This window comes from Labrus mixtus, chromosome 2, assembly GCF_963584025.1.
Source record: "Labrus mixtus chromosome 2, fLabMix1.1, whole genome shotgun sequence".
Taxonomy (NCBI): Eukaryota; Metazoa; Chordata; class Actinopteri; order Labriformes; family Labridae; genus Labrus; species Labrus mixtus.
Genome location: NC_083613.1, coordinates 19,486,655 through 19,558,743, shown reverse-complemented (window position 1 = coordinate 19,558,743; position 72,089 = coordinate 19,486,655). Strand labels below are relative to the sequence as shown.

Sequence of the window (72,089 nt, the reverse complement as noted above, 5' to 3'; positions counted from 1 at the left end):
TGAGGTTAAATAAAGATATAATATCTTTAAATTAATTAATTAAATTAATTACGCTACAATAGGCTTTCTAAAGGCTGGTACACACGCAACTGATGATATAGAACAAGCGACGACAAAAACCGACTGCTGCATCGTGTTTTGTCTAAACATGCCAATAGATTTATATGAGGAGACCTATGTGATAGTTTGGTTGTGGATGACCACAGGCCTGTGGTCCCTGACTCCATAGGGTCCAAAATACTGCAGAACGTGTACAAACTAGGAAAAAAGAGATCACATTACTCCTGTATTGGCTTCTCTGCACTTGCTCCCTATAAAATCTAGACTAGAATTTAAAATCCTTCTTCTCACTTACAAAGCTCTTATTGTCCAGGCACCATTTTATCTTAAAGAGCTAAAAGTGCCGTATTACCACTCTGGAACATTATGCTCCCAGAGTGCAGGCCTGCTCGTGGTACCTACAGTCTCTTAATGTACTGAAGGTAGAGCCTTCACTTATCAGGCCACTCTCCTTTGGAATATACCAGTCAGTAGGCCCCATGTACAGCCTCTACAGATGGGGCATGCAAACTTACCACTAGGCCAAAATCAAATAAATACTAATCCACACGGCTAGCTTGTTGACCTCTAAGCCAGGTATACCTGTTTGAGTGGCGTCTACTAAATCTAAGGAGGACACAAGGATGGTTGTTCAAAGATGAGTTCCTGAATAGTCTTTACTGATACCTATTACACGGCTATGTGAAATGTTTTATTCTGATAGGCCAATTACGCATAGCATCGGTCTGCTATCCATTGATAGATCACCTTTGTTTTACTAAGAAAAGCACACCGTTGCTAGTGTCACAGCAAACACAACCCTGGGATTTTGCCTTTGTCTAGGGCTTCCAGGCGTCTGCTGCCCGCGGCATAATTGTTTGTGGCTGCCAACTAAGGTAAGGGAGACGGACCTTACCTGCTGCAGTCTTCTCTCGTCGCGACAATGCGTCATTCTCTGGACCAGCTCACTCTGCTCGGTTCAAACCAACGCTTTCCTCCGTCGGATGACAGTTCAATATCTAACACAAAACATACGACGATAACTCAAAGACTTATTACGAAGAACACGGGAAGGCACAGACAGTCTGGCCTACACTACAGACTGGGAACGTTAAAATACCAGGGGGGAACATGATGAGAAAGAGTCCCCATGTGTTTATTGAGTAGGAAGCTGTATAGAAACCACCTTCATCATACCTCTGTCGGAGAGTCATGTTGTCATGTTCTGGTCTTATAAACACACAGATTACATTTTAGCACAGACAGTCTCTTGTCCAACTCCGACGGAGCTTCTCACATTCCCAAACATTTTGTCCCGCACACCTGCGCGCCTCAGCTTATCAAGACGGTGGCTTCCCAGCCATTGGCCGTTCGACCAGGCAGGAAGGCTCGCCCCCCTTACTAGCTTGACAGCCATGCCATACACCTATCAGGGACTGTGTTGCCGTAACATTAGTGATTGGGCTCTTATCACAGACTCTGAAAGACTGACTGTAATGATTTCAATCCATGGAAGGAAGTTCAGTTAATTTGGCTTTTGGTCTGTTTACTGTAGGAAAAGGAGAAAGGAGACAATAACAATGGAGGGAAAAGGTGCAAAAACTGTATGCTCTATGACAAAGAATTCTACAAAACTGAAGATGCCACCTGGATTAATGGCGCTATAGGATACAGCTTTGTATTCTACAGACTCCGACAGTGTGGAGGAGCAAAAAACCAATTAAGATGTTGTGCTTATTCATGTGGATCTGTTTACATTGTTTCACTTCGCAACCAGTGTAAATCTTCAGTTCAATGTGAGTAATAACAGTTTAGCTCAGTTTAAGAAGGGTACTGAGTAAACTCTTGCTATGGACAGAACTCCAACTGTATATTTTAACTTACTATTCGTTTAGCAGAGGTAATAATTCATTTTGAAATCAGTAAAACATTTCAAAATCAATATTCTATTTCAAATAATGAATGTCCTAAGTAGCTGCTGTGTAATAAGTGGGTTAATGTATTGTGAGCAGATCATCCATTCAGGATGGTCATGGATTAGCTCTCCCTGTAGGGTTTCCATTGCACAAACGGTACTTTTATATAGCATGTATATTTATTATATGTATGTGCACCTTGCCTACTGTTAGGTCTAACAGGATCGACCTTGCATCCTCATCGGTTTTCCCAGAATTAACTTTATACTGCAGTTCCTTCATAGACATAATAATAACGCTCCTACTGATTTTAATGATGTGCTTGGATTTGATCAAATAAAAAGGTATTTTAAACAGACCATGAAAAAGTCGGCTATGTTGTTGCCTGCATTTTACTCTGGAATTATACGTACATATGTGCATTGTTATTCTCCAGGTACTGAACACTTTATTAACACTCTCCGAAACTTGGTTCACAAGATGTTTAATTGATTTATAGTGCACAATTCCAGTATCCTGACTCTCACTGGCATGGCACTTCACCTGCTCCAGTCTGCTGCTTGCTTTGTCAAGACAAGCGTCTTGATTGACCTTCCACTGTTACTCCAGAATGTAAATTCCTCCCGCAGGCATGTTAGGACTTAAAGGCAAAGTAAGGAAAATCAAATTATCATTTCTTTTTGTACTTTTAACAATAACGAGGAAAATCCATGAAGCTTATCATGCTGCCTATCATTTGGTGTGGTGTTTTTTCCTATTGTATCGTATGTTACTGTATTCATTGAATCATACCGTGTCATATTCTATAATATTCTATTGTTTTGTCATATTGTATCATGTTGTATTCACAAATACATATTCAAAGGTATCTTTATTCTTCTGGAAATTAGAGAGAGTAAAAAAGTAAACTTTTTTTTTTTTGCCCACATTGAAACCCCCTTTTTTGTCTAATTGCTTAATAAACCTTGATGCACATACCCCCACACTAACACTGGATATTAGGAGAGATTATTATGTTGATACGATGAAGTGGCAGCAGTGAAAAAGATTCAGCTACAGGCAGCTATAACAGTGAAGAAACATAAAAAATGAAAACTGTGTCATGTCTATTGATGCAGAGAGGCTAACTGAGAGATTGCCAAGTTTTAGAAGAATTAAAGGTCATATGTGAACCATAATATCGCATTAACTTTCGGACTTCCAGAAAGGGTGTGGCTGAATGTCACTTTGTTATGACTTTGTTCTGAGATGGATTACACTGTTGTGGAAATCTGCCTTGTTTTCTCCCTTATCGGGACACATTAACTACAAACTGGCTGTTTTGATAATCTACACCATCAGCACTCATTCCTTAATATTCAGTCCTCGTTGGTCCTCGGGGGGGGAGTATTAGTAGCAACAGATGTCCTGTGATTGTAATATCCAAGAATCTTTCAGAGACATCAGTGATCTTTGCCTTGCTGCCATGGCAAAGGAATCCAGAGTGCCCAAAGTTTACAAAATATATCCTCTGATAATTGAAGCTTCCTCCAAATTACCATAAGTATTACACTGTGGTCTTAAACATGTATGAGCAACAAAATCTCTCCATTGGGAAATGTTTTATTCTGGAACATAGAAAATATTGCACAATTGAAAAAGAATGATGCCGCTGGCTGTTTTGATTCAACTTTGGTTCAATGCACACGTTTCTATTTATACCATTAGCACAATTAAACAATTGAAATAAGAGGTTGTCACTCATTATACAGTAATACCTACTCATTTAACTACAAAAAACAACAATATGGCAGCTGGTGGAGAGATATAACCAGGTAGGTGCAACTATCTCGTAGAGTTAGTTTTTATGTCAGTGTTGATGACAAGCTACTTGCTGTTGCTATTATTGTCATTTGACATTTTTTGTTAAGTCATTTTCAATAACAATAAAGAAATATATTACAATCTAAAACATATTTTTATATAAAAGGCAAAAAACGTGTAGGAAAATGATTTCAAAATGGTTCAGTCCTGTAGTTGGTATCAATGTTTTGTCCAGATAAAGGATTTACAATCTTAAAACTCCTTACTGGCTGTCAGTCCAATCAGAGCAGTCCAGATTATATATGTTATATAGGGATATTTCTTTAATATTTTTTCACTCCACTCAGATTAAGTACCTGGTGTGACAGATAGTTTTGGTTTGCAGTATATAAACTGATACATTTCCGAGATGCCTGTCTGCAGCACAATGGAGATACATGTTTTCATTCAGTTTGTTGCACTCCAAGAACAAATTACTTCAATAGACAGAAAACAAATCTTTGCCCAGACAATTTTGTGGTTTAGTCTCAGAATGCTCCTGTGAGCACTTTTTATTGGGACTGCAGTCTACCATAGATTGATTTTGTATTTTTCTGTGTTTTGAAAAGCACAAACACCATTCATTTGGTTTGTGGAAAAGTTAAAAGAAAAAAAAATCTGTATTTTTTTAGGCAACATAGAAAGAAGTATCAAGAGTTTTTAGCTAAAAAAAATATGGAGATAAAACTATTTTTCCATTTGCAGCTTTATTTATATACATTTTTTTATGTTATGTTTTGATCCCAGTTTTATTCATTATGAAACATTCTCTGGATGGTTTTGATCATATGAAAAATATTTTATTTAAGGTTTTTCAATCTGTTTGTCTCTTGAAACCATATGAAAGTATCAAACTATGCAAATCCATACAACTCTACATGGTGTTTTTCAATAGTCATCTATAACTAATGAGGACCCACCTTTCAGTTTGGAAATACATGAGCTCTGTCTCTAACAGGGGTTGTATCCTTGAAGGGCGCGTTTGAAGATGGTGTCACAAGCTTTGTTTCAAAGTTCTTCTAAATGTGGCCAACAAATGTATGCTACTTTTCCTGGGCCACGAAGGATGCATCCAGTACAGTACATCCTTCGTGGCCCAACATATTCCAAGATTCATTGCACACCAACTGAAAGGAAATGGCTGGCTTTCAAGCTGCCTACTCTTAAATGTAACTAATTCATTTTAACTCAGTGGGAAAGCCAACTAGATACATTTTTTTAAAAGTGCCTTGAAAATGTAAAGATAACAGGTTAAGTTCTGTGATGTTGGTTATGTTAGTTTCAGTGCGCCTGTTGAGGTAGCTTGGCGACAGGAGGTATTACTATGGGATAAGAGACAGCTAGTGACGGAAACAGGAAATCTTCTGTGGACCAGAGCGTCTCATTTCAGTTCAGCCTGAGCACAGGCTACATGGCTGGGTCCTTCAGGTTGGGACGCTACCCCTGAATTGGGACACAGCTATAGTGTGCCATGTGATCCTGCTTCTTCCTGTGTGTTTCAGTGTTGTACGTGTATGCAGCTTCGACTAAGTCACTTGTTCATACATTTTTTTGTTTTATTTCATTCTTTTTTTATAGTTTTTATGCTGACGGTTATTCTCCAAGCACAGAATTACCTTGACATTTAGCACATAGCCTCGCTAAGATTGTTAAAGCTCCTGTGAGGAGTGTTAGCTGGTTATTAAATAAACACAGATGTCTCTTTATGAGCTACACAAGCAAATAAGACAATAAGGAAAGAGATTGATCATTCTTATAAAGTTACTGTTAATGCTTGAATCTGATGTTGGGTGTCAGAGAAAGTAAGTACATCTGCCAAAACAACATTTATTTACATTTTCCACCACAATGATTAATAGTCAGTTAGCTTCTGTGACAAATTGAAATTGAAATGTAATGCTTCAAAATGCAATGGCTCTATGTTTGGTTTGACCAAAGCAACTGTGACATCAATGGGAACATCTGAAAATCTGTGGTGGTTCAGAAGTTTGTTTTTTGGTGCTCTGTTTGTTTTTTTCCACTGTGCTGTTTGTGTGGTATCTCTCCCTGTGTTTCAGAGGCTGTGTGTGGCTTCCTGATGCTGGATGCTTCTGACACACACACCTGCTCCTCATTTCACCCTCATAAGTGACTGTATAAGAACCCCGGATGATCTCTCCCATGCTGCCAGGTTTTTTTTGTTTTTGTGTGCCTTCCACCTCCAGGGCCTCACCCACATCACTAAGCCTCTCTCCACCTGAGCTGTAAGCCACACTTTTCAGCCTTTACTTCCAATGCTGTGTAGCCACATGGCTTTCCCCAATTGCCACCAGCCAAAGCCACCCCTCCGCGTCTTGCCCAGTCTCCGCCAGTCTGTCACTGTCTTTAGTTAAATCCTTAATGCAATTCATCATTATTGTTATAATAAATCTCCTTTTGGCTTTTAACCCCGTCTGCTAGTCTTGCAATTGGGTCCTGTTGAAAACAACTGATTCAGAAACTGTAACAACATGAACATATAACACAGAATCTGTAGATTTTCTTCAACTTTCACATTTCAAAACTCCATAGTGCACCTTTAAAGATCTTCAAACAAGTCCAGTTGAATTTGGTATAATCACTTATATCTGAACCAGGTGACTCCCCTGCTTTATCGCTGCAGCACCTGATGTTTACCATTTGCCTGGCAAACCAAGGGGTGTCCCAAACGGCCATGCTGTGGTGCCTTAAATACCTTCGCTGGTCAAAATTATACTGAACATTCTGGACCAGATTTGAATCTTAGAAGGAGGACATACTGACTGCTTCATTGTTGTCAGAGAAGCCAGTACTTAAACATAGCATGTTTCCTCAACGTCTGATGATTTAATTCAGTAGATATCTTATATATTGGTCCTTCAACTCCTATATCCTGATTATCAGAACAACATGAAAACAGGGGTATTTAGGGGGGGTAATGGTTACATATTCACATGAAATACTCAAATATGTGACCAACCGGGGCCATAAATAGAGGCCAAACTGAAGTGTCAAAAACTGTTGGTCCTTGAGTGGCTAGTAAACGATTCCCGATCTGATACTAAAAACACTGTACGTCTCTAATCTATCGTTAAATTTGGTCACATGGTGCAAACTTTGCTTGACAGATGGTTGCTGGTAGGCGTCTCCTTAAAGAATTCAATCATTGAATTAAGCAATGGACTACATCATTGTGGTTAGGTTTTTATAAACTGTATTTTGGTGATTACACACAGTAATTGTTATCTAATGTGATTCTTAAATGTCATTCAGGGATTACTTTTTTAAATATGTTGTACATATGTGTCCGTGTTCACCTGTATAATTCTAATCACACCATCTCTATCAACTCTAAAATGATAATTATGCATTTAAAGGATATGCTTCATCTTACGGAGGAACTTGGCATGTGTTTCTCTAAATAAAGCTGGTATACATTTGCCACCCCAACTTCTACATTTATAAATGTGGTTGTATCAAAATAAAGACAAGTATCAAAAGCACTATGAATAATAATGGCTAACGTATACCATATGAGACTTAAGAGAAAAAGTTTGGACTCTTTTAAACTGCTGTGAATGTGCATTAAGTAAAAATGTACATCCCATTTGCAATGACCTATAATGGTTTGACACTAGCAGCAGCTCAAATAGGCTTCATGAAATGCAGGAGTACATGTCATTACCTGCAGTCGTCTTCAGTCATATGATAATTTCATTTTCTACTGGTGCATTGAGCAGCTGCACAGTTAGTTACTGCAGCTCGGCCTGAAAGGCCTCCAACAATTCCACTCCCATTCCGTATCTTCTAAAGCAACTGCGACTGCCTTTGACACGTTTGACACTTAAAAGCAACACATTTGCATATCTGCTTGTGCGGTAGCTCTCACATCTCTCTCTGTGCATGACAATTCACACAATTTTCAAGGTTTTATTAGATTCATATCCCTGCTATTCAGCCTCACATGTGGAACTGCACACTCTCCAGTTCACAAACAGCTACAATGGCTGCTAAGAGGGTCGGCCGCGGCTTTCTCTGGCTGATCTGTGTGCAAAAGAAAAGCCAAAATAGCATCTGAAGAAAGAGTTTCAGCATTCAGCTGAAACGAAGAAAAACACACTGCCTCATTTACATTACTTACTTGTTTTCTATGCATTTGTAATTAAATATACTGATGCTGAAAGCTACTCTCAAATTAGATACTTGATGAAGTTTCTCCCATGCCTACCTGCTCATTGTTATTAAAGCCTGTCTGGTAGATTTATGAAAGGGTTGGAGTCTATTGTCAGTTTTTTATAGACAACATTGAGTCTAGATCCATCCAAGAAGCAGAGTCTGCAGGACATTATCCTGCTCATACCATGGTTACTGGCTAAAGAATCAAATAAGACCATAACCTTGAGTTTTTATGGGTTTTGCAACCAAAATAAAACGTTTTAATAAATCTCTTACTCCATGAGAATTCAAGGATCATTTCCCAGGAAGTACTTTAGGGTCATACACAATACCTGTAGAAGTATTTCCCATCCCACAAGGTTCTAATGCAATGTGATGTTGTTCACTCCTGAAAATATGACAAATATAAGTATGTCTTAGCAACAGATATTGTTTTGTTTGTGGCACAGCTGATGGGTTGATGTGTATCAGTTTGGGGCCAAGAAGCTAACAGTATGTATAACAACTGTGATGGTTAGCCATAACCAGCCATTTCATTGTCCCCAAATCAACATCAAGATTTTCAGGGAAAAATGACAAGTACAGTTTAATGTTTCCAGCAGCAAGCAGGGGGGTTTGATTTGTGAATGGAATGTGAGATGATTGCTTGCAGGATCCAAAGTATCAGTAAGTTCAGAGAGGCAGTTCATTCATTATAGCTTCTTTGTTTTAGGTGTCATCCTTAAGTGTTTAGAGGATAAGTTGTTAATAAAAAAAGCATCTAACTTTTCTTTTTATGTTTTTCGTTGCATTCCAGTCAATAAAATGACCATGACTGTAAAAGTTAAAAATAAATGTTGAAGTTCCTTCTTGCTGTAGTTTGATGTAAGCTTATTAAGGAGCTTCAGAGGAAACTGATTAAAGTCTTTTCACTTTGAGATTATACAACACTGTAACAAAGCTCTGCTGTCACTATGCTTTTGTACTTTTACTACGAGCTACATGTCCGTTTTATATTGATGTCCATGAGTGATTTTACACAGCGTTATGGCATTACTGAAGCAATAGAGGTGTGATGTATAAATAAACAGCCTCACACACACACACACAGGGACATTCTGACCGGCCAGCTCTCGCATTTACAGTCAAGTTGTTTCCCCTCTTTTTCTACCTATGATACTGACTCAGTATGTGGATGAGGTCTAACAAATGAGTATCAGTCCTGCTTTGAACGGCAATGTAGAGGGGCTTCAGAAACGTGGCTGAAACTTAGCGAGCGAGGCAGGCAGGCAGCAAAGACTGAGATAAAATAGATGAATAAATCATACATTAATGCCTAATATAATCATGTGGAAATGATAAATATATTCATTTAATTCTTCTGACCTGCTGCTGACCTGAGATCACATTCTGTTTCTCTAAATTATCAAAATTGGATTCTGTGCATGGAAAGTATGTGCATACATTGGAGACACAAACAGGCAAGAGCATGTTTGTGCACAAAGGACACCACGTAGCAGGAGCTGATGCTATAAATGTCAATGGGAGGATATATGGACTAGTTTTCTGAGCATAACGGGAGGAGGGGCTGAAGGAGGAAGAGTTACCCAGGATGTAGCATCTCATCTGGGATGAAAAACAGCCCGCTGAGGGACTTGTGAGCTCGAAGCGTAGCTCACCTTCCACTCCTCTGAACAAGGATTGCACTGTGTGTGGGGAATACAAAAATCTGTTCCCTTACTGTGTGTTTCCTCACAGGCTTCAGTTCAGCCTGTTCTATGCAGACATGAGTGGTGTAATAATTAAGAGAGGCCTGGGCCTGCAGCCCTGGTCAGTATGTCTATTATTGGTTCAAGCTGTGAGTTATGACTGAGCCCAGTGGACTAGAATAAGCACAGATTTAATCAGCTACAGATACAATCAGCTACAGATACAATTATCATATCAGTCACTTTGTCACTCATGTTTGCAAAATGTGGATTCAGGTCCTCAGGAATCGAAGCAACGCCATCAGTAGTTTCCAATCTCCATGTTTTAGTGAACAGCTTTGTAATAAACCATTTTCTTTTTAAGTTCAGTTTATGCAGGAATGTAATGGCAATCAAATGCCTCTTCATCTCTTTCCATTTATAATCTTTTTTGAAGATGTAATGCTTCTATTTTAAACTGCTTTTTGTTTTGTTTTTGTCAGCACTGCATTGTATCCAAATTACTGCATCAGTATGATCTTTTCAATAGTTTTCAATTATGTGGTTATGTTTGGGTTTATGGAAGTGATACCTTTAAAGGGTTTGTTAAATGTTGAGTCAATGACCATTTTTTTTATTATATAGATGACTGTACTATACTTTTGCATATTTTTGTTTCAATAAAAGCCAATAATAATAATCACAGCATCCAGCTTGTTCAAAACTTTGCTGCCAGACTTCCAACAAACCATTTTATTGAAAACATTTCAGTTTAGCCAGTTTAAAGTTTGACACGTGAATGTTTTTAAAAAGCTTTTAATGTCATCTAATTTCTTCAGCAGACAGTGAATAAGACAGTTTACTTGGATAAACCTCAGAAGATACGGAATGCTCAAATAAAGCCAATTATTCTTTTTTTTTTCAGACCATTTAATGGCTTGTTCCAGACAGAATATAATCAAAGTTTCACTATCCAGAATAATCAACATTGTCATAAGGTTGTTAACGGTTGCTGTAAATTAGGGCACCATTTGAAATATGGTTCATCAAAGTAACTATGGAAGAAGTCACACTAAGTTTGTGACCTATCTTGTCTTTTTGAGTTAGTAAGGAAACAGAATGAAATTATTACTGATTCTTCAATAGGACCTACAAAAGCAAACAAGACATTTTTTACGCTTGTCCCTGGTAAGTGTAGGTGTCAGATGAGGCAATAAAAAGTACACAGCTGAAAACAAACTCTTTCAAGATTTTCCACTGCAAAGATACAGTGTTTATGTCAGAGTTTGTTTTGCAGACACTTAGTGTTACGCCGCCACACAACCCCACAGCTAAATGCTATCCTTGCGCCTGACACTAATAGTCCATGGGCCAGAGTCCAAAATTTCACTTGTCGGTACCACTTAAGGTGGCAAAACTTGGGTGATGATTTTTGAAAATGTCCATGTCTGTAGATTATATTTTGGTATGATAGACTTTCCTGAGTGGTAGCTGAGTCACAGTAATCAGCTCATGAAGAGACCCCCCCAAACTGAAATGCATTTTAGACGCTGGTGCATATCCTGGTTTAAGCTATTGTTCAGGACATTTGTCAATGTTTAATACTATTGTGTTAGGTATCATTTTAAAGGGGACATTCCTGGCTTCCATTCAAGACCAATTGTGAATCTTTCTGTCATACATTGAGGTAACTGTAGCTCTTGAAATTGTAAAAAAAACACACATTTCCCCCAATTTCCGCCTAAAATATACATTCTCATTTAGCCCTGTGACATCTAGGAACATCAGGGACACAAAACACAGAAACTGGAATACTCACAAGCCTCTAAGGATTCAGGCAATGTATAATATGCCCATACTTTATCATTGTGAAACAATATTATGAGCCATAAATCAGAACAATGACTGGCAGAAATCTCTCACGTTTACCAACAAGGTAAACAAATAATACATATTGACTATGCTAACTTTACCCTCAACATACTGTATTGTTATTGTACATGATAAAAGGATTATCATAAAACTTCAACCAATTGCCCAAGCTTTGATTTGCTGCACCACTAGCCAGTGCACATCAGTACAGCCTTAACAACAATAACTTGCTGAATGCCTGACATACTGATTTGGATTGTGGCCAGTGAGCCCGTAACTTAATGCCTCTCCTTACGTGTTGCATAAACGTGGATATGTATCCTGCCTTACCTGAATGTGTGTGCAATTGTCCTGTCTGTTTGAGGGGTGCGTGTAGGTGACTCACCCCAAAGATCCTCGTACGTGCCGCGACCAGCTCACTCGGACAGCCCGAGCCACGGAGTCACTTGGGTGCGATCTCCTCCGCCAGCCCTGTCTTTCATATCAGTTTAGTTCATGTGCAAAAAGAACCCGTGAAGTGTTGAAACAAAAACAAACGTTACTTCAGATTCAGTCTCTCAGGTGTCTGCGTCCTCGAGCCACCACACCCCCACTCGGGTGTGTCATCAGTACTGACCCTGCTTCTCCTCCTACCAACCACGCCTACCACTAAAGACATTGAAGTGAATCCTCCTAATGCATTATTATAACACTTAGCATTACACCAGTAATGTAAATACAGGTTTCTACTTGTAGGAAGGTTGTAGTTCCTCGTACCTAGGCTCCCTGATTACAGCTGATAAGGTCCCATTAAGAAGCTGATAACACCTGAATCACTGACTGAACAGCCTCTAATGCCAGGATGTGAGCTGGTTTGGAAAAAGCTGATTCAACACTCCACACTAAAAACAGGGGAGCTAAAGGTGTCATTTTCTCACCCACACAGGTGAAATCAAGCAGGAGGGAGGGAGGGAGTTTTCCAGGATTTTCTGAACTTTTAATGTACATTCTGCATGACCATTGACATGATACACTCATTTAGTATTTGCATTCAAAAATAGCGCTGCATTGCATTTGTTTGCAAGAAGTAGTATATCTCATCACAACATTTTCTTTTTTTATGAGCACTTTTAGACATTCCAGTAAATGTGCAGTGAATACGGAGCACTTTACAGTCATGGAGAGCTTTTTCGAAAGTACCATATTCTGCACATCCACACAGTCCTTCAGCTGAAGCAGGCATGGAGTGCAGGGTTGTAAATAACACATCCTTTTATGAAACACTTTACTGTCTTCAACCTATGTCACTATCCGTGCTGCTTGTGCTCTCAATAAAAGAGCAATGAACAAAAGATATTTCCTGAATGAGAGGTCAGCACATACACTGTATAATTTTTTTTTTTTTTTTTTTTTTTTTTTTTTTTTTTAAATTGTCATAGTCTCCAGATATGTCCCAATTGAGGGGCTGCATCCTTTGAAGGGCATATTTGAATACGGATTACATCGCAGCAGTGTGTTAAAGGCTGCCCCATTTTGAAGGCTCCCTAAAATGCGCCCTTCTTTCCAGTATATACTGAACCACCAATTCCTACTATCTAGCAAACACTGAACTGGCCAAGTAATGCGCTCTTTAATTTAAGCAATTGGTTTCCACACAACAGAAAAACTAACAATACTAATGTTAAAAAAAGCAGGCCTTGAAATTTCAAATAATCTTTAAAACTATAGGTTTCAGTACATGACATCAGGTATGTTCGTTTTTCCGGTGCAGCTGTGAGGTTCCTCTGGATGGGGGCTGTGCTTAGAAACGAAAGGTTAAGGGTGGGAACGGCTGACAGTGTCGTTTTAGATCGGCTGGGTCCTTTGGCTAGGTTCTTCAAAGGATGCTACCCCAAACTGACACAGCTTCAGTTACATCACCTATTGGTTTTCTGAAGAGGCGTAAAGAAGCCCAGTGATGGCAGTAGCATTAGGAGAAATGCAATCTCAACCTAACTTTAGATCAAAATAGAAACAGGCAAAGAGGTGGACCTGAGGCAGGCCTTATGTCTCCTGGAATAATGTGCAACTTTCACTGAACTCAGCCATGCCCCCTTATAATGTAAATCTATGAATAACTCTTAGCCTCAATAGAATAATAAAAGGATGGTATAGTTTGTACCAGTCAAGACCAGTGTAACACTCAGGATACAAAATTTACTTTAACTAAAATATGTATTTATAAATAATAAATTATCAAAAAAACAAGATGTAACAAATTAAGGTGTACTGGGCTAATGTAGGTTAGACTCTCGGAGCTGGTGGAGAATTAATTAAACACACGACACAGAATGTTGATAACCGGTTTTGTATTTCAAAGTTAAATTTTTAACAAATAACAAAAAACACTCTAACTTAATCAAGGAAAATCCCACAATTTAAATAAAAGAAAATAGGCCTTCAATTAACAGAGTCTTAAGGGCACCTTTTACCCTCCATACAACATATGCTAAATATTCCCAATTCTATTCGTATAAATCAATGCACCAAAACACATTACACGTACTGCTGTTATTTGTTGTGTGTGTGCAGATGTCCAACAAATTCAAATGTTTATTTAGGTAGGGGAAATCCTACCACACCCTTTAACCACAGCTTGAGGCCTGCCGTTTGAGGGAATCTTCAGTCTTTTGAAGTTGCTCCTTTAGCTCGCCATCTTCTTTGCTCCGGCAATATGGCCTGACCTGTTTAGGCAAACAGGTAACAAAATCACACGTCTGCTCAACTTGGGAGCAGCAATTTAATCAAATGTTCCATTGTGGATGTCTCACCAGTGTTCAGTCCTGAAACATTCCTCCTCAGCAACAGCAGCTCCTCGAGGGCTTGAAGTCTCAGTTCAGTTAAGTCCAGCTTTGTGTCCAGGGTTGAAAAGCACAGTGTTTTTCTGTCAGAAGTTCTCCTTGACTGTTTAAGGAATGACTGTCTCCTGCTGCCTTCTGACTGACTCCTTGATTAGTTTCAATCAGGTGATTAGTGCACCTGGGGAAAGGGGTAGATGCCTGTTGGCTGCAGGCTGCATCCAATTGGCTCAGGATTTGAATGACAGATGCTGTTGTCCAATGTCAGCAGTGTTACACTAGAGCTCTCGATACCATTTTTTTATAACCATGTTGTAAACTTTTTTTTCTGCTTTAAAAAAATTACATTTTAACATGGGCTCTAAAGGGGTTTCTTGTGCTGTAGGAACCAGCCGCAAAGTGAACACCAGAGGAACTGCACTTCCACATTAGTCTAATTCTTCAACTCCATAGGCTGGTTGCTGGGTTCCATCCCCACAAACACACTATCAGGACTATGGAGAGCCTTTGATTTCACAGATCTACTTCAAATCAGAGTGAACTGCTTAAAGGATGACAAGAAGTGAAAATATATCACACTGGAAGAATATAAATGAAATTGTCATTCTGATCCATTGGTAGAGACTTAATGAGACATGAGTTAAATCATCTGTGCAGGATTACTGTGAGTGTAAAGAAACTTGTATATACCGGGGTTTTTATGTTATCGTTCCCATGGCCTTTTTATATATCTGTATTTATTGCGTTCTTATTTTTTTTTTGTCATTCTACACTTTTGACTTTTAATTTTAATCTGTATATTTTGCTGTTTACTTTTTTCTCTTTACATTGTGGTTTCACCTTTTTTTCTTAATGAATCTGCTTGAATAGTTGTTTTTCGAGCGGTGCATTAAGATGTTATTATCTTCCAGTTTTCAGCTAATTAAGATTCACATACTATATTCACTAAAATGGGATCCAGTTTGATTAATTGGCTCCTGGACACACATCTATATCAGGAAACTTACAAATATATTATTTAGCTACTTATTGCAAAAAATAAAGCACAGCATGTGCAAAAGTAAGATATGAAACAGTGTGAGTCACAGTGTTTTATCAGTAGAAATGTATATTTATTCAGCACTTACCTGGATCTTACTGCCAAATATTGAAACTGTTCCTCAAAGTGAACAGAGGAGCTTCAGTCTTAAATTAAATGCAAATGAATCAAACAGTGACTCATCTTCTGTGTGAAGACGATGTTTGTGTATTACTTTTGAAAATACAAACGGTAGCCTTTGCTCGCACTTTACTCATCCACTGAGCATCATCGTGATTGGCCCTGATTTAGTGAGAAATCTCTCGAGATGGGAGAAAAAGCTTACTTAAGCTGGCATTTCATTTAAATAGATTTCATTGCAATCCATCTGAATGTTAAGCTGTGAAGAGATGCTTTATATAAAGCGTTGTTTGGGCTAAAATGGGTTAAAACCTTGTTCTAAGCAGCGAGGGACAAAATGTAATAAATTCCATCAAAGAGAAGAAAATGAAAACACCTTTGAAGCAAATATGGAGCTCAAATTAAACTCTGAATGGAATGTATTGAATTACCAAAATTGGAAATAAATCTGAAAGGAAGCAGACGAATGAGCCTATAGCTGCAGTTATAGATGCTTCAATACAAGCCCATACACGAAGAGACACACGCATACACACACAATTGTCAGCATGAGTTAATTTTCTCACCGTTGCACGAGGTATGAGATGACAAATTTGGCCTAACATTTCTGACAGGGCTTACAATGAGCAAATGTTGAATTTCCGATCTCAGATGTAAATGAGATTAAGACTTCTTCATCCCCAATGTGTGTGTGTGTGTGTGTGTGTGTGTGTGTGTGTGTGTGTGTGTGTGTGTGTGTGTGTGTGTGTGAATATGTGTGTGTAACCATGTGACATGCTAGTAAAACACATTCTCATTTCCTTCTCGTCATGGGGCCACATGTCAAGGCCACAATGTGTTTGATGTCACTTTACAGCGCACAATCAATCAACCCCTGGTTTGACTATGTGGTGTATACTCTTCACATTCATGATCAAACATTTACACACCATTGATATTAATAAACACACTCAGAATATGGATTTACAACACAATAAATCCAGCCACAAAGACAATTTTAATTATTATGTTCTGTTATTGCAAAGCATGTAAATAGACGTAAATGTTAGATAAAGGGTGTTATGTGTGTATTATGGTCTAATTTGAAAATGGGAACAGCCCCAAACTCTCATATGATCCTGTTAGTATTCGGTTTTTTTCCTCACTTTTTTTCTCTCTTCATTCCTCCATCGTTTCTTCTTTTTTCCCTTCAAGGCTAAACTTGAGCTAGCTCTGAATCCTCCGGCAACACAAGGCTGAATGGGATTAAGTGTGTGTGTGTGTGTGTGTGTGTGTGTACCATGAATTCTCTGCTTGTACTTTTTTCACATTCTCAGAACTCCAGCCTCGGGTAAAAAAAATGTGCCTTGTTTCCTCTGGTTCCTGCCCTCCCTTCTGTGTCAACTGGGTCTGTGATTACCTGATGTGTTTCACCTGTTTTTCTCCTAGCCCTTGGAGAATTTAGTCTCTGGCTGTATCCGAATTGCCAAGTACCTACTCAATCTGTCAGTAGGCAGTAGACAGTACCTACTATCCGTGCTGTATACTGTTTAGTACCTACTATTCAGTAGGCGCGCACAGTAGACAGATATTTGTTCCTACTTCATCTGATTCATTCAGTATGGAAGTGGCGTCATTTACGTTACCCGGACAGGCCGCATTCACAAAAAGCAATATCACAATGTAAATCAAGTAAAAGACAGATTAAATAACTAAATAACATACAGTAGGCTACATAAAGGTAAAAATGAAATACAGTAATATACAGAATATAAAGTAAAATAAACAAATAAAGACGCATTTAAATAGTGAAATCATTATTTAAATAGAGGGGGAAAGGTTTTATAATAATGAAGATATTTGTTATATTTTCTCTTGTTAATTAAAAGTAGTGATTTCAGTCGGGACTTTAACTCTAGATTTAAAATTGATTCAATTAATCCACGCTCGTTTGTTTTGATTTAGAGGCGGATGTGAAGTGACGATTTACGTTTAATTCCGCACAGTATTGTGGGTGGTAAAATACAATTCATTTCCTGAAAGTACGCATCCGATCCATACTGCATGAAACACGGAAGTTAGTATCCATACTGAAATGTTCAGTATACTGAGGTGGACCCAAAAAATGCATACTGAATGACCACGCAAGTTCAGTATACTGAAACTCCCGACTGAATAGTACGCACTGCCTACTGAACTGTGGCTATTCGGAAACAGCCTCTGTGTTCTCCTCCTTCTGAGTTAGTCTTGTTTCTTGTGCCAGCATTCCATCTTTTTTCCCCTATTGTTTTTCTCCCTGCCTTTAGATCGTACCAGTTTTTTGTTTGTTGACTAGCACTTGCGGAAGCTGAGCAATCGTTTGTTGTCCATGGCTTTTTCATGTTGATAGCATTGTTTCTCAAAATGTCATGCACTTCAGTAAACTGATTTAGGATTTCCTTGATAGCAGTTGAAATTAAGTTGCTGATGTGTGGTCTGTGGACGTTTTTAATTTGTATCCTGTACTGCACTGTGTGGTAATGTTGAAGCTCCTGGTATCTGGCGTGAAGGTCTTGGCTTTTACATCCATAAACTCTGCCGATAAACATTCTCCAACTTTCAATCACAGCTGTGCAGGTGTAATTATAAATAAGGATGTAATCTGCAGATACTGTTACTGGTAAATGTCCAGCTGGATAGTAGGACTCTGTGGTCAGCGACATCAGAGTTCCACATTCAGAGCTGATCACTTAAAGTAATCATTTAGTATTATTGACAGAAGGAACAAAACTGTGAGCAGAAATCTAGGGTGGATTGTTAAACAGAATCCATTTCGATTTGGCAAGACCAGTAGGTGACTCTGTTACCGTCAGGAATAAATATGGTGAGGTATGGCGGCGCAAGAGGTATAGTCAGTGGAACACCAAAGACATAAGGATTCATTCGCTTGAAGGTAATCTATTATGTAGGTATTAAGATATTTCAGTCTATATCCACCAGTTTATCAACAGTTTCAATCCAAAAGCTAACTGTGTTATTGCCTGACTGATGAAGTGGCTGACATCAAAGTGACTGGCTCCTTAACTAACAAACTTTCTGACTGATGAACTGGCTTACATCAGAATTAATGTATTGTGTGGGCAGGTATTTGCCTGTCCTTGTGTGTGCATTCATATACCGCCCTCTGCAACAGCTGGTTCTTGATAAATAATGGATGGTGTTTTCCTGTTCATTGTCACCCTTGTGCCTTGCCACACAACCGCTTGAAGATAATTGAGGTACATCGCATAAACAAGCCTGTACACACAATACACTCAATCCTGAGCGTCAGTACACACAGGCGCTATTAAACAACCACTCAAACACCTTCTGACTTCATTAAAGGTATATTCCCTCTATTTGTCCCACACAAGCACAAACCCACCCACTTTGAGTCGCAGATTGCTATCCTCCTCCACAATGTGACAGTATAATGGACTAAGAGATGAAATTTTAATGGAAACAATATTCTGACATGAATTCAATGAAAACAATCTTTTCAGTTAAATGCATATGACAGTTTCTAATTAGCTTACCCAAATAAATTCAAAATTTAAATGAAAGATGTAAATGATTCAATCTAATAACCGAAGGACACTTTAGACATGAACCGTAAATGCTTTTACTCAGCTATGACTCACTGAGTTTTCTTGGCATTTTGCGTCACATATAGCAATCCAGCTGCTCAATCATGCATGAGGTATTACTGTGCATGAATCAAATCTCATATATAGCCATGGAAGGGACAGATCAAAGTTAAATTTGCAATAAAAAGGGAAGACGGTCACAGCCGATGTAAATAGTCAGTTACTGTGAGTTTCCACTGGCCAGTTTGAGAGCCCAGATGGTCAGATTTGTCCAAGCTTACATTGTGTATTTGGAGCCAGACTTTTTTTTTTTAAAGGAGGATGTTTACTGGCTTAAAGTTAAGAACACACCTGCAGCCAGTTACATTTAATTAAGTTCATTTTTATTTGTGACATTATAATAGATAAAACAACCATGTTGAAATGTATGTCTGGGTATTCCATTGAAAATGATAAAGAAAGATTGATAGACAGAGAGAGAAGAAAAATGACTAGAAATGGGATGTAACTTTGAGCAATAAGTGAGTAAAATATATCTTCAACCTGGCCCCAGCAGAGACAAAATCATCTGGTTGGAATCCTTCATCACTCTCTTATAGCCATGGTTTAAATACACATAATGAAAGGAACAGCACAGTCAGTTGTATACAGGCAGAATTAAGCACTCTTTGCTGAGTCAACCGGTTCTGTTTGGTGCTATTTCCATACCTGCTAGTTAAAGTGCTAGTAACAGGGCTAACCTTTGAGGAAACACAGAGAGTTATCATAGCCAATCACGTGTATTAAACCCAGCCATAACCCCACAAATAGTTTGTAGCAATAAAGAAGAAGCGGTACAACTGCGTCTCTTGATTAAATTGTAATTGTATTGTCCCAATTTTGTCAAAGGTAGGCATCTGTTTGTTTTGTTGTGTGTTTTTTATCATGTTACCTGGACTTGATTTAGTTTTCACTGTCAGATTTAGTGATTCAAATATAGTGAGCTCTCATTTCTAATATGTAGTATAGTATTTTAATTAATGCCCCTTTGAAGAACACTTGGTGTTTGTGTATTTTTCAACTCAAAAATAGCCCTTATTGGGGCACTGGTGGCGCAATGGCCCCATCTGTGGCTTCCATCCCGCATGTCATTCCCCACTCTCTCTCCCTGATTTCCGACTCTATCCACTGTCCTATCTCTCCATAAAAGGCACAAAAAGCCCAAAAATAAATAGCCCTTATTTACAAGCTTTTGTGTGAGTGATATATTATAGCTATATTCTCACAATGAAAAAAAGTGGAAAATGTTGGTATTACGGCAGTTTTAACAAACATTGACATGGTGATGAAAATACGGTTTAATGAACTTGAGAAGACTTGTGTGAAAAGTAGAATTTTTTGCCCCTTGCCTTCTCGCCGCAAATGATTCAGGATGTCTCGAACTTTGTGTTTGGAAGACAGATTGAGCATTACATTAGGGCTATCCAGTCAGAATAAGTGAGAAGTCTGGATCCAGCTTGGCACCAGAGTTAGACAAAGGGTGCATCACTGACATCATTTTCACAAACACATTATTTAAACCACGCACCCTTGTTGAAAATTTCTTAACTGATTTATTAAAAAAACAACACTGCTACCTCAGAATATTTTTTAGCAGGCTAATGATTGCAATCAAACACCAACGCAGCTTTTTTTGAAGTTGATCAAATGTGTGTGCATCATATTTTACCCTGCTTTACTCCTGTTTACCAACCTTGACAACATAATACGCATGACTTTTCTTCTGTTACTTTGAGCTGTGTCAAGGCATGAAATGTTAAAGTGCTGCATTTTATTGAAACTTTTGAAACCCTGCAAGGTACAAACAACATATCATGTTAAAGTCACATCTTACCCAACTAGACCACCACAAACATCCCAAATGTGCTCTAGTGTTGTTGTTCATCATGCATCAGAGTGTGTACGAGAAAGGGTGTGTGTGAGTGTGTAAGATACAGAGGGACTGAAAGGAGGAAGTAAGCAGGGGTGCATGCTTTTCTTATTCAGCTGAATGATGAAAGAGAGTGTAACAATATGGAGCTGTTTCAAAGGTGTAGATGCTCTTTGTACCCTGTCTATCTATCTATCTCCATCCATCCATCCATCCTGCAGATAGAGATTGTTTTCTACAACTTTATTAATCCCTGTGGGAAATTCAGTATTACACTCTTATTGAGAGACATTATTTCTCACATACATAGGCCCGAAATACACACATGCACAAACAGGACCTTTGGACATGCATTTATGGAGAGATGTCAGAGTGGGGCTGCTACACAGAGAGCGCACCAGAGCTGTTGGGGTTTGTTGCCTTGCTCAAGGGCATCTTGGAAGTACTCCGGAAGTGCCCTGGCACCACTCCAGCTACCAGAACAACTTACATATTGAGGTCTGCACTGGGACTTCAACCGGGGACCCTCCGGTTCCCAACCCAGGTCCCTACAGAATAAGCTACTGCCGCCCCTACAGTACAGTATTGGGCATTAAAATTGTTGTAACAGGCAGTTTTTTTTTTCAGGAGAATGTATCGTAGCTGCATCCGGTCTTTAAGAGTCAGAGTCCTGGGACATTTGAAGACAATGTCATAAATTAAACATGGCAGTGAGTTCAGTCACAGGCTGAGATTATCATCATCCAATGCTTAGCTAAATACAAAATGTTTCCCAGAAACTTATTTGGCCTCTAAAAGTAGTATTGAGACACTTAATTGTGTCATTACATTGTAGTCTCATTGTTCTGTTTGGTAGTGTTGTGATTTTGAGTTTTGTTGGCCTACATGTACAACCAGTTATAAAGTTTAACACATCAGGCCCTGACACACCAAGGAGATCGTCAGCTGTAGGTCCTAGTTGTCATGTAGGCCTATATCTGTTGTGAAAGGGTAAACACCTATTTAACATAATGGGGAATATATGCTTCCTTAGAAACAATACTGGATGATTTGAGTAATGTAACATTAAAGGATGAGCTGTTCTGATCTCTACCTTATTCATGTGGAGTAAATATTAGATTGTGCATCTATTGACATCTGTTAGGTGTAAGTGGAAGAGTCAATTTCAAAATAAAAAACAATATACAGACTCAATCGTATTTTCCATCATTTTATCAACATAAAACGAAAAACAAGGCAACCTCAGAAAGGTAAAAAAGGGTAGATAATAACCACAACACTTACATTTCTCTGGCTTTTTAGACTCTCTGTATCTCCACAACATTAGATAATTTGGTGTACTACTGCATACTATTCATAATTTTACTGCATACATGATTGCATAATGCATTGAAATTTACAAGGGAATTTCAACAGTATGATCCTGTTATGTTTAAATACAGGACATTACTGTATTATAACGGTTTATAACAATATTTTACTGTATTATTGCTTGAAGGAAACAAAACAGTAATTTACCGTAGTTTTTGCAATACATTTCGGGAAAAAGAAGTTGAGACCACATGGTTGAAAGGACAGCGGAGTTGGCTTTGTCAGATTGTCATCCACCTCCATCCTGACAATTAAGAGGTGAGTGCCTTACTGCTTTGCTAGTTAGAAAAGGCAAAAATCATCACTTACTAAATTTGAAGTCATTTGTAAGATTAACATTAGCTAGATTTGGAAATTACACAGAAACACTGCAGGCAGACACACACACAGTGAGTGAATTCTTTGTCAGCTAACATTAGCTTGAAATACAGATCTTAACAGTTGCTAAATGGGACAAAAAACAAAACATTTTCTTGTAATGTGGTTAACTAAGTGGGCTATAATGAACTTGACTTGCTTGCCTGGTGGTACTAGAATGGTAAGGTTAGCTAACATAAACTTTCTCTTTGTTTCAGCTTCAACTGACACTGACTATTGATTTAATATTGAATTAGAAATGATGATTAGTTGGGCCTACTAGGCAATATGGCCATAGTATAAATAGTATAATATACAGTATTTGAAAATGTATAAAAGGAAACGTTAGTGAGACTGTCAGAATGGTCCTGAAGCATGTTTTCTAACACATAAAGCTGCTGCTATACATCCTGAATTCATGTACTTAAAGTAATTCCAGGACTTATTTTTATTCATGCTAGTTTTACTTCATACTTTTACTTTACTTCTTTGTATATGGAGAATATTCAGAAAGGATTGTCCATATGATAATGTTCACTGTTCAGCTGGAGCTGCTTTTGTTCTAATGTTGTTTTTTCCCTTTACAGAATCCTTGTGGCAGTTTCAGTCTGGAAGGAGAAATCAGAGGGAGGTGCAGGTCCAGGGACCCAGTTTCCCTCAGAGGACAGGTTGTTTATTCAGTTATGAAACTATAACATTCACTTCTCTGTTTAAAATGTATCCACCAAAACTCTTTTATGCACTTTTTATACATTGGAAATGGCCTTTGCTAAATGTCTTAATGTAAATATTTGTGCTAGATTTTTTGCCTATTTAACCTTCATGTTCTTAAAGTGTATTTTCTTTGTTTTTGTCACAGTTTCAATAAAAACAGATGTGGTTTGAGAAGACGCTTTGAAGTTTTATTATTTGTCTTAACATTTTAAGTTGCAATTTTAAAGGCACTGTTTATTTATTATTTTAAAACATAACCTGTCATGCAAGGAATCATTTATCAAATCACTAGGTTTAGAAAATAAATATATTGTGTCCATTTTGGTAGAAGGAAATTAATCTATAGCTAGATGTAGTATTTACAATTCACAGTATAAATCTGCAAATATACCTCTTGTGAAGAATTGTAAATAAACAGTATTAAACAGTTAATTCTTTCAACAGTATTTTCCTGTTAAGGTTTAAAATCACAGCTTTTTGCTGTATTTACAAAAACGGTAGAAAACTGTAAATTTCAGCAACAGCAATATACCGTTAATTTTACAGTAACTTCCTGGCAACCCTACTGCCAGTTGTTTACTGTTTTTTAACAGGGGGAGTGGTAGGTCAACTTTTGCTGTTGCCTTATGGTGATCCTTAATTATCTCTTCCAAGCATCATTCTGTCATCCATCCATTGCTTCTCCTTTTCTTTGTCAAAAGGACAAAATTACAGCAATTTATCTGTCTGTTCGTTTTCATTGTTTTAGATCACCCTTGTTTTTGGTGTTATAAAAACAAAGTTTTATCTTCCTGCTCACTTACATAACTTTTCTTCAGACATCCAACAAAGATCTAAGGGCCAGTGCAAACACATTTTGGGTTGTGGCAAATTTGGTTCAATATAGCCTGTGTACCTCAGTTAGCAAAGATAAGATGTTTAGTTTTAAATAACACATTTTGTTCACAGACTGGCTACCTATATGGTTTGTGGTTTTGACAAAACTAGAATCTAGTTAAGCTCCAGCCAAAATAAGCTGTAATTATCTGCGTTTTTTTAACCGAGATTTAGCGCATCAGTGTGTTCTTGTTAAAGGCATTTAAGTTCAACGTTATGCTTCAAATTCAGGTTGATTGGTGCCAATTTTTTAAAGAATATAACCATTCATATATTGAAAATCAATGAAATGTTGAATAATGAAGGTAACCGTATTCCCAGAAGTGTATTGAGATTGTCCTAAGTATTATAATCACTGTCTGGATCTCTTGGTCTCAGTTTTGAAGTCTGTGTTATCCCTGTGTGCCTGTGAGCTGTTGAATTAGACTTATTTGGATTCTGATACAGTTCATACGTGTTTGGTTTGAGAACTCGGTTGCATCTACAGCAAACAACGGGGAGAACCAAAAAGTCCAGAGTAAATATGATGAGGAATTTTCAGAATTTGTTGCACTTTTCTCATCATTTTTAAAATGTAGGATTCCCAAATAAACGACCAATAAACAAAATACATTTCCGAGCACTTGTAACTGGTGGGTACAAATTAAGGTCTCACCTCAGAGTGAGACTTCCTCCATATCGTCTCCACAGCTGAGATTCACAGCAGCTCGTCCTTTCATAAACCCCTCATCCTCCCACAAGTTCTGTTCAAACAAAGAAGCAGACCAGAGAGAGGCAGCCAGCAAAGCTCCTCTCACTAAATTGCCATCAATTTCATCGTCTTTGTTCTAACTTATCTGTTACACTTCCACAACTGTGAGAAACTTTTGTCCCTTTCACAGCCCTGTGTCTGTTCCTTGTCCCTCCTACCCATGCAATTACAGAGCGATAAACCACCATTTTTTTATTTCTCAATTTAGCCTGAAAGCAAATCAGTTTCTATTCACATAAGGACCGGTAAAACAAATCTGTGTGTGTGTGCGTGTGTGTGTGATGAAATGGAATAGGACGTGTCAACAGCAGGTTTTTGCTTGTGTACTGCCACCTCATCTCACGCATGATTAGGAGAGCAATAACACAACTGTCTGAGCGGGTTACAAAAAAATGCTTCTCTTTCTCTGTGTGTATGGATGTGTGTTTGTGAGTGTGTGTGTGTGTGTGTGTGTGTGTGTGTGTGTGTGTGTGTAGGGGGGGTGCACTTTCATACATTTAACAGTCTAGAGAAATGTTTATTGAGCCACTTACACACTTCTTTTTCCCACCTGTGCTATTTCAGTCTAAAGTTTCCCTTTTTCCTGTTTTTCTAATATCTGCTGCTTTGATAGTCTTGACCTGTTGACTTTCAACCAACCTTTCTGATTCTTTCACCAGCTTTTTTCCTACTATTATCGCTGGTGGCCTCTCCTCTTCTCCTTCGTTATGCACTCTCAAGATGTTGATTACCACAAGAGCTGAGAATGAAGAACAAATGCCTTATTATGTCAACGCACCTTCTAAGCCATTGTAAACTCTACTTTTTATTTTTTTTTTACTTGTAGTTGTATGAAATAAATATATGTTGTTTTGCGATGAAACAGTCTATAGAAATGTCCTTCGGGGGGCTTCTAATATACTACGAGTGTATTTCAGAGCTTTTTCACTAGAGTAAAGAAGTTGCATCAGTACTTCTACCTTGAAAAAAAGTCTTATTAAACTCAAATGTCTGTACATCTACATCTAAAGAAAGCATACTTTTGCCACCTCTGCTGGTTGGTTCGGAAGAAAAATAACACAAACACACACACGCTATTAGTCTCCTCTCTGTCTCATTTAACTGCAGCTCGTCCACCTTTACTGCCTCTTTACTGCCTCTTCACCACCTCTCATCCCACTCATCTCATCTCAGTCTGACAATATTGCATTCTCATTCACTTCCTGGCTCAGCCCAGTCCCTGACTCCCCCATTGTGCTCCTTTTTCACTGTAAAAGCTGTGATGTATTGGGATGAAAAAGGGGGGAAAAAATGAAGGAGAGGAGAGCTTTTATGATGAGCTCAAGTATCCACATGCAGGTAACTGTGTGAGTGTGTGTGTGTGTGTGTGTGTGTGTGTGTGTGTGTGTGTGTGTGTGTGTGTGTGTGTGTGTGTGTGTGTGTGAGTGTGTGTGTGTGTGTGTGTGTGCGTGTGTGTGAGTGTGTGTGCGTGGAGTGGAGGTATAGACTGAAATTGATCTCAAATTGTGGAGTATAGTGCTCCCTTGTGGTGGCTGTCTTGTGTTTAAATGATGGTTTATTATTTCCAGAGAACCCTTTATCATAAGTTTTGGATAAGTTTAACTTCTCTGCCTACAAGTCAAAAAGCCGTATTGGCCAACTCAATCAGTACATTTTTGCATTTATTGTTTTTTCCTCTTAGTGAAGACAGTCTTTCTCTGGTGTAACATTTTCATTATCATGCTGTCAAAATCTGACCTGCCCTCTTTTAAATGGGCCCTCTTCACCCTTAGCTTGAGTTAAAGTCACATCCTCGGGTTTTGAAAAATGAAGCCAATGCGGAAGAGTAAAACAATTTTTTTGTATACTCATTCCTTTAAACGTATGAGTCACTGTAAATCAATAGAAAGTTGTTCTGAGTGTCCTTATCCTCTAATGCATTATTCTCCTTGATGTCTCTCCAGGCTGACAAAGTCCCAATCCACAGAGCATAGGGGGTCAATAAAGGGTTTGATGATGTGTATACAAATGATGTGAATCAGACTGCTTCCTTTACAGTCCCCAGATTGTTACCTCTGGAAGACTTTTAACCAATGTTTTTGATTGTGTTCTGCGACACCATCTTTAAAACACCACGGGGTAGTACCGTATATTATGGATATAATGGTTTTCAGCCCTCTAAAGTCTTAGAGACATGCAAAATCCATAACAAGACAAATTAAACAAACTCTCCTGTGGTTTGCAAGCCTTTGGAAGAAAAAGTTTGGTTTTTGTCACCCAAAGGCCATATTTAAAATAGAGTCAACCCATCAATTATGTATCCTCATTATTGACAAAGAAAACATAGGCTACTTGTCTGTCATCATCCACAAGTTACTAAAGGGATTTTTTAATATTTAGTTGTTAATTATTGTTCTAATTTGATACAATCCTGTGTTTAAGCCCTGTCAGACAGGACCTCACCTAAAAACTGAACTGGATTTATTTTTTTTGGGACTGCTGGATTCTTTGAGCAATGATTTCGCAAAAGACAGAAAGAAAAAAACATTTTATAACTGAACTATATTTATTTTAGTATCATACTCTAGATGTTGTTAAAATCTGTCACTAGTGTTCCTTACATACAAGAAAGAATGCAAGTAGTTACCATTACTTTCACATATCAAAAAAAGTGATGCTGATAGCAGTGACAATAAAAGGTCCATCACCCTGAAAACGATACCTTTGCGACCTTAGTGAAGGTATGCTCTTCGACCCCCTCGAAAACGAGGTGGTTCAAGTCAAGCGGCTATCCATCAATAAACAGAATTTCTCAGCAAATCAGTCCTGCAAAGACAAGATGAAGGCGTTCATGTTCCCAACCCGCTGCTTCAGTCTGGCTGCATCAATCACCTAAAGGACAACCACAGAATTTCGTTTCATTTTAAATCAATGGGTGAAGTCCAAGCTAAGCAAAGTGTTCAATTTCATCAGGGAATAGTTTCTCAACAACTTGATCCTGCTTTGTTTTTTGAGGGGTTAAAATTAAAACTGTAAATACTAAAGATTGAAAAATCACAATAAGAAAAAACAAAAAAATGTAATCAACAAACAACATGACATTAGATTTCAGCATGTTAACATAACACATTATGAATGTTCTATTTATGTAGAGATCCTTTTGATTAAAAAAAATGAAAAGAAGTTAATAGAGACACTAGTTATAGTATTGATTCATGTTCATGACAAAAGTAAAAGGCAATATGGTTTCATAAATATGCTGTATGTTAGTGCTGTAAATCGTGTGAGTGTGATGGACACAGCCACACAGTAAAAGGTTGTAGGCCGCACAACTCACCACAAAACTCCTTATTTGCAGCCATTTAAAAGAATAACACAGGTTATGTGTTTGGTTTAGCATTTGTTTATTAGAACTTTTGATTTAAGTACACAAAGGGGATTTATTTTGTCATTGTTTGTTTACTAACCACCTACTTTCCTGGGAGCTCTTGAGCTCTCCTAGGCTCCTCAAGATCGTCGGTTGACAGCTTGCCAGAACAACCCCCACCCCACACACACACACACCCTCCCCACCGGATCGTGGGTTGGCGGCCTGCCAGAACAACCCCCCCCACACACACACACACACACACCCCCTCCCCTCCCCACCGGATTGCTGATGGACGGTCTACCTCCCCCAGACCTGTTCTGGTCTTTCTTATGACTGCTTTGCTGGTTCTTTTTCTTTGATAATTTACTATCTATCAATAATTCACCTTGAAGAAATACTTGAATATTCATATATGTGGTAGTATTTTAACTAGAGATGAATGTTGTTTAGCAGAAATGGTGATATTAACTAAAACACTATCGTCAAATTGAAACTGTTGAATTGATTCCTGGTAGTGTGTTGAAACCTTGCATTTTACCACCGTCGGTTGCTGATGTTGGTGTGTATGTTTCTTTTCTTAAAACAGTAAAGAGCAATGTTGAACGAGATCATAACTTTAGTGTTATCTGAGTACAGGAAGAAATATTCTGCCTTCTTCCTGTTATATATAGTCTAGTCTGAACAGACATGTCACTTGCTTCTGGTTAGAGCAGGAAAGGGCTAGCATGAGCACAGTGTCAGACTGAATATTAAAGAGAAATATAATGTAAATTCAGTTTGATCATCACACGTCACACATGGTACATATTAAAATGTGTGGAAACTTATTTGACATTAGGCTGCAAACCTGGGACCAGTTCATACAGCAGCATTGTCTGCACTGGTTGGATATGGGGCTGCAGGCGGGATATAATGATGCTGTCATGTGAAGTTTGTGTGTGTGCACTGAACCTGACTGACACTTGTTACAAGTGAAGGACTGCATATACAATGCACACAGCTCAATTTTGCCCCAAGGCCACAGTGGGTTAATCCAGCTGTGAGTTAAAAGTTGGCAACAGTGAATCACACCAAATTTACCCAAACAACTACTACCACTACTTTTACAACCCTGACCTTTATTCTGGAAATGCCAAAGTATGTGCTGTCTCAGCCTCAAAATTTGGATGAAGCCATATGACAGCACATTAGTTCACATCCAGCCAGGGACCTTTGTGTTGTGATGCATGCCATTCATCATCTCCTAATCCTCTGTCAATTTTAATTAAAGAATATGTTCACATTTTGTGGAAGTCTGTCTTAAAACATTACTGATATGCCCATATGTACAATTAAATCAGATTTGGTTGCTGCAATCTTCCAGGAGTCTGGCTAGCTGAATTTCAGTTTAACAGAATTTACAGTACATACAAATAAACTTAAAAATGTATTTTTGATTGGAAATTCAAATGATCAACAAGTCGTAAAGTCAGATAAAAGTTTGGTACACTTGCTGAGATGACAAACTTTTTTTCATATTTCACAGAAACATGGCAAATAAAAGTAAACTTTGGGTTGATCATTCAAAACAACCTGTGAATTAATGTATTTCATACATTTTTGGTCATGGTAATTTATAGTATGTTAAATTTAGTAACCCATCATTCAAGTGCATGTAAAGTGATCTAAATACATTTCAAGCATCCAGGGAGTTTCAAATGTATGACTTAGAGCTCACCAAAGTCTGAAGAACAACTTTACAGCTCTGGAAAACAATTGGACCACATTGGATGAACACATGTATGCAGCATAAGTAGCCTTACTACACAGTGTTTGTTCTGTAAAAGAAAATGATACTCATCATGTCTACTGAAACAAATTTAAGTTATTTATTTCAGAGCTGCACCCATGGGAATTAGCACAACATTCTGAACCCTGTACTGTACATTGGTATTCTCCATGGGTTTTTGGCACATACTGGGCACATTTCCATTGGCCTCTCTCAGCTAAGGACAGAAAGAAAGGAAAGAAAAGAAAATAGAGTATAAGAAATGGCTAAAATACCATTTGAAGTGCTTATTTGTAGGGCCTATAGATAGATAGAAGATGGATGGATGGATAGATAGATAGATAGATAGATAGATAGATAGATAGATAGATAGATAGATAGATAGATAGATAGATAGATAGATAGATAGATATGCCTAGATAGATAGATGGATGGATAGATGGATAGATGGATGGATGGATAGATATAGATAGATAGATAGATAGATAGATAGATAGATAGATAGATAGATAGATAGATAGATAGATAGATGGATGGATGGATAGATATAGATAGATAGATAGATAGATAGATAGATAGATAGATAGATGGATGGATGGATAGATATGCCTAGATAGATAGATAGATAGATAGATAGATAGATAGATAGATAGATAGATAGATAGATATATAGATAGATAGATAGATAGATGGATGGATGGATGGATAGATAGATAGATAGATAGATAGATAGATAGATAGATAGATAGATAGATAGATAGATAGATAGATAGATAGATAGATAGATAGATAGATAGATAGATAAATGATAGATGGATGGATGGATGGATGGATAGATATGCCTAGATAGATAGATGGATGGATAGATGGATAGATAGATAGATAGATAGATAGATAGATAGATAGATAGATGGATGGATGGATAGATAGATAGATAGATAGATAGATAGATAGATAGATAGATAGATAGATAGATAGATAGATAGATAGATAGATAGATAGATAGATAGATGGATGGATGGATATGCCTAGATAGATAGATATGCCTAGATAGATAGATGGATGGATAGATGGATAGATGGATGGATGGATAGATATAGATAGATAGATAGATAGATAGATAGATAGATAGATAGATAGATAGATGGATGGATGGATAGATATAGATAGATAGATAGATAGATAGATAGATAGATAGATAGATAGATAGATAGATGGATGGATGGATAGATATGCCTAGATAGATAGATAGATAGATAGATAGATATATAGATAGATAGATAGATAGATAGATAGATAGATAGATAGATAGATAGATAGATGGATGGATGGATAGATAGATAGATAGATAGATAGATAGATAGATAGATAGATAGATAGATAGATAGATAAATGATAGATGGATGGATGGATGGATGGATAGATATGCCTAGATAGATAGATGGATGGATAGATGGATAGATAGATAGATAGATAGATAGATAGATAGATAGATAGATAGATGGATGGATGGATAGATAGATAGATAGATAGATAGATAGATAGATAGATAGATAGATAGATAGATAGATAGATAGATAGATAGATGGATGGATGGATATGCCTAGATAGATAGATAGATAGATAGATAGATAGATAGATAGATAGATAGATAGATAGATAGATAGATATTTTAGTAGTGGAGCAAGAGGCCAGTGTACAGCCACATTATCTTAAAGCTAATTTCGAACCAAATATTATGGACTTGGAAACACAAATGAAAAATTAGATATTTCAAAACAACATTTAACTGTGTCATTGTGAAGCAAAACGCCTCGTTAGAAAAATAATGATCATACAACAGATTTAATTTTCAATTCTTAAATGGTTTCTCTCTCAATAACATCATCTCAAAAAATGTATTTATTGGCTTTTTACTGACACACAGCAACATTTTCTGTGAGGCGCGTGCGGCCGCGGCCCCGGAAGTGTTTGTTCACGGTTAAAAGCCAGTTGACGTCGCGGGCTAACGTTAGCTGTCAGCCGGGTGCAGTCGGACTCATTGTGCAGGGATGGAGGTGACACGCAAGAGTAAGTTACCAGCCGGGTTTTGCTCACTGAATTCACAGCTCGCTGAAGACATAATGATAATTCACAACAGCGCGCTCAGTTGTGTGTGAATGTAAAATGGGCTTCTTCATTTCTCGTGTGTTTGTGCAGCTTTGCTAGCTTAGCTATCTGTGTAGCTAGTTGCACAGCTGCGGGTTTCTGCTAACACGCTTTCATCGGGCTAACATGCTGATGTTCATACACTTTGCCTTTTTTTCCCCCCAGATTACAAAGACAGTTTAAAGACGGTGTACAGCGCGATAGAGGAGGCTGACTTTCTTGCCATCGATGGAGAGTTTTCAGGTAAGCAGCTGTGTGGGAGTTTTAATAAGAGAGAATGAGATTTAACATCTGAAGACTCTGCATGTAAATTATGACATTTGTTGTGTTTTTTTTTTTTTTAAGGGATAAGCGATGGTCCTAATGTCAGTGCACTAACAAACGGACTGGACACACCGGAGGAGAGATACACGAAGCTTAAAAAGGTTTGCAATGATGGAAAAATAACTGCACAGCGTAAATGCATCCTGTAGATACAATTTACACATCTCAAGTTTTTTTTTTTTATAATATCTCATTTAAAATCTTGTTTGTCCACTAGCACTCCATGGACTTCCTGCTGTTTCAGTTTGGATTATGTACATTCAAGTACGACCAGGCAAAGTCGAAGTGAGTGAACAATATTATAAATCTGAATTGATATTTTGGGACAAACACATGTACATGTCACTCCTATGACTGTCTCCTGCTGTTATTAAAATGCCTGCTTTTTTTTGTTGGAACAATTAAGAGTAATGTTTCAGATGAAATAGGAGAAAAGCTTACAGTACTTGTTTCCAGTCCTCTTGGAATTAATTATTGTACTTGGCACCCAGACAAAATAAGCGTACAAATCACAGGTACTCGTGTACAAATTTCTGATTTGAGCATGGTTGGATTCTCAAGCGGCCCCTCATTACCAGAACTTCAAGCTGTGGTTTAGGAAGGGTAATTTTGTCTAAATGTATTATGAGTTAAAACGAATTATATCTGAATAAACACAATAAGGACCTGGTAGTATTATATCACATAATTTCCAGTTGAAAAATGTCCAAAATAGCAGCAATTTACTTCTTCACTTTCCCACCTTTTACGAGGACATTAGCCAACCAGATGCTACTAGTCAAAGACATCCAGCTTTTGTTTAACTTGTAATAAACTCCTAGCTACTATAATGGCCTCACTAATTGATCGTCATTGCTTTGTTTCCTCTTGCCTTGTCTCTGCAGGTATATCACAAAGTCTTTTAACTTTTATGTATTCCCGAAACCCTTCAACAGGACGTCCCCTGACATAAAGTTCATCTGCCAAGTAAGTCTGTGTTGCTCCTTTGGGCTATTGATAGTGAGATAAATTACTTTTAATATGTTGTTCCTTATGCCTGGTCAGCAGCAGAGACGTGGGGTGCATCCGAATTGCCAAGTACCTACTCAATCTGTCAGTAGGCAGTATACAGTACCTATTATCCGTGCTGTATACTGTTTAGTACCTATTATTCAGTAGGCACGCACAGTAGACAGATATTTGTTTCTTCTTCTGATTCATTCAGTATGGAAGTGGTGTCATTTGCATTTCCCGAACCGGCCGCATCCACCCGTTTTTTTTTGTTTGTTTGTATATGCGCATTACTCCTCTTGTATAAAGCTAAACAAAAAAAACAGTCGGGTAAAAAAAAAACAAGATCACAATGTAAATCAAGTAAAAAACAGATTAAATAAACATACAGTACATAAAGGAAAGTACAAATGAAAGACAGTAAAATAAAGAACCATTTAAATAGTGAAATCATTATTTAAATAGAGGGGGAAAGGTTTTATAATAATGAAGATATTTGTTATATTTTCTCTTGTTAATTAAAAGTAGTGATTTCAGTCGGGACTTTAACTCTAGATCAAAAATTGATTCAATAAAACCATGCTCATTTGTTTTGATTTGGAGGCGCACATGAAGTGATGTTTTATGTTTAACTTCGCACACCATTGTGGGTGATAAAATAAAATTCATTTCCTGAAAGGACGCATCTGATCCATACTGCATGAAACACGGAAGTTAGTATCCATACTGAAATGTTCAGTATACTGAGGTGGACCCAAAAAAATGCATACTGAATGACCACAAAAGTTCAGTATACTGAAACTCCCGACTGAATAGTACGCACTGCCTACTGAACTGTGGCTATTCGGAAAGGGCCATGATGTGTTGTTTGGCATTTAGTTTGAAAGTTGTGAAATGTCAGATCATCTTTTGTCATTTCAGAGTTCCAGTATTGACTTTCTGGCCAGTCAGGGGTTTGACTTCAACAAGGTGTTCTGTAATGGTGAGTACACTGACATGACCTTTAGTTTAATAATGTGAAGTGATTGGTATCAACCCTCAATATTAGTGAAGCAGCTAAATTGTGTTTATGGTGTTTATGTCCAACATTTCATTAAAGGAAGTTGGTAGTTTGTGCTCGGTCAATTTCTTTGATAAGAAACCGCCTGATGTAAATCAAAGTCTTGTTAATTTCATACTGTAACCAGTACATCGTGATATAGTTGCGTATAAAGTTCTTAAATATGTTTTTTGCTGAAACGACAACAAAAAAGTCACACAATTTCAATCTACTTATTTTTGTGTGTAATAAATTAAATGGCAATCAACAATCTGCTTATTCAGCTTTTCTTTGCAGAAAGTAATTGATTTTTGACATAGGCAGTCTAGTTTTTTTGAATTTAGATGTTTGTTGCCTCTAAAGGTCGAGGGTTATGTTGTCAGTTACTACACATAGAGTCAAATGACGCCCTTGAAGGCCTCACTAATCATGAGCTGGAATTGCTCTGTTTTACTTGTTTGTTGGATTCTTTTCAGATGATATTGAATGTTTAAGAATAGAAAGAGAACCTTTTTTCCATCATTCAGAGAAGTCATCAGTCTGACGTGTTGTTTCAGTAATCCTTAAATTCCAGGTCACCATTAAATTGTCAGATTTAATCTTATTTTTTTAAAGGAATCCCATACCTTAATCAAGAAGAGGAAGCCCAGCTGAGGGAGCAGACAGAGGAGAGGAGAAATCAACATGCTAATGGTATAGGGACGCCATCCTTCATCTCTCCATCCTCCAAAGGTCCTGCACACGTTCCAGAGGAACATAAAGACTTCATCAACAAAGTCATGTAAGGGTTATTGTTGTTCTCTCTGTTTGACAATACATGCACCAAAGGCAGACATGAAGCTCATGTTTCAGGCCATGATGGCACAAAGAGCTGTGGTTAATCAGAGGGTTGTGTACGGCTTAATTCTTTTACACTGATATAAGCCAGCCACTTAGTTTTATTTTGTAACATTATGAGCATGGCTAAAAAATATCCCATCTTTGCCCCAAAAGTAAGATTCACACATCTCCTTTTGCTGTATCTCAACTTCAGCTTTTTCATAAGTATGTTAATGTCTCTGTTTTGATCATTTCTGCTGTTTTCCCCACAGACAGAAGGTGGAGGCCCTCTTCACCAACTCTGAAAAGACTGTGGATTTGGAACCATGCACAGGGTAAGCTAGCCCCTTCTCTAGAAATCACCAGCCCTTCACTGGTTTTGTATTTATAATGTGCGGTTTTGTACCATATTTTAATGTATCTATATTTTCTTGACAGGTTTCAGAGAAAGCTGATCTACCAGACCCTGAACTGGAAGTGAGTTTCACTAAATTCTTTGTTGTACTACTATAGTTGTTGTTGTTGTATTTGATTTGCAAAGAATAAGAAAAAATATTTTCCAGGTTTCCCAAGGGGCTTCATGTGGAAACAGTGGAGACAGAAAAGGTAAAAACATGGTTTTCCCTTTACAGATTTTGCCCTTTGGTTTTGATTCTGTGTTGTGAGTTTGTACAATATTGATGTGATTTCTGCATGAATGCAGAAGGAGCGCATTATTCAGGTCAGCAAAGTCAACGACGAGGAGAGGAAGAGGAGGGAGCAGCAGAGACTGGAGAGGGAGCAGGTGAGATTAATTTCAAGATGGCAGTTAAATTGTAATGTATTGGTCAAAATCAAAGACTTAGGTTCCTTAATTTAAAAGAACCTGAGGCAGCACTAGTTTTTATCGTATGTATTTTCCATTGCATTTTTTGTATACCCCATAGGAGGAGCTAAATGATGCCGTTGGCTTCTCCAGAGTCATCCACGCCATCTCCAAATCTGTGAGTAAGCACTGACTTGTTTCAGTTCACTTTAAATCAACCTATAGTTAAAACATTGTTCATCTTTAATAAGCAGTTAGAATACATTACGCATGTGCAGAGTTTATGCTAGACCTTTTTTCAACTACTGGACTTTAGATCTGAATAGCCTTATTTGCCTCAACATGAATTTAACTGCAATAAAATGCACACAAAATACACAAACGCTTAAAAGAAAAAAGTTGTTTCCCACAGAATTGATGCTGTACCTGTGCTGTGGTGAGGGGGTCAGTTTAAATAATATTTTGAGAAACACTTTTCATGTGAGGTTATACCTAAAGTAGGTTAGGTTGGTTAACTGCTTTGTTCAAAAATTACTTTAATCTGATCACCTTTCCCGTTCACTTCTTCATACACACCCCTCCGTCTTTTCTCTTAATACAACTTTTTTTGATCAGCTTTATATTATATATTTTGTTGCTTGTTTGACAACAGCCTATTCATCAACAGCACGTTTTATAAAGATGTCCAATTGACCCTGCTCCATCCATTATTCCATTATCAAAACGGGTGATCAGCGTGGAGGTATTTTTATTGCTCAGCGTAATGCAATGACCCAAAACTAAATGTGCAGAGAAACATGGACGTTACTATAGAAACGAAAGCATAAGAAGGTTCATCTTTAAGACCTTGCAGCTCAATCTAAGGACTTACATACGTACATCTCTCCCTCTGATCTGCAGAGCAGGTGTCAAACATGACACACTTAAGCGAGAGGGGTGGAGCGCAAAGGGAGACTGTTCATTAGTGTGTCGATTGTGATTGGTGATAGCCGCTATTGTAAACCCAGCCCATGTGCCATTGCACCATTTGAAGAATAGAGTTTCAGCCTTTGAAAAAATCTGACTTAAACCCCAACCTCTACTCTCAATAAACAGGGTAAACTTGTGGTTGGCCATAACATGCTGTTGGATGTGATGCACACCATCCACCAGTTCTACTGCCCTCTGCCTGAGGTAAAACTTAAAAGTGGATCTTTATAAATACAGAGCCTTTTTGGCTGCATAAAATAGTGTTTTAGGCTAAGTAATGTTTTAATGAATAATTGATGCCTCTCTTCTTCAGGATCTTCAAGACTTTAAAGAGGTCACGATGTGTGTGTTTCCAAGGTAAAAATCGAATCCCTTTTTTGATACATTTGTATACTTGTTATAGAAGAAGATTCTTTTTCAGCCTTTGGATGAGTTGTATTGTTCAGCTTGTGAATTCTGACTGTCTGCTTGCAGACTTCTGGACACAAAGTTGATGGCCTCTACTCAGCCTTTTAAGGTAAGATCTCATCAGTGCAAAAGAATACCCGAGGTACCAAGGTGCTGATGGAGATCAGGGCTGCTTGAATAAAGCAAAAATCATTATCACGATTATTTTGATTGATCTTGAGATCAAGACTTTTAAAAACTCATGGGTTTTTACAACATCTGGATCACATTAATTTATTAAACTATAACATTCTGAACACTTTGGAAAAATATATAAACATAATAAATGAAAAAAAAGAAGTGAACTCTGTTTTTTAGGACAAAAGAGCACAACAGGGCATGCAACACTGTAAATCATCGTGTTTTCATGGTCGTGGGCAGCCAAAATTGATATTGAATCTCGATTAATTGGCCATCTCTTATAGAGATGTATCTCCTAAGTTTGACAAATCCAGCTACTAAAAATCATTGGACTTTAAAACATATAATTATTCTGCTGTTTTAAGGTGAAAACGTTTTACACATTTACAAAATCTTCGTTTAATATGCGAAGTCAAGACTCTACCACACCAAAGAACTACATGTTGAAGTAATTTTCTTGAGCTCCCGTCATATTTGATTGAACAGGTGGGTGATGTTGATAAGTTGTATTTGACTTTTGTGTTTCAGGAGCTAATTAACAACACATCCCTGGCAGAGTTGGAGAAGCAGCTCAAGGAGAGCCCCTTCAAGTCTCCACATGTTGGTGAGTAAATACAATGTGAACTCGTAGAGGTTCATGCAAAAGTTGTGCAAACTCCCGCCAACTTGATTTCTTTTTGTTTCATTCCTGTCAGAAACGGCAGAGGATTTCAAGAGTTATGACACAGCCCAGGAACAGCTCCACGAAGCCGGCTACGATGCCTACATCACTGGCCTCTGTTTCATATCTATGGCAAACTACCTGGGTAACACAAGAACATCCCACTGATCCTGCCAGCAAATAAAAAAACAAGTGTCATTACCGTAAATGTTGTTTAACTGTTGGCTCAATGTTGTGTTTTCAGGCTCTTTCTTGACTCCACCAAAAGCTTACATCTCAGCACGCTCCAAACTAATTGAGCCTTTCTTTAACAAGTACGAGCCGCACTCAAAATGATAAAATGTTTTTCATTTACTGCTTAAAACGTATAACACCTGTCTTTTTTTCTTTAGGCTTTTCCTGATGAGGATTATAGATATTCCCTACCTCAACATCACAGGACCAGATTGTGAGTAAAATGATGTTGCAAAGCTTCAAAGGGAGCACTCACACTAGGCTCAGTTGCCCCATACCATTCCGAACCATGATTGTCACCGCTCCCCAGTCCCTCGCTCGCCTGCACTCACATTGCTGAATGCCCAACCTGGCCTGAGCACGCTTACCTCCTCTACATCTGTCATCACATCGTAATACTGGATATTTGCACATTTTCCTAAAGACCTCTGAGTTCTTGTGGGTTTTATCCAGCTGACTCTGAATGTCGTCCTGTCTGCATCTGAGCAACAAGAATCCTTTGATGCTAATGTTTAAAATTATAGTTGAGGTTTACAGTTACATCAATTAGGCTATACGTTATGTCCACGTTGTGTACCTGTGTAGTGCTCGTGTGTGAGCAACCGTACTGTACAGAAGCCCACCTCTCACAAGCGCATGGGCCAAGGAAGTGTACGACCCACACAAGTCAAACAAACAGGACTTTAGGGGTCAAATGTGCGGCTTGCCTAGTGTGAGTTGTGCACTGAGACTCAGTGTTCATACTGAAAACGACTTTCAGCAATCTCTAATCTTTTTACTTTTCTGTTCTTGCAGTGCAACCTAAAAGAGACCATGTCCTTTATGTCACCTTCCCAAAAGAATGGAAGACAAGTGACCTCTACCAGCTCTTCAGTGCCTTTGGTAAGACATGATTCTGCCTGATAATTCTGCTTCCACACAGATATCACCTGCTGTTTTTCAATCACTTTGTACTTTTGCTATCCACACAGGAAACATCCAGGTGTCATGGATCGATGACACGTCAGCATTTGTGTCTCTAAGTCAGACAGACCAGGTACAGATAGGTGAGTGACACACTCCTTGTGATTACAATCACCATATTGGACTTGTTGATGCGGTTTGTTATATATTCCTTTCTTCACACAGCTATGAACACCAGCCGCTATGCAGAGAGTTACAGGATCCAGACGTATGCAGAGTACATCCAGGGCAGACAGCAGAACAAGGAGAAGCTCGATCAGACACCCAAAACATGGGGAGATGACAGCTGGGCCAAATCTCACTACACCCCATCCTCTACCTCTGGTTTTGGATATACAAGGTACACTGCAGATTTAAGCTGCAATTTTAACTTGATGCATTTCAGTATAGAACTCAGCTTGAGAGTTTCCATTCATTTGTTTTAAGTATGGCTCATGTTTTCTGCTCTAGAGGTTTGAGGAAACGCAGCATCAGTCCTGTTCAGGGAGAGCAGGGGACTGGAGATGGGCTAATTACAGACGGCTGGAGTCACTACTCATACCCGGATAACACGAGCAGCAAGAAGATGAAAACTGATGGTGTGTGAACGCATACGTGCTTAAGTACTTTCCTACTGCTGTGTGGTAACAAGTTTCAGGTTTACTGAAGGTTCTCAGCAGAGGTTGCCCTGAGGGAGAGGGCAGATGACATTTTGAATACTTGTCACAACACATGAGATCAAATAAGTGAAGGGTGGCTGAGTAATTAGTTAACTTAAGATTTTATATATTATTTATAGCTATCGGCTGCAATATGAACAAATCAAATGGATTCCTGATGGAAATATTTGTCCTCATACACAAAAAGTAATTGTGTATATATATTTCATTTTTTTTTTCATTTTGATTTTTCAAATGTCTTCATTAATTATAAGTTCTTAGTCCAACCTTTTCTTGTTTTTCTGAGAGATGTCTTTATTTTAACCCTGTTTATGTGACAGTTTCCCTCCTAATGTAGTAAAAATGTAAATTAGTAAAAAAAAAAAAAAAAAAAAAGGGGGTATAATACACTTGTCACTATGTTTTACAGCCAAAAGCGAACAGGCAAATGCTGAAGCTGTTGAGAGTAAAACCTCAGAGGGATGGCTCAAGACGGCGTGAGTAAATTGGATGTGATCCTTTATGTTGTCACCTTTATCCAGTTTGCTGTTAAGTCTTCTAACGGTTGCTGTGCCCTGCAGAGATTCATCACATCCGGCAGGGTTAAGTCCGGTTCTTGATGAGGAGGAGGATCCTGAGAGCACAGGTGATGCTGATGGGATGGTCACCTGGCAACAAACTTCATTAACTGCCCAAGGGAGGAAAGGTCAAAAGAACAAGAAAAAGCAGACTGAAGGTGTGTTTTTTTTTTTGTTTTTTTTTTTACTTTTGAATCTGCTTGACACGGTTCAAATTGTTAAGACTGTATTTATATCATAAAGTGTGATATTCTTAAATACAAATTTATTTATATCGTTGTAACATGGACAATCCACTTTATCCATTCAAATGCAGTACATGTGTTTGTGCTGTGTTGGATTGCTGTGGACATACAGGCAGAAGACAACATTCAAAGTCATAGTTATTTTTTTTTTGAAGTGCTGTCCTTTCCTGCCATCACTTCTTATAAATGATCATGACATCTATGGTTTGACAAGCTTAGATATGTAGTTACTGTATCCAAACCTGCAAAACAAATATAGATGAGACAAGCAAAGGGTTCAAAAGATTAAATGTACCAACTGAAAATATTACAGTATGATAACTTTCATTTTTGTCTCCTCTTCAGCAGCGGAATCTACATCGTCACTATTTGAAGTCCCAGAAGTCTGGTAGTGAGAGGTGGGGAGGTCGATGTTCAACAGTGAGCGGCTGTCATGAGTCTCTTCTTAAGCACTTTGTGCGCTCTCCTGTAAAGTTGTACTTCAGAGGGAGTGGTGCATATCCTGAATTAATTTGTTCACTCAGCAGCTGTGGACACCTAAGCTTCCAGCCAAGCTGTTTGGACTGTTGAGAGAGAACACAAGCCATAATGACAGCTGCCATACTTTCATTTTGTTACAGAGGAGCAGGAAACTCTTCTGGGTAACACAAAGACACACACACACACTTGCATACACTTACACTCACAACTTCAATCTTAAAATCTGAAACTCAGCAAATGTTCATTTCTTCACTTTTTTCAGACTGGAATCTGACGCCACAGCAGTGCTATCACTTTGAAGTTAATTTTGACAACACTGTCACCTCGATCAGTCTTAAATATGTTGCGTGTGAGTTTGTGCATGTACGGGAGATGTTATTTTTCCTCGAGGCTTTATTTCCCTGTAAATTATTTTCTTGAAAGGTGACACAAAACCACCAACCAATAGGTCCTGTTGATTACAATATCTGGGTAATTTAGTCTTTTAATGCAGTCGGATATTTTTAAAAAGTACATTCGGTCACCTTCCCCAGTTTTAGCCAACGTGTATAAGCTTCTCAATGACAATTTGATGTTTATTATTGGTGGCATTTTGATCCTTCAGGAGAGGTGCTTGTTTATTGTACAGAATTGGTTTCTTTACCTTTTTTGTGTTGAATGTTTTGTAACCGTGTCAACAAGTATGTCCTAATGCAAAATATGTAAAAACGTTAAAATGACGAATGCATTTTTGTATAAGAAAACACTTAAAATTCTTAGATATTTCCTTGGAAAGGGAGAAAAAAATAAAAGAATGTTTCTTAGTACTTCTGGCTGTTTGTCTTTAATACAGAGCACTTTTATTATGTCAACTGCAAATTAATCTAGCGACGTGTTTTTTAAACGCAGAGTAATCATGACTTTACAGCTTATGCAAAAATAAAATGTGGAGACCCTTTTCACCTTTAAAAAAAACAACAAATATCAATTATAACACAGAGACCCACAGCAGAGATGGAGAGCTGTGCTTATTTTACAGATAAGCCTAGGTGACTGAGCGGGTCATTATGTACAGAAGGGAAGACATGATACTGTATAAAAATTTCTCTATAGTTCTGTGGAAGGAAAATAAATGGATAGCACTGCAGACTCGAGTGTCTCTTTTTCCGTGGGGAAAAAAAAACACAAATCAAATCCTGCTTTAACACAGCATTCTCTATGAGGACATATTTTAACCGACTGACCGCACTTATATTTATCCAAGGAAATACACGTATGTGACAAACCTTGAAGCCCTCAATCAGCGAATAATAAACATGTAAGGCCAGGTAACATCGAAATACACTAGGTGAATCATTTGGTAACAAAGGCAAACGTTTACTTCTAGCCTTAACTAATTCCACTTTGAGAGTAATTGTGAATTGTCAAGTAATAGCAGAGGTTGAAAAGTAAATCATGCAGACATAAAACACAGCTATTTAGTAAAAAAAACACATCTTTATTATGAAAGTAATTTATTCATTTCATTTTTGTTTATTTTGAACATCTTAAAGGGGCTATATATAACTTTCAAAAATACTGCGTTTGTAGCGATACAGCAGGCCGTTAGGGGGACTGCACCAGTAACCTGTTGCTCGCTCGTACGTACACAAACGAGCATCACCATCGGCCGCGAAACACTGGATTTTATTAAAAAACGATTTATACATGTAAAAAGTTACGGCGCACTGTCCGTAACAACTTGTTTTATAAATAATTTCAGTTGGGAAAGGGTGCAGGATGAAGTAGAGAACCAATTTAGCATCCCCCCCTTTTTTCAGAAAAGAAAAAAAGGAATCAAGTCCGAGTCATTCATAATATCACAAACTGCATTGTGACGGTTGATTTAGAAAATCTTTGATATATATAAAATTGAAAACGATTCAATATATTTCATGTAATATTGTTTATATGTGATTTCCAACACAAGTTTGTCTGTTACTACTCAATAAATGTTATTTCTGCATAATTTATCATGATGGTTGAGTCACTGGATCGGCTGCGGAAGATAATACATTTAGTTTTTGGATAAGTTCAATGCTAATTTACTCAAATCTAATCAAACCAACTCTTCACTTTCTTAAATAATTTTCCACTGTGTCCAAAGGTTTTTCATAAAGAGCAGTTGGTATTTACAGAAAAGCATCATATGCTTCGTCTACATCTTCCACTGAGACCTTGCTGGCTCATGAGCTCGATTTTATGTGAATGAATTGCCTTTTTAATTTTAAGTATAATTATCCTGTAAATTGGCAGCTGTTTTCCAGTCTCTGTTCAGCTCTGAATGATCGCAAACACTGGCAGATGGTCGGTCGTGTCATTAATGAGTAACCCACTGCATCCTTTTCCGATCAATTGTGTTTATCAATTAGTGTGACAATGTATGTTGTTGTTTGAGATGCTCATCTGTGGCTGGCTATTCTTTTTCTTCTATTATTTGATTTATTTTTTATCTCCAAATATTTAACTTGATTCAAGTTACACACACGCTCAGACAGCACTGAACTGAAAGACACATTTTAAGTGTAGGAATAAAATCTTCTCCATCGAGGGTTGTTCTTCTCAAGACGCTCGCTTTACCTCCATAAGACACAAACCAGGAAGGCTGCCATGCAGACTGGGAAAGAGAAGAGAAGTGTTTAGAAATGTTTCACTTTTTATCAGCTTTTCTTATATGCTGTCAGAAGTCTCACCTAATGTGTCCAGGAAGCACAACAACCGACAAGGTGCCGTCTGAGAGAGACCTGAAGAGCTTCTTTAGATGGCGGTCCAACCTGGCCATCATTAGATCCATTTCCTGGTCCTGCACATAATAAATACAGGAGTTATAATACAAGAGTTGTAATCTAATGTGCTCAAATAATCATACTGATAACTCTACCTTGTGTGCACAGTTTTTTTTTTACCAATGTACCAACAATCCTCATCACTTTGCTTTGTTTGATGTGCAACATTAAGGCCAAACTGTTTTGATTTAGTGTATTCGGTGTATGCATCCCACTAAAATCTGCTCAATTCATTCTTGTCCAAGAGAAGAACTTTGAAGATGTTTCCTAGAGATAATCCTGATATGCTGTTCACAAAAACAAACAAATGACCAGAAAACAATAATTATAACAGAGGCTGTCATGGTGTGTAAGCCTTAAAACAATCTTAAAAGGTATACTATGTGACACTTTAATCATTAACATAGCAAATATCAATGAAGTCAAACTCCCTCTGGGTTTGTTGTTTTTGGCTCTGAGTTCATACACAGGCGCTTCCTTCAGCTTGTTCATGTTTCGCTCAGAGGCTCAAACATGTTTCATTCATGTGACTCCCTCCCTGTCCGAAGGGGAAGAGAGACGGGCCCTGCCCATTCAGGGACGCTCTTAGAAGAGGCATAATGGTGGAGATTTGACACAACTCAAGGAGAACCAACAGACTTTCCAAACTGAATATAAGACTTTTTTGGTATAAAATAAGGACAGAGTCAACTTTGGGCTAAATATCTAAATAGAGATCAGTTGTAGAAACGTCTGAACTCTGTAGGCACACTTAAGAAGGAGTGGGGAGGAGTGGGGCGCTGCGCTGAAGGGACAGATGTGATTTGGATTGAGAGACTGGTGCTGAAGTGTGACATCTACTCTGAAAGACTTTGACTTCGTGCCTTTGAAGTCAGCACTTCTTTACCTGAGGACTGTTGCGCATGTGGGTCATGTCCTTGACTTTGTCTGCCTCGTTGTCTGTACCCGCACAGGTCGTTGCCATGGCAACCCACGAGGATAGATGGGGCGGGGTTAGCGATGGACAAACTAGGTAGCCTCTCTTCAGTAGCTCGTCAGAGGCGCTGAGAGCTGCATGTCTGCCTTCTGAAGTCTCAAACTCTGTCAACAAGAGACACAGAAACTCTGTATGAACTTTTACAGAAAGACAGAACAAGAAAATGTTTTCATGTTTTTTACTCACCTATGTTTGCATGTCTCAGAAATGTTCCTGGTTTGGCAGGCAGAAGAACTCTCTCCACGGTGCCAAAGGGATTAAATGTCTCGCTGATTATCTCCTCACACAGCTTAGATTTTGTGTTTGCAGGCTGCGAACTTTGACCGTTGACTTCAGCTGAAGGCAAAGTGTCCACCGTCGTAACACCTGAACATTCGGCTTCTAGCGTGTGTCCATTGACTTTTTCAGAAACTGTTATGCACTCAGCCATTCTAGGCTTTAATTTCACAGCATATATGTGACTGCTGTCCTCCATCAGAACATCAAGAGTCAGATCCAAATCCAGCGTTGACTCATTAACAGGCCTCTGGACCTAAGAAAGAAGAAGAGCTAGAGCTGTGATGTAAGGGGAACACAGAAGGAAATGGAAAATGGGATAAGAGTTACCTTGATGGGTTGTCCTTGAGTATGAAGTCCATTCAGAGTTTTTAAAGCCAACACAGCTCCCTCCAGCAGCTCAAACTCCACCTCTGCATGAACCTGGAAACCAGATATCATCATAAAAATAAACACAGCTCAGAAAACAGATCTCTCTTAAAAAAAAAAAAAAAAAAAATCAAATAAAAGACTCATGGAAATTAGCTCTACCCTGAACGCTGTGTTCAACATTCTTATTTTCCGAACAGGTCCGCAGCAACGCAACAGCTGCCTCACTTCCCTCTCAGAGATGCCTGCAGGGAACGGGCCAGCATAGACTACGCACATCTCTTGAAGACTTGCAAACAGCTGCAAGACAAACACACACATTATTGATGATTTCAGAAAACACTCAAAGACACTTCAAATTCATAATGTTCTGAAAGATTGTCTCGCCTTCTGGTGCTGGCGCTCCTGTGTCGGGAAGCATCCTTTCAGGTGGTCTAAGATTGAAGGAAACTGAAGCACTGAGAGGAATGCACACTTTGTTTTTCTCCTGAAAGAGGCCAGAACCTGAAAAAGACAGGATGGAGAAACAGGTGTTAAGATGGAAGAGGAAACAGCACAGGACATGTAGTGAGTGGGAAGGGGGGGAGGGGGGAGTGAAAAGGGCACTAATGCAGCAGTCTGTCACCTCTGATTTGAATTAAAACACTATGAACATTGACCTATGATATCATCCGTGACAAAGTCATGATTCATTAAACAAAAAGGGCAATTATAGTCATCTTTATTTTCTCTGTCATGTTTGTTTATTGTTGAATTGTTGAACACAAAAGCACCAAAACGATTGTTAATTCAAGAACAAGCTTATATTAAAGGTCCCATCAGTGAAAAATCAGGAAGTAGTAGACTTATATTGTCTCACCTCTTTGTCAGAGTTGTGCCACTGCTGATTGGACAGAGCCAGGGTGATGTCAGAGCGCTTTCCTAAATAGGTTACGGAGCGGCCAAGGGTCTGCAGTATATCAGCAAACCTGAATAAGAAATAAAGACAGATAATCTGTCAAATACACCAGCAGCAGAATATGAGATAATGTTGGATTCAACTAATGAATGAAGATCTAAATTTAAAACGTGCAAGAAATAAAGTATATATTATATATTTTTCCCTGAAAAAAACAACAACTATGTCTTTGTTGTAACTTGCATCTCCCTGCAATGCACTTGTCTACAGCATCTTAAAACACAAACATCTGCATCAGTGTGACTGGGTGAGATGTTGTCTGCTCGACACTAGTGTTGTAGCCCCGGGTCAGGTGTCAGTGTGGCTGAACACATAAACCAGAGGGGCACGATAAAATGTGTAATTGGGCTGGATTCTTTTACGATAACTACAAACAATGAAGTTGGATGATTGAACATAAAACTGAAGAGTGCACAGTAGCTATAACCCACTGTTGATGTGTATCTGCTGTTCTTCATGTTTTACACAATACCTGTTTGCAACTTGTCCATCCTCAATCCAAAAAGCTTTTTTTCCCACCACTGAATTTGCACCAATTAATGTGAGGGTAGCTGATAAGATAGCTTAAGCTTCATCTAAGTGCATCAAAATAGAGTAAGAGCATGTTATACCCAAGCCTCTATTCAGAAGGTAAAGTTTCTGCATGCTTAGTGAGAAGGCATTGCTTTTTTTTACAATAACTTTTCATCAGACTTTTACATGTGTTTTTTGCAAATGCTTATATTGCGATAATGATGAAAAAACAATTGTTGGTTCATCCCTACTCTGAATCGATACATTCCTTTATCAGCCCTGAGCTTGCTAAACCCCCGATGCTTTCCATTCCCTCATTGAGCCGGAAAAAAACAGCAACTGACAAACCCTACTTATTATACCTTTAAGGCTTTTGTAATACGCACACAGCTGTTACATAAAGAGATCCTAACCAGCTGATAGTTTCCCTCTAACTTAGCTGAAAGCTTAGGTTATACTCAAACACAGGTGATGTAGTCAGTGAGCCAGATTTGAGCTGAAAAGGACCAATTTACGCCGAGTCATCTTCTACAAAGTTCCAAAACAGTTTCATTTTTAATTGAATCTTTGGTCTATCTGGGCTCAGTGTGTATTACCTGAGACTTGGTGTAGGGGCAGGAGCGCAGTCAGGTGAGTCCTCATCAATCGTGTATCCCCACAGCTCCTCCAAATGAAGTTCTACAACCTGACAGTGAGAGAACAAATACTTTGTCATATTAACTCTGCGTGTTTGAGTGTGTGTGAGTGTGTGTGAGTGTGTGTGAGTGTGTGATACAGAGCGATGTGTTACCTGAAGAGGTCCTGTTCTAATAAAGTACTGGGCCAGCTCCAGGGCTGCCACAGCATCCTCAATGGGATTATGACCCTTCTTCTCTTCAGTCTGTATATGCCTCCTGATACACAGGCAGAACAAAATCAGTTTAAGCCATGTTGGCTGAGAGAGACACAGAGACACAACAGAGACACAGAGACACAACAGAGACACAATACAGAGACACAACAGAGACACAACAGAGACACTACAGAGACACAACAGAGACACAGAGACACAACAGAGACACAACAGAGACACAACAGAGACACTACAGAGACACAACAGAGACACAACAGAGACACTACAGAGACACAACAGAGACAGACACACAACTCACTTCAGAACTGTCTCAGCCAGCACCTTGAGCTTGAACTTCTGTCCAAACTCTCTCCTGTACATCAGCGAGGTGTCGATAACATGCTGGTGGATCAGCTACAGGGAAGACCCAAACACTTTGTGTGTGAAAACTGTTCATGAAAGACTTTCAACAAATTCATCACATTTTTTCTGAATACACACAAAAACTAATAAAAGCATCCGCTGCCCTCAGGTTCACAGTAAAGTATATTTCAGTAACTCACTTTCAGAGCCATTAGGTCATTGTTTAGTGAGTGGCCCACCAGGACTGCGTCACTCGGCAACAACGTCCTGAGTTTGGCTTGAACATCCCTCAGAGTGGTTTTGATTGGTCGCAACATTGCTGCGGTTATACCAGAGAACCTTTGAGAAGGCACCGAGCCATACAGGAAACAAAAGGTGTATTTTAACACTTGTCACAGTTGTTGGTTATGCTACTGTGTGTGTGTGTGTGTGTGTGTGTTTGTTTGTGGGAGAGTGTGTGTGTGTGTGTGTGTTTACTTGGTGAGGTAGTTGAGGATTTGTCTCTGAGGTTTCACCAGCTCATCAAGCACACAGTTCCCTGCGGAATCCACCAGAGAAACTCGAGCCAGCTCATTTCCCTGTTCTGTCAGACACTGAAGCACAACAACACATCGATTAACTGATGGAACCAGGACGGGAACACTGGAATTAATTACGCAATTCTAACATCTGGAACACAAAAGTGATAATAGATATATAGGTGCTATAACGTGATGGAGCTCATTCTGCCAGGTAACAGGGAAGAAAATGTTATATTACAAATGTAGATGTTTTTTATGACACAATTCTCATGTTTTCATTTTGTTTATATTAACGTTTAAATTGCTAGGAATCTTTCCATTGAGGAAAAGAAATCACAGATTACTTCTGGCCAAGACAGCAACACTGAAATGTTCACACAAGAGAACAAAACAAATAACTGTGACTAGCAGAAATTACAACAAGCAAGTGCCCTCTCTGGTCAAATCATCCTTAATTCTGTTTTTGTAATCGTCCGTGCTAATATAATTATCTGGTTACTTTGCTTACATTGCTAAAAAATGTATTATTAACTCATTTTAAATAGATTACAAATGAAAATCTCACAAAGACAGTCCCTGTCTGTTGATATTTTATGACATATGGATTTGTTAAAAGACCAAATATCTATTATTTAAAACTGAAGTTATTATTATTATTATTTTTTTTTACAATGAAATGAGATAATCAGACATAAAGTTGAGATTGTCTCACCATTTCACAGTCAAGTCCATAAAGAGGGCTGTTCTTAGTCACACAGTCAACACTTTCTGTGCACACAAATTCCTCATAGCCCGGCATCCCTGTGTTAAACGAACAAAAACAAAAGAGTTAAAAGAAGAGATGGAGAGTGAACCAACTGTAACACTACACAGACCAACTCAAAGACAAAACCTCTGACCCTAAATGTATTACAGTGTTTGATGGTATACAAAGCTTCCATCTGCATTAAGCAGCAATTCATCTTTCAAAGAAATCCTGAAAATTGAATTGAATTGTGTATACACAGGTTTAAAAAAAAACAAAAAACAAACTCATTAATATATTTCTGAATATTTCAGGATAAGCTGCATGTGTAAAACGAGTGTGATGGATTATTTTCACTTTGACATTGCCAGATTTCAGGGGCGGCCAGTTTAGAGATTTTCAGTCGTGTTGCCAGTGTGTGAAAACAAAATCAGAGAGACTCACCTTTGACAGGGAAATGACGTCTGATCATCTCCTCCTGAGGGAGAACATACGCTGTTAATCCTTTCCTCTGTGTCCCAAACTTAGTGATTACTGGGTGATTCCTCAGTGCTGCAGAAGAGCAAAATAATACACACACATTTGAGGAAAAAAAAAAGCAAAACACAGGGAGAAAACACAAAACTAAAGATAAGATTAGAGAAGACATTTAGCTTAGAAACACAATTAAAACCCATTGCAAGGTTTTAGAGATAAGAATTAAATGAGTAGGAAGATAAAAACAATTAAAACTGTTGCGCTTGTTATGACGAGTCAAATGATGTTAGTCATGTGTTTATTTTTTTATCTTCTACATACGTTCAGACAATACTCATACTACCTTTACAAATTAGAGAAGGGTGAAGACATTAGTCTGATGTGTTACAGACAATCTATTCATATAGATTCATAAGTTCTACACACATGGTAGGAACATATTAGCATGGCGCTCTCACCTCTGTGCAATCCACTGTTTAAACTGCTTCCATTGTGTCTTTGGTTAAGGGTTAGAACATCTGATTCAGGAAGTTTATTGCTGAAGATTGCCGATGCCAGGTTGGCAGACGATGGAGTGAAGGTGACCCTCTAACCAGATATAAAACAGAGACTAGTGTTAACCAAAAACAATGACACTGTGAATATCACTTCTTCCATTTCCACTCTTAACTTACAGTGGAGTAGTTTTTCCGGAGGTGTTTCAGAGGAAGGTAGTGCTGGTAAAAGTGGCTCTGGGTCAGACCCTCCACTATGACCACATTTATAGCTTTAATCCTCCTCTGATGAAGGAGGCGGCACCAACTATGTGAGACACAGAGGGAGAAGACATAAGACTTCAAATAGATCACTTAGATTATTGTTAGAGCATGGGGGACAGACATAACTTATATTACATAGACTTATTTGATGAGAGCTGATGAGATCTTACTTCCATAGTCATTACCTGGGTTGTTTAATGCCACCTGTTCTCCCCAGAGCGGCGTAATGCAGCAGCTCCGTCAGCTCGTTCGCTGTAATTGGTTGTTGAAGGTGGTCGGGCAGCACAGAGATCCTCGGTGGGCGGGAGGAACTTTCACACTCCAGCAGCTCCTCACCGTCCTGCACACTTTTTAATCTCTTGGCCTTCTCATGTGCTGTGAGGTCAACGTTCTTTCTTTTCTGACTGTTGCATGTTTCTGATGATGAGGAAGGCTCCATATTCAGGCTGATTGTTCTACTACGAGGAGATAAAAATAAATAATAATAATAATAATAATAAGATATGAATAATGACAAATGTCTGTCAAACAATGTCAAACGTCCAAAGGAAAGCCTGGCGTTCAGCAAATAAGTGATGACTATTGAAACTAAATCGTTTTCTAAAACTGACAATCAAAAAATGAAAAGCTTAATAATGTAAGTGTTGTATTCTTTCTCTTTGATCAGATATTTCTTGAAATAAAAGCAATGACTGAGACATTTTTCTATTGAGTTTGCAGCTTTGTGCTAAGCCACAACAAACAGAGAGAAAATGATGAAGGAATTTGGAGGTAAGGGTTTCATACTTCCATTAAGGACAATATATCCCTAATGACGAATTAATGATGGTTTCATTTTAGTCTGAATAATACTACAACTACGTCACATGTTGTCATTCCTAAAAGCATTTCACATGAAGTTTAGTTAATACTCATAACGTGGGTATAAACACACACAGGTTTATTATATTTACAGTCCATGTTTTATACATACGTAAGGTTTAAGTTAGTGATGAGAATATATGTCGGCTTTGAAGTAATATTTTGATGATGTTTGCTTTAATTCTGCAGAGTCAGAAAGTGATTTTAAGAAACTGAGCTGGTTAAGAGGTAAAATCTCCATTCAGACTTTATGTTAGTTTGATATTACACCTTTTGAAATTATTTGACAATCAAAATTTAGAAGAACGAATACATTAAGTGTACGTGTGAGAACAGTAAGAACTACAAAATGGATAAATACCAGATGTTATTGGTCCTGCTTGTTCCAGAGTCATGCTTATCTCTCCCTTGAAGAGGCTACAAACACATGGCTAACTCACGGTACGGCACTGCTTCGTCTTCTTCGCGTGTTTTTTTGGGGGGGTATCGCAAACAGCTTAGAGGTACATACCGCCACCTACTGTACAAGAGTGTGTAGTGATCTAATATTTACAGTACGATACGTACATCCGGTTTGTACCTTTTCAAGTTAAGTGTTGAAGAGATCTTAGTATTGACTCACATTCAATGTATGTCGCTTGAATTGCATACATACTAAAGTAATTAATTGTAAAATTAAACTAATGTTAATCTTGTGTGTTTGTATATATGTTATTCATCCTGGGTTGAATATGGTCTGATTGTTAAAGCCACTATTTAGGTCTTTTGTTTCGAAAATAAACGAGGAAATACCGGAAGTGCAGATTGTTAAGTTAACTTTACCGATTTAGCTGGGATCGATGTTTCTGCGGTCAATTTATTTGACTTGCAGCACGAAACAATCAATCCCAGACGGACGGATGGATGAAGATTTTTTTTAAAAACAGCGCGGTGTTTCTTCCTATTTTTTATTGGCAAAAGCATTTAATTGTTCCAATCCTTTTGTAAAGTTGGATTCCTGGGTTCATATAACGAGATGTCTACAAAGAAACTAGCCAAGTAAGTAGACGATTTACTGACACAGCTAAACAAAAACAAATAACAAAGACAAACAACGAATCATTGACGTAGTTTTGAATTCTGCAATAACAAGAAAGTTAATAGATCTGTTTTTGACTTGAATGTTGATTAAAAAGAAAACCTGAACATTTGTGTGAATACAAATATTATGTGTCCCAGTTTGATGCTCCTTTGTGAATCTGTACATCAGGTTTGTTGTTGTATCGCTTATATTTAACCTCATTTTAAATTCCCCTTCTCCACAGAGAACTGGGATTATTGAGGCAGCGGAGCCAGTCCTCTTGTGGATCCAGGAAATCGACTGTAACAAGTAAGTCTGATGATTTAAATTGATAATATACAATAGACTAGAATTACTTTATTGATCCCAAACTGGGAAATTGTGGCGTTACAGCAGCAGGTTATCCAAACACACAATATGAGTAAAAAACACAATGTTAGCAATCTAAACACAATATAATATTAAATACAAAGTAAATAAGTACTAAAAGATATCAAAAATAAGAAGGTGAATATATACAACCAGGATTTCACTAAGCATTACTAGTCTTAAATAGGAAGATTAAATGTGGAAGATTGAATGTAAATGTGCAAAAACAGAGTTGTAAATGGACAGTATTGACATAAGTTAAAGTGCATGAGTGTAGACATATTATGAGCAGAAACTATACAATATAACGGCGAGTAGACAGACAAATGAAGTGAACATGAGTGCAGGGATAATACAGCATAAATATGCATAAATATAAATATGCATACAGATAGTTCTTGTTTGTTTGATTTTAAAACTGTATTACGCTGTTGCCCTTGTGATCAGAAATAGTATTCTTTTATTTTTCCAGATCAAACATTTTCCTACCTGATTGTTATTGATTTTGAGTCAACTTGCTGGAGAGAGAAAAACAACTATGGGCAGGAAATAAGTAAGTAACCCTGCATATGTTATGTCTGTATTGTTTGTAATTGTTCACTTTTATAACTCACGTCTTTCTCTCATTCCTTACTTTCTACTGAACAGTTGAGTTTCCTGCTGTTCTGTTGAACACGTCCACCGGGGAGGTCGAGTCTGAGTTTCATACGTATGTTCAACCGCAAGAACACCCCTTTCTGTCCGAGTTCTGCACTGAGCTTACTGGGATCACTCAGGTATCTGTGTAGAGCCATTTTATACACGAATACAAGCATACAAGGGGACTCGCTGGTGCTGTGTCCTCCATTCATAATATCTGACAACTACATTTCTTTGTCTCACAGATGCAAGTCGAAGCGGGGATCCCCCTTCAGATCTGCCTCTCTCGATTTAGCCGCTGGTTGCAAAATCTTAAACTTGAGAAGGGTGTGGTCTTTCCCGACCGACAACAGAAATCCTCTGCACCTTCACCCTCTCAAAAACTGTGTGCCTTTGTCACATGGTCAGGTAAAAGGCAGCTGTCCTTGTGTTGTTACCTTCAGTTATCACAATCTCATGATGGTACAGTAGGTCTCTACCTCTGACACACATTAGTAGAAATAAACTAACTAACTACTGTCATTTGTGTTGTAAAATGTTTTGCTATCGGGGCAGAGAAGCTTTGCCTTGTTGGATTTGGAAATATTAAGGAGAGAATATAAAATAAACACATTGTTGTTTTTTATCTTGCCTCCATTGGTGTTTTGTATCAGACTGGGATCTGGGAGTTTGTCTGCAGTACGAGTGTAAACGTAAGCAGCTCTACAAACCTGACATGCTCAACAGCTGGATCGACCTGAGAAGCACCTACAGAGTAAGCAGAGGCTCAGTCACCTGTTTACATCTTATGTTCTGTTTTTTTACTTCATGCTTATCGCTGTAACAAATATTTTTTAAATGGTTTAGTTATACAGAAACTTCCTTCCTTGTTTGTTTGTAGTCTACTCAATCCCCAGAGCTCTTAGTGAAGTTCATAAAGTCCATTTTAAATTAAAAGATATTAGTTTTAATTGCAAGAAACAAGGACAAATGTTTAAAGCTCCAGTAAGGAACTTTTCAGTTTACCACTCAGTTCACTCCTTGTGAACAAAGTGGTATCTCTTGTCTCTTTGCTGATTTTGTCCTGTACATCTTTCAGTTGTGTCTTTCAAGAAAAGTTTCATCTAGCTTTTTTAAATTGTCAGATGTATGGCTCACCAAGAATCTTTTCCATAGAAATTGTAAATAAAGGTGTATTTCTGCGGCTTGCCATTAAACTACCTATTGGCAGTGTCTCTTTACATTTCAAACAACTATAATAAAAGTCAATTATTGTGGTAATGGTCAGGTTTGCTTTTGTAGCTCATGAGGATGTATCTGTATTTATTTCAGTCTATTTTATAGCCAGCTTAAAAGTCATCATAGGGGCTTTAGCTTGAAGAAATTATTGTTAATGACATTTGATGACTTAATATTCCCTGCACCTCCAGCACTTTCAATGTTGTTTATTAACGCTCTTTTTTTGTATGTCTCAGCTGTTTTATGATAGGAAACCTAAAGGCCTTAATGGGGCACTACAGGATCTCGGAATACAGTTTTCAGGAAGAGAACACTCTGGTAGGAAAAAACAAGTCCTTTTGACAAAGAATACTTTTAATAAAGAAACAAGACTACACCCATGTGTTTTAATTGACTGATTTTCTCAGGTTTGGATGACTCCAGAAATACAGCTCAGTTGGCAGCGAGGATGATGAGGGATGGGTGTGTGATGAAGATTACCAGAAGTCTGGTGAAGGTGAGTGCCCGTCCAACACGGAATCTCAACTCCTAAATCCCTGGCCTCCCTTCTGAGTACCACAGGATAATGACTACATGAAAGTCTTCATCAAGCTTTATTTGTTCAAAAGTGTGAATAAATATTTTATAAATAAAGATATATATCTCTGGACTGAAGCAGATCACAAATTAAAAAATGGATGCTATTTTATGAGTCACTGATTGAATCTCTCATCTTCTTCTTCTTCTAGACCCAATTAAAGGTCAAACCTTTGTTTGGGAACACAACTGCAGACAACAAGAAAGAAGAGAACAGCAGCAGAGAGGAAAACACGCACAACACAAACAAACCCTCGTCATGTAAGATTCCCCAGAAATTACGTGACGTAAAACAAGGTTTAGAAAAAGTTACAAAAGACAAAGACGGGAAGGAGAACACAAGTCCAGTCCGTCAAAGCCTGATCTCACCCAAAACACTGCTGAATGAGACGACTACGACAGTGTGGGGACGCAGCAGGAGGTCTATCGCAGCACAGGCTGTCCCTGATATTTCTTCTTTGGTTATGATAAATCCACCACACAACAAAAACAACATCAGCCTTGTTCTGTGCTCGACTACTATGGGCTGCCTTACAAATCTGCCTCGGACAAACCAGCAGTCAAGCACAGCAGCAGCAGTTGGTGCTTGGGAAGAAGAGGAAGGCGCAGAACTTTTTGTGGAAACGGAGGACAGATGTGGTTCATATGATGATGTGGTTTTGGAGGGTGATGTTGAATTTATTAATGAAACAGATGAGGCTTTTGATACTGAGTATGTGTCAGGTTTTGACTGCGAAAATCATGTCTTTGAAGAAGAGCCTGATAACACACATTCAGCGGCAGATATCAGATCCAACATTACTGTTTCCAATCGCTTAAACGGAATCAGGCAGAATTCAACAATCTCAGAATCCAATTTTGAGTTTGTTGTGCCAAAACCTCCGGACTCCAAATCAAACAAGCACAAAACAGGACTTCAAACCTCTTTGCATTTACAAGAAAAGTCAAACGCAACCAATACAAACTCAAAAACAAACACACCCTTTCCTTTCAGGCATAAACCCTGTATCCCAGAAAAGACCTCCACCCCTTATACTTCCTTTGCCAAACCCAAACCAGTCATCACCAAACCTGCGAAACACAAAGTAACCCCCAAGTCTTCTTTTAATATCTACACTGACCTAGAAAAACGTTCCTCTTCCTCCATGTATGGCTCCTTCTCCACTTCCAAGAATGTCCTCTCTTCTTTGTCTACGAACACACTTTCCTCACGTGCCAATCAGTCCTCAATTACTGGTCCATTAAAAGAAAGACAAAAAATCACTTCCCCTCTTTGTGCGTGCGGGCGTCGTGCAAAACGTCAAGTTGTATCAAATGGAGGTCCAAACCAGGGTCGAGGGTTTTATTGCTGTCCGGTCCGCCGGTCAGGCAGCGGAGGCAGCATCCAGAAGGGATGTGAGTTCTTTAAGTGGGAATCAGCTCTGATGAAGAGCAGCTCAGTGTCCCCTGCTGCTTCCAGGTCCTCTGTCTCACTCTGTCAAATGAACTCGACACTGAGCTGTGGTCGACCTCAAAGGTCAATGATAAGAAAGAGCTATTGAACTGAATGTCTATGTTCTACCTTGGTTGAATAAACCGTACAAAGTGATCAATGCACTATTTAACCATTTTTTAAACTTGTTTCACCTCTAAATGTTTTGTAGAGAGCATGATCTTTGACTATGAACTGAAAACAGAAGTACATGAACAGAAACTGTTATTTTATCGACATAAAGAATGCTTAATTGAATCTATTGATTCCATCTTCAAATGTTTATTGGCTTTTAATGAAGTTAAACTACCTCTGATTAATTGATTTTATCTATTTTACATCAGATATTGAACACATTTGAATGTGAGGATGTTCAATACAGTTAGTCATACCTCAATGAAAGGTGCAACAAGCATGAATGGATATAAAAAATAGAAAACATCATTATGATAATGTTCATAACTATAGTCTGACTATAATTAATCATTTATGGAAGCTTTTCATTTATTTCCTTTTATTGTTTTGATTTGGTTAACTGACAACTGTTTTGTGAAATCAGGTGACTTTGTTTCTTTTTTCGCAGCTATTCTTGTTTTGATATACTGTATAAATGAAATGTTCAAAGGGTGGGCATAATAAGCTTCGGCATCATCCTACACCTGTTCGGCCATTGTTTTTTTTATTATTATTATTATTGTTGGTGTATGTTCTATGCTTTGTGGTCATGGACCGAAATAAATATTTACTACTATATAGACAGTGGAATTACATAGCCTAACATGGTGAAAACAGTACAGTAAGATTGTTATTTTGGATGTGTGCCTTGAATGTCAAATGAAATGTTTAATAAATTAACTAAAACTATTTTTAATTTTGTAATTGTTCTTTTTTTTTTTTTTTTTTTAGCAAAAACGTCATATTCTTCTTCTCTGTTTAAGCGTTAAAAAAGTACTCTTTAAAAGAGAAAGCCCTGCATTCTCAATTTCACGATTTAGATAAACAGTCATTTAAAGTGCGCAAGGTTCGCGAGAATGCGGAAGACTAGTTTTTGTACCTCTTCGCACACCGTACAGCTAAACCAAAAAACGTGCTATGTTGTGACTGAATGAGAGCTCGTCCATTGAAAACAGCTCCAGTTTAGATCTAAACCTCACGTTGAGACCACTGACTGCTGTTACATTTAGTAAACTTTACATGATTACTGCTCCAGTCGTTGCAGCTTCAAAGCTTTCACGCGTTGGTTAGTCTCAGTAGTTAAGATATCGACTAATATAACCGGAGAGAATACTGTGATTAACAAGGCAGCCCGCAGCTGTATAGCTTAAATATAAGGTTTTAATTCTACAGAAACCTTGTCTGCTAGCATGTCGGCCGTGGCAAACGAGTCGAGAAAGCGGAGCAAGAAGCGGTACGGGGGCGGTCAGCCCAACAAGAGGTGGAAAGGCTCCTTCCTGGAGGTCGGCATGGAGGGGATTCTCATCACATGTAACATGAACGAGAGGAAGTGCACCGCGGAGGCCTTTAATCTGCTCAATGAGTACGCAGACAAACTCTATGGGCCTGAGAAGGTGAGTACAGAAGTACTTTAATATATCCTGTTTCATATAGAAGACCACAATCTTTGATATTTAAATGGCAGGTGTTCATTTGGTCCTGTTTCTGTGGAAGTAAACACTTGGGAACTGCTCACTGTTCAAGCAGTGGGAAAAGGGGAAGGTTCATATTTTGTTATTTTCAAATTGCTCTTTGGTTTTGTGTGCAGCATGAAGGCAGTCAAGTAAAAATAATCAACTATGCATTCCTTGAAAATAGACCTAAACATGGTTTCTCATGCAAACTCTCATGCAAACGTCACTATTGCTTCTTTGATGGATGTAACCATGGTTTAAGGAACAACTAGATTGTGACCATCTTAGTTAGTTGTCAGATTTGTGTTTACCTTAGCCCTGTTTATAGTTTAAATGATCTTTCAGCTTCAGCTTAAAAATGATTTTTTTAAAATCTTTGGGGTTCCACAGTTTGTGTGTAAACTGAAATGTAAACACATTCAGGAATTGCTTGTTTATCTTGATCGTGAGTTCATTGTCTTCGATGTTCTCGTTGTGATGAGAACATGCCCAGTAATTACACTGAGAATAAAACTATTCGGAAGCAACAAGATAAAACAACTGAATGTGTAGATGCCATATGAGCGTTTATATTTTTAACCTTTCAGAGAGCGCTGCAAACACAGGCCTTACATTTACATAATTTTGCTTAATTTCCAGCTCGGCATCCTTAGATTGATGATTACTGTGTAAAATTTGCTTATCAGCAAAAAACAGATAAACTGTAAGTAAGAGGGAAAAATAAAAGCTTCGATGTTTGTTGGTTTATTATCAAACTTATTGTTACAACAATACTGAAGAATTGCAATAACACATAGCTGATTTGAACATATTCAGTCCTAGTTTTTACTGTTTTACCGACATGATGTTTTGTCATGTTAACATATCAATAATGTGTCAATCTTGTGGTCATAGTTTGAAGACGACAACGAGAGTAGCAGTCAAGAAGAGGATGCCGAGGAGGAAGATGTTACCGAGGCGCTGAAGAAGGAAGTTGCACAGCTGAAATCATCCGGCGCCAAAAAGAAGAGGCGCTTCCAGGCCTTTGAAAGTGGAGCAAACAATGTGATCTTCATCAGAACTCTAAATCTGGGTGAGACCTTTTACTGACAAAATAATTCATGGGATTCATTTGTGAACTTCACTTTTGACAGAATGTTGTTTTTTTTTTCTTCTTCTCATTTCATTTAAGAATCTGACAAACTGGTTCATCACATCTTGTCGGATCTCCACTCCACCAAGAAGAAAAAGTCACGCGTGATCCTGCGTATGCTACCGGTGAGAAGCTAAATCACAACATTCAGAATAATCTTTTTACAGGACTGAAATTTAATAAGTGCTTGTGCTTATTACACACGAGGAAGTGGTTTTAAAAATGATACGTGAGGCCAAGTTTTCACATCAATTGTTCTCTTGCGTTTATTGCATTGAGCAGTTTTTGATAACTTCAGGTTTTTATTTCAGTATATATCATGACTAAAGTCGTTTTAGTCGGATGCTGTCATCTGCAACCTCTAGCCCTCGTTTTCTTTTTCTCATCCAGGTAACGGGGACCTGTAAGGCCTTCCAGGAGGACATAGTCAAGTACCTGGGCACTTACCTGGAGCCTTGGTTCAAAACCCCAAACTGTGCTACCTACCAGATCGCCTTCAAGGCCCGAAACAGCAGTCACAACAAGCGAGATGAGATCATCAAATCTGTTGCAGGTAATCATTTTGTCCTTTATTTTTTTTTTGTTGATCTATTTGATATTATAAGATTTTTTTCAGATGAGTGTGGGAGGACGACTGGGAGGGAGAGAGGAGTGAACTAACAAAACCGATTCTTCCTTTTTATGTTTTCCAGGTCTAGTCGGGAAGCTGAACCCAAAGAATAAAGTTGATCTGACCAACCCAGAACTGACAATCATTGTGGAGGTCATCAGGGCGGTGTGTTGCATCAGTGTGGTAAAAGACTATACGCTGTATAGAAAGTACAATGTTCAAGAAGTCGTAAAGGAGGACACGCCGAAGCCTGATGTGACCACAGCAAAAACAGAAACCGATACAGCTGAAGAAAAAGAGAAACGTGATACAGAGGAGAAGGACAAAGAGGAGAAGAAAGGCAAGGAGGAAAACACAAATGACAAAAATGTCGCACAGGACAACAAGGAAGGTGATGAGGGTGAAGTTGATGGGGAGTAACGGCTCCCATTCCCAGAAACTGTCAGTTTGTACTTTTTAAAACATCATCTCAAGCTGCTTTTAATTGTTGTGCTTTTGTTTTCAACGGAAGGTTAAAAAAATATCTGAGCTCACAGCATCCAATCACATGCATTTCTAATGTAATATTTCCTTTTCATATTAACATAGCTATCTGTAATACATTACTTCCAACTTTATTGATATGATTCATTTTTAAAAGCAGGTTTTCAATGGAATCTACAAGTTAGCTATCTGCAGCTTTTATTTCCATCAGCTCAAGGCTCAGCTTGTTTTTTTGGGGTTTTTTTTTTTTAAAGATGAAATGAGTTTTCAATTTCAGTGTCATTTTATTTTTTTGTGTTTTGACACAAAGTCATAAAGTTTTGTTCAGGTGAACTGGTGTGGCTCATTGTTCGTAACCTCTTCTCTAAAACAGTCCCTGAATGAATGCTTCCTGTGTGTTTGAACACTTCTCTTTCTATCATGCAACATTCTTCATTTGTTGGCAGCTGGCACAGTATGAGGGGATGTAGAAATACATAAAACCTTATAAAGTAAGGACACACTTTGCTGCCTCACACCACCAGGATGCAGATCATCCTCACAAAACCATGTGCAAGCAGACTATAAGACAATAAGACAGACTGTCTGGCCACACTTACAATAAGACCACTGACACCTTGTCATATGGCCATTTCACATCATGTCCTTTTCGACTGTTATTTCTGCCACCTTGACTAAACTGGAAGTTCTTCTCTGAACCACAAGATGGAGTAAAATCCTTTACTTTGTGGGCATTGGCACATGGCGTGGTTATTGCTCAGGGATGTATAATAAATCAAAATCAAAATATTTTAAAACGACCTTCCAATTATCTTTGCTTCATTGCCCAATGTAGAAATATGATTAATGTATAGACTTCAATTCCAGGAGAAACATGATTCTTATATCAAAGATATAGTATCTGTTATTAGAGATGTGTCGTAAATTTAGACATTTAATTTACAGCAGGAAAGTGATAAAGGAACAAGAGCCACTGCCGCTAGCGATGCTAAATTACTGCATTGGTGAGTTTGTTAAGAATAAGTCAAACATCATTTAAAAATGGATAATTATAATTATAAAATTATTAAATATCAATGAACGAAGTAACAATTGACGACTTTGACCAAATACTGACACCATGCTAATATGTTGATTGTTTGCAGCATTAAACTGTAGGCCTATATAAAGTGAAATATTTAATTAATGTAAGTTCCACCAGTATATTGTAGCCTGATAACATTTGTCATTAGTTTCAAATACGAGGACAATAAGGCCTGACCCTGACCGTATCATAGAGTTTTGCAGATATTTTTTCACAAACCAAATAATCTGACAACTTCAATTTGCATTGAGATGATTGTATTAGATTCAAAAAGTCAGGGGAACACCATTGTTAAAATGATTCATCATCTGACATGATCATTGTAATGCAATCAGTATAATTGGTTTTTAAATGTTCTTGAGGCCGCTGCCCGTAACACTCATAAAGCTTCATGGTTGTGTTACAGGAATAATGATCACTAAAGTCCAAATGATTCAGCCGGTTGTGATTCACGCAGGTCTGAACAACATTTCATTACAAACGATTCAGATATCTGTCTAAATCAAACTGGTGGACTTATAAGAAAACACCACTAGAATAACACAACCATGGTATACATACATGAGTATGAACTTGTTTGTTTGTTTACTGTGATTAGACAGGTCGTATGCCCCTTGCATGAGTTTTTAATTCATTTTGTGGTTTTACTACACGTCCATTTTTCTGTTTTAATTATTCTGGGTTTCTCCTCCTTGTCCACCGAGCCTTTCTGCAAAGGTCATGAACACTTTTACAGTTTGTCTTTTGAAGATATTACCAGGAGAACTTGACTTTGTTTAAAGATTTGAGGTTAGGCAAATAAAAAACAAATATCTAAAAAGGAAATGGACTTTAAAATATTCTCCCCAGGGAAAATGGTGCAATATAACCAGGTTCCTATAGGCTTTCAGTAAAGGCATTTATCATAGTAAGAACTTACACAGTTGAGATATTCTATCTCTATCATGAACACATTAGCAGAAATATGAATTTTCTTTCTGCTCATTAAACTTGTGCTGCACTGTTGTTGTGACCTGACTGTCGTTATCTCCACCCTGTTCAGCTAAAAAAACACACAAATTGCATTCCTGCGAGCTCTCAGGTGCTCCGATCAGTGTGACCTGCTGACAGGCTTACAGGTGCAACACGAGGGGAAACGAGTGGATGTATTCAGCCTGCCAGTGTTTTTATTAGTACAATACCAATTACACTGTGTGACTAGCCTACGTAATGGCTCACATACAGTGGTGCCTCATAATGATATCACAGCATCTTAATGAGATTCCTGCTGTCAGGTGAAATCCTAATGGCACAATATGGATCTTTAAAAAATGATGCAAAGGGTACATAATTATTATACATATTTTTTTTTTTTATTCAATTAAGTAAAGCATCCTGTGAAAGCTTACAGGTTTTAACATTGAATCAGGAACAGCACATTCAAAATCAATAGAATGTTTACAGCACTAACCACTTGGTGTTGTCCACACAAGTAAATAGCCTCTGATGTTTTAATTGCACCCAAGGCCATGTCTAATTAAACCTCAGTGGGAACTAAAGCCAACTGCTCTCCAGCCAAACAGGCATTCAGACACGTACGCATTGGTCTGCCACCCAGGATTGTACTCTAATTCAGGTTTAAATGTCACAGGCCTGTGAAACAAATGCATCCGAAAGGCGCATGTGCACACAGTCCCAGGGGTCAGGATTAGCATCCATTGGTGTGGTTCCATATCTGACCTTTATGAGTGGCTAAGTAGTGCTCTCCAGGGCCTCATTTGTCTCACTTTACCCGAACAATGGCTTCAACCCCCTCACCACTGTAGCCGCCTCTCTCTGCCTGTTCCAGAATGAAAATGTTGAGCTTTAGAGATTTTTTTTAGAAACCCGTGTCTGCGTTTTGTGATTTTAAAAAGTGACCAGGTAACCAGCACGTGTTGGTTTTAAACCATGCAACCCCTCTAGATTATTACCTGAAAACTATATTTAAGAATAATAATAACTTTATTTATATAGCATTTATCTAAACAAGGTTACAAAGTGCTTTACAGAATGCATAGAATCAAACAAAATTAAAACACAGGTAGATTAAAGGTGCTTCACAAAATACACAGGATAAAAACAGGGGTGAATTACAAAATCATGAATAATATAAGTACAAAACAAATAAATTTGGGGAGCAGAATATGAATAAGCAATCAATCATTTAAAGGCCTTCCTATATACAGTAATATGTTTTAAGAGTAAAGCTCAGCTGCCTTCCTTTCTTGGTGTGGTTTCTTTATATTTTTTTGAGAGTGACCTGACAACACAATCTGATCCAAAAGCTTCTAATATAAAATTTGATTGGTGCAGGAAAGGTACCTGACATCAGCGCCGCCACAGAGTTATTTTTATGGCAGAGGCCAGAAGAATAACATCTGCAGCCGTGCAGGCTGAGAGCAGGATGATCAGGTGTGTGTTTAGTAAAGCAGAGAGACAGACGGACTGAAGCTGCAGCGTCAACATGACTTAACGAGCTTTAACTAGTAAAAGTCCTGTGTTCAACTGTATTATTATCAACGTGCTTGATTTATTTTACTGCTATCGATGTTCTAAGCTGTGTTAGATTTGAATTAAAGCTGTCACGTTAAACTAGAATACTAAGCAGCTCGTCTAAGCACAACATACTTTTGGAGATGAGGATTCATTCTGAACACTTAAGCTTTTTCTTTGATGATCAATACTTACATATTTCTGCTTGATATGGATACTGTGTACTCCTCAGCTACCTTTATTAATCAGGGGGGTCTGCCAAGAGTGACACAGGGTACAGGAGGGGTAACTAAGGGGCCACTGCTGGGTCATGTTTTGGACAATCGCTTGTGCACCAAAAATGCCAGCAGAGATGTTTAGTCACAGTCCAGTCCTGGCAATAGGGAAAGGTAAGTGTGACCTGCGGCTTCTACACCGCAGGTCACACTTACTCATTCACACCACATTCACACACTGATGGCAGAGGCTGTTATGTCAAGTGTCCATCAGTTTTAACAAATCCATTCATACAAATTCACACGCTGATGACGAAGCAGTTGGGGCAACTTGGGGCCCCAACTGCTTCATGGACACATCGACATATGGCTGCCCCATATTTGTACCATGAGTTTACGAATCAGTTACATGAGATTTAAAAAAAGGTGTTGATTTAATGTTTCAGCGACTTTTGGCATATACAAATTTTAAACAACTTCCATCAGAGACACTTTAGACATATTTATGATTTACACAAGAATTCATAATGAATCAGTCATTTCTAATGAAGGTCTGTGCACTATTGTTAAGTGCAGGGTCTTTAAACTCAGCAGCTGAAACTTATGGCATATTTGGCAGTAAGACGTGGACTGATGGACAGTGAAAGTAGCTTCAGTAAAAACAAAAGATAGCTGCAAACATGACCACTGAGTTCAACCTTAACATCTGTCAGCTACAACCCAAACGGATTATGAGCTTTGCTAAATGGGTATTTACTGCAGAGCTATTGTATGGTGAGGCTTTTCTGTTATTTCGTCCACCACAAGGTGTCAGTTTGCTTTCCAGATGCTTTTTCTTTTGTCACAAACATGCATTGGCAATAGATGCACATACCAATGATTTCTTATTATTTATTTCTATCTATTGTTACACTGATGGGAATATGGTTTGGAGGACATCTATTTCTCTGAGATGTCTGAGTGTGTGTGTATGTGTTATATATGTGTGTGGCAGCCAGTTATGTGAATAGGGTTCAGTAATGAGAAATGCTTATCAACCCTCTCCAGCCTGTCAGCCTGGTGCTATTAGCTGTTACCCCAACAATCCTACAGGTAGGCCAAGAGTGGCCGCATTGATTCCAAACATTCATATTTGTCCCTGAAAATAAGAGCAACCAGCAGATGGATTTAGTTGATGGGGATTATGGGAACAGTAATTTGTGGAGGAAATAAACTGGCATTTTTAAGGGTTCCTTTAATGTGGTAAAATTAGTTCTCTTAATACCTGGAATGAGGTTGCTTTTTGGATATAAATACATATTTATATGATTGGAGCGCAAACATGAGGACGAAGGCTTTTTTTTTTTTTTTTTTTTTTAGGAAAGCAAAGAGACATTTTGATGTGTGGATGCAAATGTCTCTCAAGCTGGAGAGATGGAAAATCAGGGTTGTGCAACAAATTTAGGAGCAGTTGTTCCCATCCCCACACACACACACACACACACACACACATACACACACACACACACACACACACACACACTCACATTTACTCAGTAATTCTTGCGAGTGGTGAGGTTGCTTTCCTAATGACTGGGAGACTTATGCCAATGTTTTTACCTTCACACAGAAGAGCTTAATAATAAAGTGAATGGTATGATGTCTTATGATGTTAAAGGAATCAATATAGTTTAGACATTCCTGAAGGAAAGATGAACTCAGCTGAAAATTTGTTTCCTGTAAACTATATTAAAGTTCAATACAAAAGCATTTCCATGAATACTACCTTCACAAAGTTTGTATTTTTATTTTAAATAGTTGGCTTTGAGGAATGTGGTTATTTATTTTTTTAATTTGGGTTGTTTAAAATTGTTGTTGCACTGGAGTCCATGTGTACTGAAGATGTTACTGACACTTTGTCCTTCCCTCTTACATATGCAGGAATAGAAGAAACTTGTCTCTATTATTGCAGTGTGGCACAAATCCACCTCTCACAAATACCTCAATACATAAAACTTAATGTTCACTACTCTCACACTATCACCAACAGCTTATAATGATGAAAATCTAAGGCAGGGCTGTTTCATTGTACTGTTGTCCCTAATAGTGTTACCTCTTAGACAAATCCTTTATTCCAACACCTTCATTTACACAAACAAACACATATCTGTAACTTTGGTTTATTTCTGTACTAACAAGGAAAATGCATTACAGCTAAGATATAGAGGACTATCATTTACACACACTCAAAAAATATGAGTTTTTCAATTGATTTTTTTTTTTCTCCTCTGTGGGCCAATGTCCCTACATTTTTTTTAAAGATACAAAACACCTCACGGGCTTTGTGTGAAACTTTTCTCTAGTTCACTGTTCCCTACTCACTTTATAACATTTTAAATGTACATAGTGTCAAAGGGCAAAGTAACAACACTGGATCACTATTTATGCTTTGTGTGTCATACAAATTTATTTTTCTGTATAATTAATTAAAAATGTTAATAAGTAATTAATTAATTAATAATTAATATATTAATTTCAAAATGTAGCTGATTTAATGTAGCTGATTTTATTTATTCAGCTGCTTTACTGGCTTGTGTTGAGTTTGCTTTAACTAATTTGCTAGCTTAATCTATAGTACACATTTATATCTTATTACTGAATTGCAGAATCAACACAAATGCTACAACAAAGAGTGTGTTCATAAAAAGGTTGCAAGAGGGCTCATGTTTTATTATATTATTAAAGAGATAAAAGATATCTACCTACTAAATTTAAGTTACCCACTGCTTTTCTATTCATCAAAACTAACGTTAGCAAGTGAATCTGTAGCATAACCGACCCATGACAAAGAAAAAACAGCTGAACTAGTTTTTCTAAAATAAAACTAGGCTAACCCAGCAAGTAAGCAGAAACTGCCCTCTTGATGTGGTTACATTTAGGTAATAAATTTAGCCTTGAAGTGGATATACAAGGGATTTACAACCTTTCTATCTGTAACTCATCTTTAAACTAGCCTTAAAATATAAAACAGCTTTTTGTCCACTTCACTGTATTACTGCTCTCTGCCTTTGTAGTGCAGACACAAGAATACAGTTTGTCTGTTATTGAAACTAACTGTTTGTCAAAGATATGCTGATAGTGTAAAAGATCGGCTTTATTGTGTTTGCTGGAACACAATCGTTGGTCAAACGCTTCTTATTCTGTTGCTAATTATGCATGTTTTCAGGGTGAGATCTCTTTGGATTGGATAACAGCTGCTGCAGAGGATTGAGAGTGTGACAGTGAAACATGTATATGTGATTTTCAGGCAGATGACAGACAAACAGAAGGGCTCCTCCAGAGGACATACAACTTTTAACAGGATTGGAAATGGTACCCACCAGCTGTAAGAGGTAAGAGAGAAAGAGCCGGGGATGAGAGTCAAAGTGGGAGAAAGGAGGGGTGGAGACGCAAGAGGGAGTGTTTATAGATCGGTTTGAGAAGGAATTAACTGTCATTTAGCCACAAAGTTTACTAAAAGACACATTGGTGTTTGCTAGAACAGCTTGGGACACATGGATATAAGAGAGATACAAAAAAATGGGTTTGTAAAAGGAGCTAGCTTTGGGATGAATTAAGCCGTAAAAGACATCATCAAACGCTGCAGGCACAGCAGGGGGTCTTGGGATACACCCGTCTGAGAGTTGGGTGGTGTGGGTGTGTGCATGTGTGTGTTTAGTTTGGTACTGGCCTAATAAACCATCCATCTGCAGGGAGAGGAGAACAGTGGATGCGGGGAGCGGGTGGGGGGTTACAGCACCCTTTATGCTCCATATTTACACTCCTTTCAAATGCACAGACGGACAGATACACAGTCCTGCCCAGAGGTTCTTTGATGTTTGTCGATACCGCTGCGTGATGATGTCATACGGCAGAGAGCGAGGGTTGGGAGGCATGATCAAAGGAGAGAGGGAGGGATGAAGACGCAGGAGAGGATATCCAAGACAACAACGGGACAAAGATGGCGACTGCTTCTGCAATGGGACGTCCACTAGCATCCAGACCTTCGGATCCTCAATTTGAACCATGGACGTGCGGCGTATTCACTGCCCTTATTCCAACAGGATGACCACCAGCATGACATACTGGAACAACCAAGCCAACCTCAGCCACCAAACTACCGCTGGGCTAGCACGGTAAGCTCTCCGTCTACCTTAGTCTTTCCTCCGCTGCTGTTTAACCATCAAACTGTGGACGCACCGATGTCTGGTTACCACCACTCCATCCCTACTATTTATCATGAGTTGCCATTCTTTTTAATAACACATTTTGTACCCATTTTCTTTCTCTTTCTCAGCCCTTTTATCATGGTCTTTTGGCTGTTAATATAGGCCTCTCTTTGCCATCAAAGGCAGCACATCAATTGCCTTGACTCCCAAGTGTATGTGTGAGGGTGAAAGAGAGAAAGGGAGAGAGGAGAAAAAAGAAGAACACCATGTATCAAAGATCAAGGCATGCTTTCATGCCTGATTTTGGCCCTGGTTGGGTTTTGCTTCCATCATCTTTCCATCCTCCCTTTTTTCTCCGTGTTCTAGGGCTGCATACGCTCCCCAAAACCCATCGACATTTCCTCCCATCCCTGAGTGTTCCAAATTTCCCCATCGCCGAAAAATAAAATCAGACGCCTTTGTCGGGGAAATTGAAGCAAAAGATATTTTTTCTGTTTTTTTTTTTTTTCTTTGAGAATTTTCTGTGGCTTGCAGGCTACAGGGCCATAGCTCTGCCCCAATGATGACAATACGTGAAACAATATTTGAATAAGCAGCAGGAGGGCAGCCAGCTAATCCACTGTGGCTAATCCAGTATTGGTGAAGGCCATATTGGTAGCTGGAGTATTCAACACCATCACAATACACATCAGCAGGACGCCATGGCAGATATACTGACACTCTCACTGCAGGCATGGCTGGGAAAGGCCAACAGATGGATGGATAGGTGGGTAGATGGATGTTTGGATAGATGATATAGAGATAAGAGACAATCGCATAGAAGGTTGGAAACCCTTGAAACTAATGTCATGGTTTATATTTTACAGTTTATCCATTCCTCTTTTATAACTTTTTAAAAGTATTTTAAGAAAAACAGAGGGAATTGTAGAATTGAGACCAAAAATAGAGATGAATGACATATTCTTCAGCTCTTAGTGTCCATCATGTCTTTGTCTAAATAAATATCTTCATCTTCATCATATAGTTATACATTATATCAGATATCCTCCATATATAACAATGAAATGTTTCACTGTACACGGCCAGGCCTGCTCCTTGTCCTTTGTTAGGTAGCTTTCTTAGCAGCTAAACAGAAAACTTGTGTCCAATTAATTTTCTTAAAGAGCAGAGGTCTGTTTCTCTTTCAAGAGGTATATAATGAAGATTTCACTCTCTGTGAGCATCTAAATGGGTCTTTGTGCTGGGAGGCCCCCAAGAGATAAGCCTGTTTCTGACAGGCCTCCGTACAGACACCCAAATCTGCTGTGGCAGCTGCAACAAAGGGACCCCTGAGCTACACCAGCACGCTGACAAAAAGCCCCATCTCAGTAGTCTAAAGGGGCTGCCTCAATTTAAGAATTGATAATCCACTTTTGGAAATAGTTGTTTTTATCATATAGTTGACTATGCAAAGAGAGTAATTCATATGGCTTCTTTTTCTAGTCATATGACTCTAAAAGTAGTTCAGACTAGCTAGAAAGGGCAGCAGTTGATGGGTATATATTGTCCACTAATCATTGACAATGTAATTGACCAGTCATGGTTCCACTGTGGCTATTGCTGTATAAACTAAAGCCACAGAATGTGTCACAATAAAAAATAAAGAACTACTAAGAATGAATGGTGTGAAAAAACTGATTTCAATGTCTACTGGTATAAATCTAATTCACTGATTAACTGCAAGGATCTACTCATAAATGATACACTAGAATAAAGACACAACTGTGTATGATAAAATTGCAGGTTGTTGAATTTTATTTAGCTGCTTTACTATCAGAGTCCCGGTATTGTTTTTGTTTTGTTTTTTAGTTATTTTTTGGGCCTTTTTGCCTTCATTTGATAGTACAGCTGAAGAGATAGGATATGTTGGGAGGATAGAGTGGGGGACGACATGCAGCAAAGGGCCATGGTCAGAATCGAACCCATGGCCACTGCAAAGAGGACTATAGCCTCCGTGTATGGGGCTTTGCAACACGACCTCTAGGCTGTCCTGCACCTTGGGGTCCTGGTATTGTTGATGTGGTCTCAAGGTCACTTGGGCTCAATAACAATGTTATTTGGGTTACCTTTGTTCTTTTCTTCCATGATAAGACAACATGTGTGCTGTGAGAGAGACATATCATTACAACCATACTGTAGATATTTAAACACTACACATCTGTGAAGGTTGACAAGTTAGCAGTATTTTGTATTTACGGATACAATTGAACATTGACTTTGTTGACAATTTATAATCTGCATAATAAACCAGCCTGGAATGACTCTTCATTTGCTGTCCTAAATAACAACAAAAGCAGCTTATCCTTACTTTTAAGAAAACTGGAGTAGCAAATGTGTTTTTGGGGGGAAAATGCGTAACCATTAAAAGATCATTACTATAGTTGGTGTTAGAGGGTATTTTTAGGTTTAATTGTTTTGGCCAATAGTCAATACATATAAGAAATCCATACACAAATTACACTGACTAGACAAACATAATATCACATTGTCAAAAGAAAATGATGTGTGAAAAAAGTGTATAAGAATTCAACTACCTGTTTTTATGCTCATACTATATTTAGCTAGAACTGAAATGGAATACTTTTTTTGCATTTACTCACTCTCACTCCTCACTCCTTCATGATTGTGTCACCTTAGCCACAGGTTAGAAGAAGGAGATATACTGCAAGGGGAAATTTAGTTTTTACACTCTGTTATTGAACATGCTACACACACATTTCTTAAATGCACAAATAGGATCCTATGGCCATGCACTAATGGAGAGATG

The 72,089-nt window shown here is 38.2% G+C and overlaps 4 protein-coding genes across 5 annotated transcripts; 3 read left to right on the top strand and 1 right to left on the bottom strand.

The window, feature by feature from the left end:
- Positions 1–32,115: 32,115 nt before the first annotated feature.
- parn (poly(A)-specific ribonuclease (deadenylation nuclease)) lies at positions 32,116–42,450 on the top strand. 2 transcript variants are annotated; one of them, XM_061054847.1, is made up of 26 exons: positions 32,116–32,233; positions 32,477–32,554; positions 32,657–32,736; positions 32,853–32,920; positions 33,520–33,601; positions 34,547–34,607; positions 35,280–35,445; positions 35,756–35,818; positions 35,922–35,960; positions 36,047–36,089; positions 36,187–36,267; positions 36,410–36,466; positions 37,384–37,461; positions 37,571–37,614; positions 37,732–37,774; positions 38,374–38,449; positions 38,541–38,651; positions 38,751–38,820; positions 38,899–38,954; positions 39,536–39,622; positions 39,712–39,786; positions 39,869–40,043; positions 40,154–40,281; positions 40,772–40,838; positions 40,923–41,077; positions 41,513–42,450. In XM_061054847.1, exons 1-26 carry the CDS (start codon positions 32,215–32,217, stop codon positions 41,554–41,556), a joined length of 2,046 nt encoding a protein of 681 aa, XP_060910830.1. In that variant the 5' UTR covers positions 32,116–32,214; the 3' UTR covers positions 41,557–42,450. The 2 variants fall into 2 exon arrangements, with proteins under 2 accessions (XP_060910830.1, XP_060910821.1); XM_061054838.1 differs by having other exon boundaries at positions 41,510–42,450.
- Positions 42,451–43,108: 658 nt separating this feature from the next.
- Positions 43,109–52,559, bottom strand: LOC132987862 (RNA exonuclease 5-like). Its single transcript, XM_061054825.1, is given in 18 exon segments — positions 43,109–44,279; positions 44,356–44,465; positions 45,335–45,528; positions 45,611–45,956; positions 46,031–46,123; positions 46,232–46,573; positions 46,929–47,037; positions 48,137–48,225; positions 48,331–48,433; positions 48,692–48,786; positions 48,936–49,074; positions 49,213–49,328; positions 49,969–50,057; positions 50,446–50,553; positions 50,937–51,066; positions 51,153–51,279; positions 51,422–51,694; positions 52,459–52,559. Coding segments are annotated over 17 exon segments (2,499 nt in total). The 5' UTR covers positions 51,676–51,694; positions 52,459–52,559; the 3' UTR covers positions 43,109–44,224.
- Positions 52,560–52,954: 395 nt separating this feature from the next.
- On the top strand, positions 52,955–57,558 carry eri2 (ERI1 exoribonuclease family member 2). Its single transcript, XM_061054813.1, has 9 exons — positions 52,955–53,135; positions 53,402–53,466; positions 53,999–54,079; positions 54,175–54,302; positions 54,411–54,573; positions 54,819–54,919; positions 55,620–55,701; positions 55,791–55,879; positions 56,112–57,558. Exons 1-9 carry the CDS (start codon positions 53,113–53,115, stop codon positions 57,498–57,500), a joined length of 2,121 nt encoding a protein of 706 aa, XP_060910796.1. The 5' UTR covers positions 52,955–53,112; the 3' UTR covers positions 57,501–57,558.
- A 937-nt stretch (positions 57,559–58,495) lies between these two features.
- Positions 58,496–61,616, top strand: thumpd1 (THUMP domain containing 1). Its single transcript, XM_061054801.1, has 5 exons — positions 58,496–58,998; positions 59,953–60,130; positions 60,230–60,315; positions 60,581–60,743; positions 60,883–61,616. Exons 1-5 carry the CDS (start codon positions 58,795–58,797, stop codon positions 61,218–61,220), a joined length of 969 nt encoding a protein of 322 aa, XP_060910784.1. The 5' UTR covers positions 58,496–58,794; the 3' UTR covers positions 61,221–61,616.
- Positions 61,617–72,089: the final 10,473 nt, after the last annotated feature.

Excerpts from the sequence above, each read along its gene's own strand:
- parn (XM_061054838.1), top strand. Across the intron at positions 34,608-35,279 it reads CAACAAGGTGTTCTGTAATG|GAATCCCATACCTTAATCAA; the intron begins GTGAGTACACTG and ends ATTTTTTTAAAG. Across the intron at positions 38,955-39,535 it reads CAACATCACAGGACCAGATT|TGCAACCTAAAAGAGACCAT; the intron begins GTGAGTAAAATG and ends CTGTTCTTGCAG.
- thumpd1 (XM_061054801.1), top strand. The coding sequence starts at position 58,795 with ATGTCGGCCGTGGCAAACGAGTCGAGAAAGCGGAGCAAGAAGCGGTAC. Across the intron at positions 58,999-59,952 it reads AACTCTATGGGCCTGAGAAG|TTTGAAGACGACAACGAGAG; the intron begins GTGAGTACAGAA and ends TTGTGGTCATAG. Across the intron at positions 60,131-60,229 it reads CATCAGAACTCTAAATCTGG|AATCTGACAAACTGGTTCAT; the intron begins GTGAGACCTTTT and ends ATTTCATTTAAG.
- eri2 (XM_061054813.1), top strand. The coding sequence starts at position 53,113 with ATGTCTACAAAGAAACTAGCCAA. Across the intron at positions 54,080-54,174 it reads CAACTATGGGCAGGAAATAA|TTGAGTTTCCTGCTGTTCTG; the intron begins GTAAGTAACCCT and ends TCTACTGAACAG. Across the intron at positions 54,920-55,619 it reads ACCTGAGAAGCACCTACAGA|CTGTTTTATGATAGGAAACC; the intron begins GTAAGCAGAGGC and ends TGTATGTCTCAG.